Below are 72,089 nucleotides of genomic sequence, written 5' to 3' on the forward strand. Positions count from 1 at the left end.
TTGGTTATGCTTGATTCTGTAGTCTCCGTTCGTTTACCTAGGTTTTCCATATCCAGCCGGTTCTCCGTTTGTGTTTTCTTCATTGCCTCCATTTCAGTTTTCAATTCTTGCACTGTTTCCTTTACTTGTTTGATTGTTTTTTCTTGGTTTCTCAGGGTCTCATTCACGGATTTACTTATTTCTTCAAACTTTTTGTTATATTTCTCATCAATTTCTATACTCATTTCTTCAAACTTTTTGTTATATTTCTCATCCAATTCTTTAAGGGAGTTATTCATATCCTGTTTAAGGGACTCTATTGCTTTCATAATGGCACTTTTTCCACTTCTTCTGGGTTAAGGTGTTCAAGCCCTTCTGTTGTAGGGTCCTTGGGATCTGGTGTTTTCATGTTGTTTTTCAGATTGTTGGATGAGGTCTTGCCTTGGCATCTGCCCATCTCTTACTTCAAATGTTCTCTATTGGAACTTCTGTTACCGGGTCAGGTTCTCTTCTTGGGCAGGGACTTCACTGACAGAATGCCCACCTTTCCTCAGGCAGGCTATTGAAGCACAGGCACTCCCTCTTTCCTGGATGCGCTTACAATGCAGGCTCAGCTTGCAAGGCAGCTGAGCTGGGGAAATTTTATGGCCCCAGGGGCAAGGGAGAAATATAGGAATTCGTACCTGGATGGGAGCAGGGATGGCAGGCGGGAGGGGGTAGCCAGCACTGCAGGGCGACATGGGCGACTGTGGGGTCGGGGAACGCCGAAGCTCTTCCTCATCAGGACCCTGTCAAGGCCCGAAGCAAACTCACCCCTCCAATGGCCCTCTGCTAGAAGTCAGGGCCCCTGCTGGTCAGGAATGTGGCTGAGCTGGCACCTGGTCCACCTGTCCTCAGGGAGGCCTTTAAGACCCAGGAACTGCCTCGAGCCAAGCTGTGCCTACAGCCCAGGCCCAGCTCGCAAGGCAGCTGAGCTGGGGAAATTTTATGGCCCCAGGGGGAAGGGAGAAATATAGGAATTCGTACCTGGATGGGAGCTAGGATGGCAGGCAGGAGGGGGTAGCCAACACTGCAGGGCGACCTGGGCGTCTATGGGGTTGGGGAACACCCAAGCTCCTCCTCACCAGGACCCTGCCCACGGCCCGAAGGAAACTCACCCCACCGATGGTCCTCTGCTAGAAGTCAGGGCCCCTGCTGGATGGGAGCTGGGATGGCAGGCGGGAGGGGGTAGCCAGCACTGCAGGGCGACCTGGGCGTCTATGGGGTCGGGGAACGCCCAAGCTCCTCCTCGCCGGGACCCTGCCACGGCCCGAAGCCAGCTCACCCCACAGAAGGCCCTCTACTAGAAGTCAGGGCCCCTGCTGGTCAGGAATGTGGCTGAGCTGGCACCTGGACCACCTGTCCTCAGGGAGGCCTTTAGGACCCAGGAACTGCCTCGAGCCAAGCTGCGCCTACAGCCAAGGCCCAGCTTACAAGGCAACTGAGCTGGGGAAATTTTATGGCCCCAGGGGGAAGGGAGAAATATAGGAATTCGTACCTGGATGGGAGCTAGGATGGCAGGCGGGAGGGGGTAGCCAGCACTGCAGGGCGACCTGGGCGTCTATGGGGTCAGGGAACACCCAAGCTCCTCCTCACCGGGACCCTGCCACGGCCCGAAGGAAACTCACCCCACCGATGGTCCTCTGCTAGAAGTCAGGGCCCCTGCTGGATGGGAGCCGGGATGGCAGGCGGGAGGGGGTAGCCAGTACTGCAGGGCGACCTGGGCGTCTATGGGGTCGGGGAACGCCCTAGCTCCTCCTCGCCGGGACCCTGCCACGGCCTGAAGCCCTCAGTAACTATATTAAGAGGTTCTTTACATTCACTTAGCACCATGAGAATAGTATATACTTCTGTCTTCTGGACAGAATTATATGGGCTTTGTTCCACCTTTCTTAATTCTTCTGATTTGTAACTTGCCTTTTCTGATTTATTTGCATCAGTATAAAATGTATGGGCTCCAGTTATTGGAACATCACGTACAATTAGGGGAAGACTCCTATTAGAGTCCAATTAGAGGGAAGTCCTCTTTATAAGGTTAAGTCTATTGCTTTTGGGATAATTGCTATTAATTTCTCCCCAAAATTAGACAAGCTCTTTGTCATGGTTCATTGTCTTCCCATAACTTTTTTATTTCATCAATAGTAAAAGGTACTATAATCTCTACTGGGTCTATACCTGCTAATTGACAAAGCCTCAATTTACCTTTTATAATTAATTCAGAGACTTTTCCCACACAAGTTATTATTTTTTTACTTGGTTTATGGGGTAAAGAGATCCATTCTATGATAATATTGCCCCATGCATTAAAATTCCTGTCAGAGAAATTCTGGAAGGAAATTTGAGTAGAATACGATTAAGATTTGGATTCACCCTATCTACATATGCCTCCTGTAATTTCTCCTCAACAATTGTCAGTTCCTTTATTGCTTCAGATGTTAATTCTCTGGGACTATTCAAGTCTTTATCACCATCTAAGGTTTTGCTTAAATGAATTATTAGATCAGGTGTTATCTGTAGTAATATGGAGTGGCAGACTGCATCACACTGCCCAGCTAGCTTACTCCCGAAATAATTACACAGAAACTGTATTCATTTAAAACTAGTGTTTAAAACCCATTATCTTCAGCCCCTTATTGGCTAACTCTCACATATTAGTTTAACCCATCTCCATTAATGTGTATTGCCACTTGACTGTGACTTACTGGCATGAGTCTAACCAGCATCCGTTTTGGAGAAGAGAGCCATGGCGTCTGCCACACTGCCTTCTTCCTTCCAGAATTCTGTTCTGTCTACTACGCCCACCTAAGGGCTGCCCCATCAAAAGGCCAAGGCAGTTTCCTTTATTCAACTAATGAAAACAATACATAGAAAGAAGACCCTCCTACACCAGTTATCCCAACAGCTGGTCATAGACTGGAAATGTTTCCTAACAATCTTTGAAAGTCATTAAGAGTCTGCAACTGGTCTCTCCTAATTTGTACCTTTTGTCTTCTAATTTTTTGTAAGCCTATTTTATAATGTAGGTAATTGACAGACTCTCCTCTCTGTATTCTTTCAGGAGCAATTTATAATCCCCATTTTGGAAAAACTTTATTTACTTTTTAAAACATTCTTTTTAAAGTATCTTTGCTTGAATCAGATAGCAAAATGTCATCTGTGTAATGGTAAATTATAGACTTAGGAAATTGTTTATGTATTATTTCCAATGGCTGATTTACAAAGTATTGGCACAGGGTGAGGCTATTGAGTATTCCCTGTGGGAGGACAGTCTATTAATATCTCCTAGTAGGCTGAGAATTATTATAAGTAGGCATTGTGAAGGTAAATTTTTCTCTGACCTTTTCTTGTAAAGGTATAGTGAAGAAACAATTTTTTAGATCAATAACTATAAGAGGACATCCTTTTGGTAATAGAGAAGGCAGAGGAATTACAGATTGTAGAGGGCCCATAGGTTGAATTACCTTATTGACAGCTCTTAGATCTGTCACCATTCTCCATTTACAAGATTTATTTTTAACAATAAATACAGGAGAATTCCAAGGGCTGGCTGATTCTTCAATATGGTGAGCATTTAGTTGCTCTCATACCAGCTGTTCTAAAGCCTGCAGCTTTTATTCAGTTAGTGGCCATTGTTTAACCCATATTGGTTTCTCAGTTAACAATTTTAAAGGTAGGGCTGTTCATACCTCTAAATGTTTACTAATTGCTTTGTGTTCTTGTACAGTGGTGACCTTTGTGTATAGTACCTTATAATATCCTTCCCAGAATTATGAGTTTCTGGGACTGCAGGAATGTTAATCTGGGTATTACATTGCTGAAACATGTCACTACCCCATTGATTTACTGCAATATTAGCCACATATGGACTCAGCTTCCCTCTCTGACCTTCTGGCTCTATGTAGTCAACCCATCTTGTGCTTTGTTTAACTTGACATATGGTTCCAATTCCTAGTAATTGAACATCTGCCTCCTGAAGAGGCCAATTTGGATGCCAAGATTCTGGAGTAATAATACTCATATCTGAACCTGTGTCCATCAAACCAACAATTGCAATACCATTTATATGTACTCTTAGCTTTGGTCTTTGATCATTTATAGAAGTCTGCCAGAATATATGTTTCCTACTTCCTATCAGAATTTTTGATTTATCCTCTGTTTATTCCATCATCCAGAACAGTATGGTCTATTACAGAAGGTTCTGGATTTTTTTAATTTTTCTGGTGAGATATATACTCCACAGTGGCTGGGAATAACTGGACCAGTTTTGACTTGGGGGGGGCCTGTGAGAGGCCTCTCAAAGAGTTTCCCAATGGTATTGGGTTCCCTTGTCTGTCTTTTATTGATCTGCAATCATTGGTCCAATGTCGAACTTTGCCACACTTTCTATATATACCTGAAGGGTAAGTTCTCCTATTCTTGCCATTCCCAGAGGAGATATTACTAGAAATTCCTTCTCTACAATTCCCTTCTCATATGTTCTATTCTACCCCAATTAAAAAATTTGGCATTTTGTTGTCTCCTCATTCATTTGGAAATTGCTTCTTCTACCTAAGATTCAGTATTATAATCAAATGTCTCAATGTTCATTGTATGCAAGATCCGTAGGTGCTGATCTAATCTTTAAAGACCCAAGTATCTTTTTGCATTCTACATTGTCATTTTCAAAAGCCAGAGATTCAATAAGTACTCATCTAGTATCTGGGTCTGCTGCTCCTATTTGTACAGCCTTAGTAAATCTTTGTTTAAAAAAAGTCACTAAAGGGTTTTCTCAGGCCCTGTTTAACTCTGGTATATGATTTAATTCTTTTTCTTGGTTCTTGAATCCTGTCCCAAGCATTAAAGGCTGTTTTGTGGCATAGGGACAAGATTTGTTCATCGTACAAAACTTGAACCTGTGGGTTAGCATAAGTGCTCTCACCAAGAATTTGATCTTGGAAGTCTCAATTCTTTTTGCTTTTCCCTGTTCTAAAATTTTTGCCTCTTTCCTGAAATAACATTTAATCATCAACTGGGGCCCATCATCCAGTTCTGCTGAAGCTAACTGAAGCCAGTCGTGTGGTGTTGCCTTAATGCTAGAAGCCCCTGTCTTTACCATCTCCCTAACAAATGTGAATGCAAACCATAAGTTACCACTGCCTGCTTAATTTATTTTAGATCATTCAATCCTATAGTTATCCATCTACCTTCTTTGGATCCTTTTGGACCTTTAGAACTTGATCCTTTGTCAGTGTAGATTACAGGGTAAGAAGCTAAAACCCTGTGTAAGTAATCTCTGACAGCTACTGGCAATGTTGAATCCTGTCCTTGTACCTTCTTTCCCTGCTCATCAGCTCCAATAATTTCCTCAATCATTTCAAATCTTTTTACTACTGTCTTTTGTAAATCCTGAATCTCCTGTCCTTTATGTATTTCTAGTGATTTCAATGAGGCACCTAGCCGTTGGTCCTCATTCTGCACATGTGATTCCAAAGTCTGAAGTTTTTCCTTTAAAGATAACACCTCATTCTTGGACATTATTTGGATGTCATGCAGATTGCCATCCTGGAGAGATACTCTATCTGCTCACCTATCATAACTTTTTAAATAATTTTTGATTGTCAAATTCAACAGTATGAATCCTTTCAGATAATTTCTCAGTACCTTTAGACATGGATTCAATTTTGTCTGTCAAATTAATGTTACCCTTTTCAATATCATTTTTTTTTTCAGGTAACTTTTGATTTCTGATGGTGTTAATCCTGTCAACTAGCTGTTCATTATTAGTCTGTAAAGACTGTATCATTTCTAAAAGTGCCTCATTCTTTCTTAAGGATTTAACGAAGAAAAAAACTGGGTCCTAATAGCCAAAAATGGATGTATCACCGTAACCATATAAACTTTGCAAAATACAATAGTATAAAAGTTACTAAATATTTCAATGTTAATGTAGTCTGCCATATTGATTTATTAATTACCTGTTATGAGATCTGGTAAACTGTTTTAGGTGTAATAATCTGTATTGTTCCAACATGTGTCATGGTTGCAGAGTTGCGACCAGCAGTGATGCAACCAGTGGCGACATGAATGGTCCTGAACTGCTTTAGTTTCCCACTTTGTTACTGGTTAAATACCGAGAAATACACTTTGCTTGACAAATTAAAAGCAATTAAATTAATTCCATACATGGAACAAGAAGCCCAGAACTCATGGGCAAGGATCACAAACTGGAAGCTGCATAAGAGATGCTGTAGCAGATATATATATATATAAAACTGTTTAGGTAAAATCTAGCAAAGTGTGCAGGGTTGGAAGACTTTCTGGGTTGTAGACCAGTTAGGCCTTCAGGCCATTCATGTGGGGTGCCAGATGAAGAAGGATGCTTAAAAGAAATCCCACACTAGCTCATTATTGAGAATAATAGAAGATTATTCATTTAAGGTAGACTCACAAATCACAATTCTCTGCTGGAATGGAGAGCAGCAACTGAATCCCACTGCCAGAAAAGAGGCCAGACATGCGCATTACATTGACATAAATAGTACAAGTGGGCAGGTGACTTAAATGCTTTTGGTGGTAAGAATTCCTACAGCAGCCCTTTCAGTTAAGGGGGCCATTTTCTCCAAGGCTCTTGTATAATAGCTTTGCAAAGTTGTGTATGTAGTTCTACAAATATATAGTATATATTTGCAAAGTTGTGTAAATAGCTCTGCAACATTGTGTATCCACAGTCTGCAGTATCCAGCTGTATTCAACAATTCTTTCACCTGATTTTTATCCTGTGGCAGTGGGATGTCCAAAGACAGTGTGGATCCTGCTTAAGTACAGGGTCCCGCTGCCATACTACACCAGGAATATCCAGAAAGGTTACCTTATTGGAACAAATAGGACCTTTTTTTTTTCAGCAGACATGTGGTAGCACAGATGCTGGAGAGTTCCAAGGAGTTCTACTGTGGCTTGCTGGCCCACATTCTGCAAGAGGGTTGCATTCAGGTGCCCATTGCAGTACTCAAATAAGTCTGTACCGAGAGCCTCATCAAAGAGAAAGGGAAAGTTCTTATGACCCTGTGGTAATCAAGTCCTGGCTAACAAATACCAGACTTGGGATCTGTCTATTCAAAGGCAAATATAGGATTGCTCGCAGGTGAAAAGGCATCCTTCAGGTCTAAAACAGTATATACAGTTTTTCCTACATCCCACTGGCCAAGCAACATGTAAGGGTGTGTTAGAGTTGGGCACGTTATTTCTGATTCTTATTTATTTCCCTTAAGTCCTGAACAGGAAAATAGTCTTTGGTGCCTAACTTCCTTACCTCATCCCACCCATCAACACAAGAGGAGGTAGAAGTATTGGCCCTGTGGTCGTATGACTGGGAAAGTGGATATTATATGTAAAGCAAAGGATAACCAGCCTATAGTCTATGATCCCAGAGAAGCAAGCTAACAAATAGAACCCTAAGAAAGACATACATGCTTCACCCTGGGAAGGGGAAACAGATAAGAGCTCCTGAGAAAAAGAGAGGGTGGAAGGGGAGGGGGGAAAAGGGGAGGGAGGGAGAGAACATGAGGGAATAAGATGCTCAAGAAGGAGGAAGCACAGTGAGGAAGAGAAAGAAAAGAGATTTCTTGATTGAGGGAGCCCTTAAAGCCCTAGGGAGAAACATGGAACTAGGAAATATCCCAAGAATCCACAAGGATGACCCAGCTAAGACTCTAAGCATTAGAGGAGTAGGTGCTCCAACTGGTCTTGCCCTATAGTCAGATTGAAGACTACCTTAATTTTTGTCATAGAACCTTCAACAAACAATTGAGAGAAACAGATACAGAGATCTACAGCAGAGCAAAGGAGTCAAGACCATGATTGTGATACCCACAGAAACAGGTGAATTGAGTAGTGAGAACTCCCTGACTCTGGACCGATAGTGGGAGAATCTGCAAAGGACCAAACTAGGCCCTCTGAAAGGAGACTTGGGCAGTCTTGGGGCTACTAGCAGTGGGACCAGGATTTATCCCAAGTTCTTGAACTGGCATCTTGGAACACATTCTCTTTGAAGGGATACTGGCTCAGCCTAGATATTGGAGGAGGGCTTTGGTTTTGCCTTGAGTGATGTGTCAGATTTTGTTGATTACCCATGGAAGCCTATGTTTTCTGAAGAGTAGATGGGGATGGAGGGAAGGGTGGAGCAGGAGGAGGGGGTGGGAACAGGGATAGCTATTTAAAATATGAAAAGATCATATTTAAACATTCTTAATACAAAAAGAGAAAAGAGAGGGAGATCTGTCACTGACCCCTGCCAGATGCTACACTCAGGAGATCAGGCCCTATATCATGCCAGGACAGCACAATAAAGCCAACATTGTTAGCATTGGGTATCAGTGAGTCAGCCCCAAAATAGTGAGCATGGGACAACCATCACAATTACCTGTCTGTCGTGTAATAACATGGAGGAGGAGAGAGCTGCCCTCCTCCTAACCCCAGACTACTCATCAATGCCAGGGGCAGTGAGAGAGCAAGACCTGTGGTCATAAGACCTGGTAGGCTGTCCCTGATCTCCACAAGTTGCAACAGTTGGGAAATCAGGCTCCTCACCTTCCCAGGGCAACACAAAGAGCCAATCCGGTTAGCATAGATGTGAGTGAGCCAGCTACAAAACTGTGACCATGTGACAGCCCCATTTCCCATCTACTGAACCAGTCATACAGCTGCCCAGGCCCAGACCCAGGATTATGACTTCACCTGCCCCAACATTGACCCCATCTATGATCTGTTGGAACAGATCATGTGAAGGCACCTGACCCACAGACTCCAAAATTTCAGGATCTCCAAAACACAGGTTGGCAACTGGAGGGCCAGGAAGAGTTTTAATGGGGGCTCAGCATTGATCATGAAGTAGAGACCAGAGATTCCAATTAGACTAATAACTCTTTGTGATTAACACTTGGAACAGAGATGTATGGAAAAAAGGCACATCGTGTGATTGCTTGGCCTTATTGCAGCTTCTATGATGAGACTTTCAATTTTTTTCCCTATTTCTAATGGCAGTAATGGAGTGCTCCAAGGCGAGTCGTAGGAGACCAATGTTCCTGCATCTCTGAAGTAGCTCATGTTGCTTCTAATACTTGCCTAGGCTTTTCTCAAGATTGGATCCTGCTTTGTCCTAATAGACAAGACTGAGCTTGAGTTGAATAGCAATTGGTGGCTGAAGTGAGACCAGTCTGGAGGAATTTGTCTCTGCCAACACTCTAGGGAACTTCAGCATTAATTTTCTTAGGAGAGAGTCAACCTCTCTCATTCCTTAGTACTATTCTCTGTCATTTTCTTTTCTTCTGACAAGAGCAAGTCACAGGGTGGCTGGGTGTAGACTCCTTAGGTTCAGAGTGGCTTTTTTCCTTACTGAATGTGTTAGTGATGCCAAGTTTTCCCAACAGGGCTCTACCAGCACAACAAGAAAAAAATGAGTTCAGTACCATGTCCAAGGTTTCCTTCCCAAGTGGTGTTCCAAGAGAAGGTACAGGTCCCTGTGGTTCCTTGAGTGATGGTTCTCTTCTTAGCGAGTGGCCCAGGGACTGGATCAGAATTCAATGGAGTACACCATTATCCACCAGGAAAAAGAGAGGTCTGCCGCTTACTTTCCCTGTGATGATGGGTTCCTAGGGACTCACAGTATTGATCAATGCCCACATCAATTTGATTCTGTCAGATTGAGGATATATCATCCTTTTCCTCTACATGCTATGCAGTCATTCTTCCAGGGTGATTAATTTTTTTTTTGTTTTTTTTTTTAGAATTTGCACATTGGTCCTATTGAGGCTGATTTGGTCTCTCTGAGTACTTTTGTTTACTGCTGGGCCCCTCACTGAACACAGCCACCATTATTCTGACAAGCCTCTTGTCCTTCTCCTCTGGGTTTGCTCTGTTAAAAATCTGCTAGCTAATTCTAAAAACTGTGACCTATTCATTCCCTTGGACTTTTCTAATTTTTTTAACTTCCTGTGACTATCTGGGGTTGACTGGGTGAGAAAAGCAATATTAATAGTCTGTCAGTTTTCTGGGGCATCTGGGTCAATGGGGGTAACCTCCAGTAATCCTCATGGAGGTGCTCCAGGAACCCAGCAAAAGATTCATGATCTCCCTGAATTACCTTAGATACCTTTGAGAGATGAGCTGGCTTTCTAACACTCTCTCATTCTGGGCAGTAGGGCCTGGGGGTGTGTTTTCAGTGCCTCCTGACCTTGGTGAGGATTGGGATCCCAAATTGGTAAAGTTTAGGGAAACATTCACTTGGCTCTTCTTTTTGTGTCTACCATGCTTACCCTCGGACCTGTTGCAGACTTCCTGCCTTCAGTCATGGTTTGATCTTTCTCCTCAGTGGTAAAAAGGGCACCCAGTGGTTGTTTGCATTCATCCCGTGTGGGTTGATGGGTAAAGAAAACAGTTCCAACAGACTGATGAGGGCCTGAAGTGTCTTGAGAATGGAATAGTATGGGTCTTCCAGTTATGTAAGTCACTGGTTGAAAAAGGCAGAAAAACTAGAAAAGCATCTCTGGGCCTTTAGTCCCTCCCAGCTCCTTGTTCTGCTGGGAGTGATAAACCATTGGGGATGCCTTTCTTAGGAGAACAGCTTGTATCTGGCTTACATTGTTTGCAGAAATTCCAGCACACTTTGATTCTGTGAAGGTGAGGTAGACAGGTCAAGATAAATTCTTGGGAATGCAGGTACATGGTCACCTTCAGACACAGTTGGGTTCTAGATTGACTGGAGGCATGGCATGTCTACCTCTTCCTCCACAGGGGCCAGAACATTTTATTTGGGTTTTGACTCATTGTTTTGGCAACTAAACAGAGACACTTGTTTCAAGCACAACATTTCAGCCAAGGAGAGAGCTCTAGGAGGAGGGAGAGCCTATTATCAATCTTAGGGAACTGGTCAGAGTGGCCAGGGTCCCCTGTGAGCACTTGACAGACTCTCTTGGCAGTTTGAGTCGACTGACCCTGCATCTGGTCATTCTGGTTCACATAGAGTACAATTTCAGTCACATCTCAACTCTGTTGTCCCCTCCCTGGATCTCCTGGAAGATTTGCAGCATGAAATTCAAAGGAGACTTGGCTGTACTCAGTATGATTCCAATTTTAGCAACAAATGTTACAAGTACACCAGAAAACACAAATCTATTAAACAAAAACACATGACTTAAGAAGACAGACAGTCCACCCAGGCTGAGGAGACCAGACAAACACAGGCATGTGGTGGTCACTTTCACCCCTATGCCACAATCAAGGGTATAGGAAGATGTCTCTCTTCTATCACTGAAGACTGTGTCTCTTATCACGACTGATCTCTCATCTTTCTCTAAATATCCCAACTCCTTGATCAACTTACCCATTAGTTCTATTTCAAGTGCCTGTTTGCCAGAAATGTTTGCTTTTATTTTGTTATCAATTTGCAAAGTTATGGCAGGCACAGTCTGATTTTCCCTGGGTGCCCAATTCCACAACATGCTCCCCCTGCCATAAGGTTGCTCTCCCTCTGCCTCTGAGTGACAGTACTTGCTTTTATCTGGGGTTTGTCCTTGACTAGTGTCTAATTTGTGGCAGCAATGGTTGAAATTCTCTGGGCCTCCAAGTCTGTCTCACACTTGCATCTGTACTCTCCATCCCGGAATCTGCCATCTCCGGGATGTCTCTGTGGTCTACAAATATAGAGTTCAAGACAACTGGTATAAAATCTACAGACTCAGCTCAGATTATGATTGGTTTATTAAAACTAATAGACTGGAGACAGTCTCTAACCCAACTCAGAGGCGTGTGATGCGGAACTGAGTGAGGAAGGGCTTTAAAAAGTGAAAACAAAAACAAACCCTTGCATATCTGCACAAAAACTACAGAAACCATAGAGCTGTTCTGCTCTGCAAGATTGAGCAATCAAAGAAACCTCAAGATAGTTTTTGAATACCATCATTAGCAAGTTACAGGAGCCAAATTTTTAGCAATTAGGCATATGATAACATGCAGATGGTTATACTTGCACAGTTCTTGGTATGGGTCAAGGAGTCAGGGTAACTGGGAACTTATCATTCAGGAACTTGAGTCAGAGACAGACGGCTCTTAGGTACCAGGATGTATGCCTAGCACAGAATGAAGTTTCTCTAGCCATCACACCACCATGATAAGAATTCCCAATAACGTATCTAAGAGATGTATGCATGTATGTGTGTTTGTAAACATATGTGTACTTGGTGTTTGGTCAGTTGTCAGTTGTTCTACAGCTTACATAGCAGTCATGAGACTAGTAATAGATTGAATGGTACAAAAGGTGATTAGAGGCAGTGCCAGAGAAACCAACAGGTGAGACAGGTAAAAAAGGCCAGTGATTCACCGGTGTTACTCTTTATTGTCACCATAGCTGAATTAAAACAACCTGTGAAATCACTGAATTTCCTTCTGTCCATGTAGCTGAGAGTGTTTCCAGGAAAGAATTCCTGAAGCAGGGGATCCACTCTCCACGTGGACAACACCATCCCTGGGACTGGGGGCTAGAAAGCCTGAGCTAAAGAGAAAGGAGAAAGCCAGTTGAGCACGGGTGTTCCTCTGATATGTGTTCTCGGCCACTTTGAAGGGAGGAAGCTTCTGCACTACATATGCCCACTACCGTGAGGCCCCACATTACAATACACCAGAACAAATAGTCAAGTGTCTATGGAATGTTTCCTCTGAAAACATGAGACAGAATAAATGCTGTTGAGAAGGTATTTTGCCCACAAGGGTGATGAGCTAGTTAGTACATTTCTGATTTGCATCATAAGCCACGGTGTGGTATAGCATTTAAGAATAGGGAAGTAAGCTAATGAAGAATGTGTTTAGTCTGAAAAGGACACAGCATCATTTCAGCAACAGTTTCTGCAGATGCTGCCCTTTCTGCACTGAGTAGTTGATCCACAGTATCTTAGCAGGGGTCGCAGACACACTTCCCCTTTCTTTTTCTGCTTCCTCTTCCTCTATTCTGTTACCAAAGAATTTTAATTTATCTAGGAGCAATTGGTACAATTGTTCAATGCAAAATAGACTCTGTCTGTGTGTGTGTGTGTGTGTGTGTGTGTGTGTGTGTGTGCGCGCACGCGTGCGTGTGTGCACATGCGTGCATGCTTTTTGATTTGTTTTGGTACTGTTTTGTTATATTGTTTTGAATTTGTTTTGGTTATTTTTTTTGGTTTGTTTGAGAGACGGAGACAGAGAGAGATTGGGTGTGTAGCAAAATGGGTAAACAAGCTCTGGAAGGAGTTGTGGGGGAAGGGAAAATATGATGCAATGTTTTACTTTTGCATTTTTGTCTGTGATCTATTTTTGATGTTTTGGATTCATATTGTGATATAAGACTTTCCCATTACCCTTGGCAAGTAAACATTAATCTAGTTTCCCCAAAGCATCATGGTGGAAAATAATTACTCTTTCTCATGTCATGATTGTCATAAGTAACCTTGACTGATATTTGTGAGTTAATTTTTGAAACTTGAACTCATTCTCTGCTTCATAGATGACCTCTTTCTCCCTCCCAGCTTTGACTTCCACAACTCACTAGTAAGTTGTGAAATAGAGAATCTAAGTTACTCAACTTTGTTTTCCCAAGACCCTGTGGCTATGCTTGTCCCTCAAGATTCCATATCAAGTGTAGATTCTTAGCCATAGTTCTAAACAAAACTCTGTGATGTTTGCTGAGGGGAGGAAAGGGCTTTGTTTTGTGACTATCACCGTTGCCATCCAAGGAAGTCTTGCAGTCCAGGAATGTGGAAGCTCCATTTAGATAAACTTTAATCATTATTGAAATTGGTTGTACTTGTCAGGAAATAAAGCTTGCATTTTTTAATTGCCTCTAAATTTTTGTTGTCTTTGAGGTTACAGTAAGTGAAATTGTCTAATACTTGGATCAGAGAATGGTTTTCTAAAACAGAAATAGGTACACCCATGCTCCATGAGGCTGCTCTCAGGAAAGCTTGTGTAAGAACAGGCCAGGCCAGGAGACCAGCCTGCACATCTCCACTTAATGTGAGAAAGAGGGCAAGAGTCTGCCCAGGGCCAGCTTGACGTCCTTGTTCCTCAGGGTATAGATGAGGGGGTTCAGGGTTGGGTTGAGCACTGAGTACAGCACCGAGGTCACTTTGCTTCTTTCTGGGCGGTAGCTGGAGGCAGGACTGATGTAGGCACAGAACACAGACGAGTAGTACACACAGACCACGATGAGGTGGGAGGAGCAGGTAGAAAAGGCCTTCCTCTTGCCCTCAGCAGAACGCATGCGCAGGATGCTGGCGATGATGCAGCCATAGGAGAGCAAGGTGAGGATGAAGTTGATGCCTCCATAAAAGGCATCTGCCATAAGAGTCATGATGTTATTCACATATGTGGAGCTGCAGGAGAGGAGGAGGAGTGGGGGGATCTCACAGAAGAAGTGGGTGATGACGTTGGGGCCACAGAATGACAGCCGTGCCATCAGACTAGTGTTGATGGCTGAATTCAGAGCACAGATGGATCACACAGCCGTGGCCAGGACCCCACACAGGTGTGGGCTCATCCTAGAGCTGTAGTGCAGGGGATGGCAGATGGCCACGTAGCAGTCATAGGCCATGACTGTGAGCAGCAACAGCTCAGAGGATCCAGACCAGGCAAGGAAGAAGAGCTGGGTCATGCACCCCTTGAAGGAGATGGTGTTTTCCTTAGAAACTAGTCCAAGTAGCGCCTTGGGCAGCACAGAAGAGGTGCAGATGATATCCATGGTGGCCAGGTTGCACAGGAAAAAGTACATGGGACTGTGGAGCCCAGTGCTGGAGGTGACCAAAGCAATGATGACAATGTTGTCTGTTAGAGCCATTGTGTAGAGAGTCAGGAAGCAGCCAATCAGGAGCAGTCGTAGACTAGGGTGCTCTGAGAACCCTTCCAGCACAAACTCTGTCACCGTTGTCTGGTTGGGACTCAACATCATGATGGAGAGTATGTGTCCACTGCTGTGTCTGCTGGGTTCTGAGGAAGCACCAGTTTACCACTTCAAAGTAGGCTTTCCAAACTTGGTCATCTCAAAATTCTCTGCTGTCGGAAAGGGGAGAAGTGAGTGTATTTTCTTCATGGAAGCCTCTTGTCCCTTATTGTCTGTACCACACCGTTTGAAACCACAGATATTTTATTTACTTTTCATTTCCCACGTAGAAACTTTCCTGTGTAGATTTGGGTCAAAGGGACATCTGTTCCTGCCGCATCTTGAGCACGTGGGTCAAATGAAGCATCCCTTGAATATGGGATCAGGGAAGAATATATTTCAACTAAGGGAGTCATTTTAGGGTTTACAGGAGACTTGATTATATATGGGATCCCAGGTCCAAGAAGAGATCCCCCAGATTGTTCTCTGGGCAGAGGAGAGGGTGCCTGAACCGGCCGTGGCCCATAACCATACTGATGGATATTTTGCTTATCACCATAGATCCTTCATCTGGTGAAGGACGGCGATACAGACGGAGACCCACATTGGAGCACCGGACTGAGCCCCCCAAGGTCCAAATGAGGAGCAGAAGGAGGAAGAACATGAAAAAGCAAATCAGAACCGCAAGGGGAGCGATCACCCACTGATACAAGGCGACTGATCTAATGAGAGTTCACCAAGGCCAGTTGACTGGGACTGAAGGAGCGCTTGATCCAACCAGATTCTCTGGAGGAGGCTGGATTCTCTGAATGTGGCTGGCCCGAAGTCTTTCTAAAAAGCCATTGACAATGACTCTGGGACTTGTTTCCTCTGCATATTCTGGATTTTTGGGGATCCAGTGTGACTAGATACTCACCTTCCTGGTCCTGGAGGGAGCGGGGAGGAACTTGAACTACCCACAGGGCAGGAAACCCTGACTGCTCTTAGGGATGGAGAGGGAAGAGGAGAGGGAGTGGGAGGAGTGGGAGAGTGTTGGGAGGAGGGGCGAAAATGGAAACTTTTATATTTTAATAAACTTTGAAGGAAAAAAAACAAAACAAAACAAAATAAAAATCACATTTTATCTCATATATCTTTTCTATAATGTGTCTTCCAACCATTTTTACTCCCATCTAAGTAGGAAATGTTGAATTTTAAAAATCACATCTGTCTCCATTTTATACCAAAGATACCAAAATATTGTATTTACCCTCTGTAACCATGTAGTCAGTGTTATGTCTGACCATGTTCTTATCTGACTCTCATATTTATTGCACCAGTGCATAGTTTGCTATTGCAATTGGTTCAGCAGAAACACATTTCCAAAAACAATTCCTCAATGGTCTTGTCAGTTTCTGCACCTGGGTACCTAGTTCAACCATATTTTAAATTTTGAAATACTCTTCTGAGAGTACTAACAATCTATTGATGATATTAAATCCCAACCCCAGGGTTTGCCTCCCTCAGAGGACAGGGAGAGTTGATAAGACTGATCCTAGGCTGAGCTAGAAGGAAAGATTTAAAAACAATTGAACCCTGTAAGAAGCATTTGCTGTTTGACTGAATTCTCCTATTACCTATAGCACATCAGTAAAAATCTGCTTACACAGACAATAACTGATTTCTGAATGGCACACATGAGAAGAAATGTCAGATTAATGTAAATAATAAAATGATTTGAGGATCCAGACCTATGTTCGTACATCTATAGACTCATGATTTATTACAAAAAGGGGGCTGATCAAACTGGAAGTTACACATAAAAGAATTAAACAAGATTCTTATGTCTCAATCTCTATAAAACTAAACTCCAAGTAGATGAAGGACCTCAGCATAAGACTCACCATTAAAATGACGAAGAATAAAGTATGGAATATCTTTGAACTCATTGTCACAGGAAAGATCTCTCTGAGCAGGACAATGGTAGCACAGGTGTTATATCAATCATTGACAAGTGGGGGGCATGAGGCCATAAAGCCCTGTACATCAAAGAACACCATCACAGCAAAAGTTGTTTCTTTAGGTGACTGTCGGTCCTGCCATTTCTGATCTGTAGCAGACAGGAAAAGACTAACACCTACAGGGCTGGGCTGGTGTTTTTAACTCTATGGAGGAAGTGTATGCCCAAAACTGTATCTCTGCAGTGAACCCTGGACAACAGGGTATCAAAATCTCTCTGTGACATTTTCTCACCATGCTTTGTGGATATCATGGTCAAACAAGGCAGCATTCAAGTCCTACCTAATCATCAATATAGATCTTGGATTCAAAATTATTGTTTGTATTGGAAGTGGTGAATGAGAAAGTTGGGGTTTTGATGTAAGTGGGAAAATGGACATAATAAACTCTATTGTCATTAGAAGCTAAGTATTCTGTTGTTCGTACAATGGAGCATGAAACCAAATCTTTCTATCATAACCTGTTCTCTGACCCAGCACTCCTTTCTCTAACTCAGGACTCATTGAGAACATGAGTTGATGTCCCTCTGTGCTGACATCCAAATACTGAGACAATTGTCACTTTTAAAGTGAGAACTTTTGCTTCGAGTTCCACTGCTAGCCGGTAGAAACACATAGTGAAAGATTAGCTGTCACTCACCTCCCATGTCAGAGTGAATTCAGGTGACAGATGCCTCCCACAAAAGTGTACACTGTTCTGAGCACAGACTTCTTTTTCTGCAGCACCAAGACTTTAGTGGCCCTCTGAAGCTCTGTCTTCCTTTGTGTAGGGGTCATTGGCCTTCAGATATAGCTATGCTTTTGTGAGACCCGGGATAAATGTTTGTCCTGGTGCCTCCTGGGATAGAAACTCAAGGAGAAAGCTCTTAGGATCAATTAAGGGGACTCCTGGCTTTATGACTCAAGTTCCCTGCAGACTGGTGTGGAGGAGAGGGGTCAGGGAAGTCATATCCTATGGGGAGGAGCAGTTCCCCTTCAATGCCGTTCTTCCACCAACACTCTGCATCCATGTCCCAGAGTGTCATTGGGATTTTTATGTACTGTATAGAAGGTCTCACCCTGATATAATTCAACTCCTCTGTATTCTGCTGAGTGTACTTCCTCTGAATCAGACACATATGCAACAATTTTATTCGAAATATGTGCTATTGTCTAGGCCACACTTCCTCTTTCTATATTTAACCTTTTCAATTATATTGTTAAGAATTCATGTTCCCTTAGTACTTCCATTTTGTTTGCTATATTTTAAGCATTTAAGATATTTATTCATCTTTGATACATATATACTGGTATCATTATAGACTTAACAAGTTGCACTTAGTAATATATTCATATTCATATACTCATATGCATACAATAACAGTTAATAACAAAAAAGGGGTCACACATTTGGAAGAGACTCTGTAGGAGTATAGAGGAGGGTTTGGGAGGAGGAACTGGAGGGGTGTAATGCAAATCAAATTATAACCCTAAAAATTTCAAAAATAAAATTTTACTCAAAGTCTTATGTTACTCCAGATTCTTCATAAATGAAAACCTAAATAAAGCCATCATTATTAAGTTTTAATTGTAAAAAATTTTATATAATATAACCTAATCACTGTTTCCCCTCCCTCAACTACTTCCAGATACTCCTCACCTCTCCACTGATTCAATTCCAATGCCTTTTCTTTCTCTTTTGAAAATCAACAATCAAGCAAACAAATAAACACAAACAAGGCATAATAATAATAAAAAATAGAAAAAATACACACAAATATGCACATACACACTCTCAAGATTAACAAAAACACAAATCAGATCATAATATATAAGCAAAAGGTGACCAAGACAAGAACTGCTCCCTCCAATTATTATGAAACAAAATATCCTTCCAAATACGATTGAATGCATTTTGTGTTGATGGCTATGGGACCTGCCCTTATATATGGTTGGTATACCCAGTAAGATGCCGGTGTATAGAATTAACTAACTCATTTGTAAGCAGTTGTCAATTGGAAATACCTTCTTGTTTAGGCATCAGAGTCTGTGTCCACTTTTTCTTCTTAGTGCTGGGATTCTGTCTAGCTTGAGCCTATGTGGTACCCATGCTTGTTGCCATAGTTTCTGTGAGTTCATGTCTACACCAGTCCTCTCCTGTTTGGAAAATACTGTTTCCTTGGAGTCATTCATCTCCACTGGCTCTTAAACTCTTTATGCCTTATCTTCCTTATAGATCCAGAAGTCCTGCAGGGAGAAGTTTGATGAAGGTATGCCATTCAGGACTGAGTGTTTCAAAATATCTTAATCTCAGCACAATGTCTAATTGTGTATCTCTGTGTTAGTTTCTATTTACTGCAAGAGGAAGTTTCTCTAATGATCGATGAGCAAGGCACTGATCTATGGATATATTAGAATGCATTTAGGAGTAAATTTATGACTGTATTTCTTTAACTGACCTATAGTATTTGGTTTCTTCCTAGGCTCATGCCCATTCAATCTCAGGTTGTTGGCCTTTAGAGTAGTGCCATCCATGGGATCCATCTTGCCAAATGGACCTTAAATCCAATCAGGCAAAGGTTGTGTTGTCTTTAATGATTCCCTTTCTTTGTTAAATTCTCCTTCCAGTTTTGAAATGTTTTCATTATTTCATTCAACAGTCTGTGTATTTAGCGATATCATTAATGGGTTAATGAGAAGTAGCAGTATAAAAAATTAGCACCTACAGTATCACAAAGGCAGAGTGTGGCTGTAGCTGGACCTGGCGGGCACCATGCATGTTAGACACAGGGCCATCACATGTGGACTTTCCATGTCAGCAACAGAGTATCTCATTTTCTTGAGGACACATGAGAATTTCAGTGTTACTGGAGTAAGTGGTGAATGCCAAGTACCAAGGCTACTTTTTAGAATACTCAATGTGGTCTACATGGGCAATGCAAGGCAGCATGAAAGAATAAAACTGGCCATCTAAAATATGATTAGAAACCTGAAATATGTAAGGATGAAATATTAGAGCATGCGTGAGTGATAATTTGGAAGTCCGCACCATAGGCTTCAATGACCATTTGGATGACATAAGTAACGTGAAATGGGATAACTTCTTGATTCATGAAGCAGGAATGTCCCAAGAGTCTATTAGAAGAAGAGTGTTAACGACTATTACAATACATCCTGGAAACCATGGGAAATGCTATGATCATTGCTTTGACCAACTCCAGAGTCTTTATAGACCAATGTAATGTTTTTCTGTGAGATCTGGCTACCATACACATGGTCTGCAACTCCTCTGTGCTACACACGGTTTAATTGGTCTAATTCCCTAGAAAAATACCATCTATTTTCATGGATCACCTCTAATTCCTTGTGTGGTTCATATTTTCTGAGCTATTGCTCATAGTCAAAGCCTATGATCACGATTTGGACATTTGCTTTCCTCTACACTATAGCTCTTGTATGAGCCAACACATATGTGGGGACCTTATGATGGTATATGGTCCATCTGTGCCCTCAATTCTCCCATTAATGTTGCTCTGATGATGTGACTAGCATTCTGTGGATGTAAGGACACCCACTTCTATGAGACCTTCTAGTTCCTACTGCTCTCCTGCAGTGCCTCAAGTGTGAAAACTATCACGGCTCTCTTTCCTGCCTTCTTGCTGTCCAATGGCTATTATCACCAGCAACCAACACATGTGCTAAGCTGAGAGGAAGCAGGAGTTCTTGTCTACCTTCTCATTCCATCTTCCTTAGTTAATGTTTCAATTGCTGTGAAGAGACACCATCACCATGGCAACTCTTATATGGAAAACATTTAATTGGGCTTAGCTTACAGTTTAGAGGTTATCATCAGGGTGCAGAGCATGGCAGACACGATGCTGGCTACATCTTGATCAGAGGGCAACTGAAAGCTGACTTAAACATTGTACAGTACTCTGAGCCCACCCCACAGCGACACACTTCTTCTAACTCACTCTAACAAAGTCATACTTCCTAGTAGTACCACTTCCTATGAGATTGTGGGGACCAATTACATACAGACTACCACATCGCATTACCCAAGTTCTGTGTCTGCTTCCAACTACTATCTAGAGAGAAGCTAATTGCCTGCAGTGATATACAAGATCCTTAGCTGATATGAGATTCCCCTCTGTATGCTGTGAATATGTTTTGTTACCATTGGTAAATAAAGAAATGGCTTTGGGCCTATAGCATGGCACAATATAGTCAGACAGGAAATCTGATATAGAACAAGTAGGCAGAGTCAGGGAGATGCCATGTAGCTGCTGAAGGAGACAGACAACTGGAAAAAGTTCTGGTAAGCCTTGTTGTAAAATATAAAATAATAAAAGTGGGTTAATTAAAGACATAAGAGCTAGCTAGAAATATGCTAGAGTCATTGGTCAAGCAGTGTTTTAATTGATGCAATTTCTGTGTGCTAGACATAAAAAAAACAGACTCAATTATGGCCTCTTGGTAGCAGTATTTCCTCTAACAAGCAGAGGCACAACTACTTTAAGAAAGGATTCCTGACTCAGCATTAGTAGCAAAAACTGCATGGCTCTTTTAAGAGGCTCTGTCACCAAACACTTAAATGATGTTTATGAGCAGCCAGTGGCATGCTTCTCAGTGGTAGCATGGACCTAGGAACTTCACAGAGTTGTGACTATAGAAATGGCTCCCACCAGTATCTCTATCATGAATCTAGATGCTCAGGAATTCAAGGAATGGGATAGAGTTAGCTGCCAAAGCCACAGCTTTAATCCAGCCATATTGATTAGCTGATTAAAGACTCATGTAGTCAGAAAGAGAAAGAAATATACAGTAAAGACATATTCAGATGAAAAAAAACTTTCTAAATAGTATGTTTAAAAATATACATAGGCTTGGGAGAGAAAAGAAAAAAAAGGATAGAGAAACCCCTTAAACAAAGAAATAGCATAATCAGGTATGGTGGTACATGCTTTTAATTCCAGCATTTGGGAGGCAGATGCAGGCAGATCTCTGTGAGTTTGAGACCAGCCTGATCTACAGAGTGAGTTCCAGGACAGTCGAAGATATAGAGAGAAACCCTGCCTCAAAAATCTACAAATTAAAAATAAAAATAAAAGAAATAGAGTTTTAAAAAGCATGTAAAGCTAAAAACTACACAGGAAGTCTGGATACTGTGTGTTATTGTGCTGTGTTTGAATTGTTTGACTGCAGAGGAAGGAACAAGAGCTGCTAAACGACATTGGATTACATATGCTGCTGGATTAATTCAATCTATATATTTTGAAAATGCTTTGACTTCAAATTTTAATGTTAATTTGGAGAAGAGTTTTTGCTTTTATTATCACAGAAATGAAAGGTTGGGATTCATTCTTGGGGAAGAAAAATAAAGTTTGAGTGAGGAAGACCCTCCTCAAAAATTTGCATTGGGAACAAATGGCCTGGATGAGCCAATGTTTCAGAGCACCTCTGTTGCTGTGTCTTCTGAGTTCTGCACCCAGAATAGCTTCAAGGCTGTGGCTGAGATGATCAAGCCTCACAGAATATTCCAGTCAGGACTTGATATAATCCTAAATTTTCTTTGGGTCTCTATAAGATTATCAGCATGCTAAACCAGCAGGTTGTAGCCTAAAAAATTTATGCCTACATTCCTAAAAAATGGATTATGGACTTTTGTCTTTGTTTAAAGGACTGGTTGCAAGTTGTGGATAATGGTCAGGAAAAAGCTAAACAAAGGAGATTAGGTTCAGAGTTCTTGCTTTGAAAAGGAAAAAATGGGAACTGCTGTGGCATAATGATTTTGTACTCTGTAAATATTTGTCATTCATATAAATTTAGCAAAACACTGATTGTCCAGTAGCCAGGAAAGAAGTATAGGTGTGGTGATCAGACTAAGAGAATTATGGGAAGAAGAAAGGTAGAGAGAGTCAGTTGCTAGCTAGATGCAGAGGAAGCAAGATGAGAATGCCTCACGGATGAAAGGAACCAAGACATGTGGTTAAGCACAGATAAGAATTATAACAATTATGAGTTAATTCAAGTGGCAAAAGCTAGTTAATAATGAGCCAAACTGTTTATAATTAATATAAATCTCTGTGTGTTTCTTTAGGACTGAAAGTCTGTGAGACCAGGTGGGACTGAAGCTTCCATCTACAAAGGCTCTCAGAGTCAGCCTGTAACTCAGATCCTCTGTGAGGGTTTTCTTCCCTCAAACTGGGGAATGAACCAAGCACCAGGAAAAGCTGTGATGTAAGATTAAGAAAGATGAAAACAGCAAAATTAAACAGGCAAATGCAGTGAACAAGTGTGGGAAGGGTTCATTATTCTTTATCTCTTTATTCATTCACTCTTGGCCCTACAGAGTATCAAAATTATCAAGTGGGGATCACTAAAAGACTACACTCAAGATTTACCTAGTTTTGATTCAGTGAGTCAGAGAAATACCTTAACATTTAATAGCATTGAACTTATAAGCATATTTTTCTACTAACAAAATAGAAATGGTTAAAAGTTATCTAAAACATTTGAGTGAGTAGAAATAAGAATTACCTGGTAGATAGTATGATATTTCTTAGCTCAGATCATGACTTGGCCTATACCCAGAATCAGGAGATGCACAAATAAAGGCTTAACTGATTTTTAGTACTCCTTGACCACTTCTTCCAAAGTTCCTTTTTAAGTTCAAAGTAATCAATGTCGAAACTGAAGTCTTTTAAAGGATGTTTTGAATTCCTTGTTTCTCAGGGTATAAATCAGGGGATTCAAAGTTGGAGTCACAGTGGTGTACAGAACAGTAATGGCCTTGTCCAGCACACCAGCAGTTCCTAGGGCTGGCCTGACATAGGTATACAACACAGTGGAATAATAAAGGGTGACCACAATCAGGTGGGCAGAGCAGGTGGAAAAGGCACGCTTCTTGCCTTCCGCTGAGCGGATGCGCAGGATGCTGGCAATGATGAAGCCATAGGACGTCATGGTCAAGAGGAAGTTCAAGCCAGACAAAAACATATCTGCAATGACAGTCATGATGTCATTTATAAAGGTAGGGCTGCAGGACAGTATGAGCACAGAAGGAATCTCACAGAAGAAGTGTTTGATGAGATTGGGGCCACAGAAGGACAGTGGCAACACTAGACAAGTGAGCACCAAGGCATTGAGAGCCCCTGTAAACCACACAAAGGTTGCAAGGGCCACACAGACCCTGCCACTCATGAGGGTTCCATAGTGCAATGGCCGGCAGATTGCAAGATAGCGGTCATAGGCCATTGCAGAGAAGAGCAGAAGCTCAGAGCTCAGGACCCAGGTGAAGATGAACATCTGTATGAGACATCCCCCATAAGATATGGTGTTCTCAGTCACCAGGCTCTGCAGGACCTTGGGTAGGACAGTCACAGTGCAGATCACATCCATCAGGGCAAGGTTAACCAGGAAGAAATACATGGGTGTGTGGAGGCTGGGACTCCTGTGGATGGTTGTTATAATCAGACCATTGCCAATTATGGCCACCATTAACAAGATAAAGAAGAAGCAGAAGAGGGCATCCTGGATCCAGGAGTCATCCACGAAACTTTGTAGGATGAACATGGCCACAACTGACTGGTTCTCAGGAGCCATGGATAACACGGTCTATGCTCAGGTTGGGAGTGCTTGGGGCTCTGACAAAAGAAGAATGAACTTTATTTTGATTAACTGAAAAGTATTTTAAATCTCAGTTAATAGTCAATGCTGTGTAACAAGGAACCCATTCTGGTAAGAAAGCAATGTTTAAATTTCATTCTCAGGGATCACATGCTAAAGTAATGAGCAGGTCACGGACACATCCCACATGGGCTCTGTTGTGAATATGGGTGGACCCTGCATGCAAGATCTCTGAACAAATTCTTCCATACATGCTGTATCTCATCCCATAAGGAGGGAGAGATGGCCATGGTCTCATGAGTCATCCAGGCCACAGTGACTGGAGATTGTGGTGTGGATGCTGGGAAGACATGAATTACTCATCATCATCACTTGGACTGTGGAAAGGTACAGTGAGAACGGTTTCATTTGGTGCTTGCTGCTTGCCTGAGAGTGTGGGGAATAGCACACAGAACATTTACTGAGTGACTGATTCTCAGGAGACAGAACCAGTGTCATCTTTGTGACGATGTGACTTCTCATGCAGCTGACAACATTGACCCCAGAACTTCCTATCCTTGAACTCTATTCCACTAGGACAATAAGCTGAGGTATAGCATTCAAGACTCATACTCAAGCTGATGCAAAAAAGAGGGTATTTTAAGGAATATAGGGTGTCTCTCAACTTTAAGCCATAGGAACTCAACTGGTCCCCGACCCAGTTCTTGCAAGGCTGCTCAGAGAACCATCTGAAGGAACCAAACCACCCCTGTAGGACTTCACACTGCAAGTCACTGTCCAGAACACACATGCCCCGAATGATGAGAACACAGGCCTCTGTTGAGAAGACATAGGGTGGTGGTGACTAGACTGGGTACTGCTGGACTCTGTGTGTACTGCTCACTTGCCACTTCCTACTACCAGACTCTGCCAATTAGGACACAGTGAAGGGAACATACCTGAGTGTGAGTTATGAATCAGAATCTAAGACCGGACTGACAGTGACAGGGGACAGGAAGCTACATGGAATGCACACAGTATGACAGGATGCTCATCCAACAATCACATCTAGTACGAAAATACAAGTCATGTTTCACAGTAGAGCATTTTACATGTTTCCAGAGTAGAGTGCTCTAAAACAAAATAGTCCTGGAAGTGCATTTACTGGCATTCCCCACCACTGTGCACCACCCCTGTTTCTCCATCTCACACTGCTCCAGAAGGGTTTGCAAGGAGAGGGGTGTGGGAGACCATGATGTGTTGGCTTTGTCCCATCTTAAACCCAGCAAATCAAGCTCAAGGTGATGAGGGCATAGTCTGGGCAGGGAAGCCTGCCAAACTTCAACCAGGGTCAATCTTTATTCTGTTCTCACAGGGCGTCAGATCAGGCTGCACACAAACGGTGGACACTCTGTTTCACACAGAGCTCTAGTAGTCACTGGGCGGTGCCTGGGGTGCGGACATGGTGCCCCTGAACACTGAGAGTAACAGACCCGGCTGCCGCGTTTAGCAGATGATATACAGGAAGCTAAGATATACAAGAACACACTTTCTAAAACATGTCTCAAATACTGCCCAGGAAATCCAAACTCTAAATAGTATTTGTTACTAATATTGACTGCAATTTGATCTGAACTTACTCTTTTATTATTTATTTATTTGGTTGATTGGTTGGTTTTCACCACCAATATATTAACTTTTTATTTTTCACCCCTTTAGTCCATATATCCCCTACCGTATGCGTCTGTGAGTCCGGCAGTAATGAGGATGCCTCTGTGTCAGCATTCACACCTCTGAGAGATGAAACACCATGTCAAACGTGAGCATGTGCTCCCTGCCCCACACCGACCTCCTATATCTGCACTGCAGCACAAAGGAGGCAGGAGCAGCTTGCTGTTGTGTTGCCCAGGCAGCCTGAGATGATAAGAAAGGAGTGAATCCAGGGTCATTCCTCCTCCCTGGGAAAGTGAAGTGACTCTGCAGGACATCCCGACTGGGATGAGGGTGCAGTGTCCGTGGTTCACAGGTGCCCCAGAGAGGCTAAGGAGGTTGATGCAGGAACTCCTGCTGGAGTCTACCCACAAACATGCCAATCACTACCAATCCCCTCTACTTCCTATTTGAGGACTTGAGACTTAATCCAAAATTTCTACTAGCTTGTTCCTACCATGTCTTTGTGTAGTTCAACGCACATGAAATCTACATGGGGAGAAAATATCTCTGTTTTCAAAAGTCTGGAAAAGTAAATGAGTATGAAACCTACCTGTATGTCCACAGGCGTGGGGCTGGGTATCCAGAGAAGTGTGTGGAAAAGAAACTGCAGAGAAAGACAGGCAGACAGAGAGACAGATAGACAGACAGAGAGGAGGGAGAGAGAGAGAGAGAGAGACAGAGGAGAGAGAGAGGAAAGAGAGAGAGAGCACGAGACAGCACATCTGCACTATTACCTATTATCCAGCCCTTTATCTCACTTCTCTGTGATAGTTTCTGAACCTGTTGATTTCCCTCTGTGAATGTCAGAAACATCCATAGGTACACATTTATGTTCTTCTGACATCAGAGACCCTGTGGCTCCAAGCCCACCCCTGGACTGTATAAATACGTCTCCTGATGAACAGCTGACAGGAAAGAAAGGACATAGCTGACTTAAGTGGCCATACACATTAGGAGTTGTTGAAAAGAAGGATATTTTCCAGATGAGTCTGAAGACTTTGCCATAGTGTTGGTAACCCCTGCCCATAGAGATGCCCCTGAACCCTACAGAAAATTATCGGCTAGATCATGTACTTACCAGAACATTTGGGCTTCAGGGATGCTTTGGTCCTGAGAAGTATAGAGATGTCTGTTAGCTTCAGATAATCCGGGCTTAAATCTTGATAGCGTTAACTGTGTGATGCAACCCATGGCAGTCTTGGCCCCATGGGAAGCCTACCCCAGGGCCCTGGCTGAGGTGGCCTTGCAACTATCTGTCAGGTCAACAGTGGAAAGTGTCAGCAAAGAGGAGCTCAGCCCCAAGGGCAGAAGGAAAAGCCACAAGTTCTGGTTGCCATGGCAGGAACTCAGATGCTTTCCCAGTTGGAGCTCACTTCTTCACACCCAAGTCTCAGCTGAAAACACAGCAGAGCTCTCAGGGTTAGATGTTCACTGGCTTAAGTTCACCAGGAAAGGATCTCAGATTTCTCTAGCTTCATGGGCCATCACTGCCTGCATTGATGTTGTGATGATCAATTTTGTGTGGAAAGGAACAATCTACACATTGTATCCTGACCTCAACTGACAGAGATTGAGTATCCATGTGAGATGGGGAAGACGGGAGTTCAAGATACGAGAGTATTCTGTAGCATGCCTCAGTTCCTCCCGAGCTGTGGGTAGTTGAATATTAATCAGACGGCTTCTATGAAAGTCTAGTTCCTCAAAAAAGTGCCAGCCGTATGTCCTCAAATGAATTCACTTCTCCAGTGTATGTTCTCATACTTGCTCTCCAAGTCAGAGGTTAGGGGATGTCAGTTGTCTTCAGTGTCACTAGATACAGAAACAACACAGTTAAAAATGGCATCCTTAGTCTCTGAAGGTTTTATGTATATTTAAAGTTTAGAAGTAGTGTAAACATTTTTATTTTAATTTGTAATGTCTATGCTCCTTCATGTTTATCACAAACACACACACACACACACACACACACACACACACACACAAATCACAGATATCACAGATGCACATTTTAGGACAGCAATTTGAGCTTTTTTTTTTTTCATTCTTAGTTTCTGTTGGATGATGCCAAAGAATTACCATAGTCTAAAATGTTTGCTGTCAATAATAGCATTTCAAAACAAGACTAGACTTATAGTGGAGCCGATAAAGAACTATACCTTTTATCTAGTGTCTTCTCATCCCTTTATGTTATCCACAGGCACTATAAAATCCTCTATATGGGAACCCCCAGAGCCACAACAGGCTAGGAATAGGTCAGTACTTCTCACGCTTCTTCCTGACCCTCATTCCAAACTCTCCAGTCTCATTCCCAGCCCTATAGCAGTCTGGTTGAAGGGGCCTCTCCACCCATTCCACACCCAACCTTAGGGGACTTCACCAAGCCTTGGAGTGAACCCATTTTTCCTCTTGTAGACATTCTCTTCTGCTTTCCTCTGCACCCAGCCCATCCCCATTCCTTCCTGTCGTATTCTTTCAGAAATGCTTACAACTGGACTCTCAGTAGTCACATCTGGTAAGGATGCTAGTAGGTGAGCCACACTATCCTTCCGGCCCTCCATTATGATCTTTCCATTCTTGTAGGATATTTTATTTGTGTTTTAATAAATATCACTTGCCTGAAGACCAGAGAGTAAAAGAACACCACTGGTCAACCTGACAGACTAGACAGTGGTAATACACACCTTTAATTGCAATAGCCACACTAGATGTCATAGAAACAAGGCAGTACATGGCTTTAATGTGCTGCATTAAAAGGTATGCATGGTGAATACCTTTAATCCTAGAACTAGAGAGGAGTTTAAGATGGGAGGAGACAACTCTTAGACTCAGTCATTCTGAGATTGCTGGAGGCAGGATCACCATTTTGGACTGAATTTGAGGCAAGAGTCAGTAGCTGGTTTCTTTGCTTTTTGGTCCTTCGTGTTGAACCCCAATTTCTATCTCTGAAATTTTATTAATAATGCTTCACATTCTTACGCACAGTCAGTAACAACCTGCTTACAGGTCTTGTACTCTGACTTCGGTTATATTCACTGGATACTTCAACTCTTGCTTCAGATACAGGATCCCCTAATGTCTCTGTCTATCCAGACAATGTTTTGTTTAACACTTGCATAGTTCAAGAATACCCCCTCTCTACCATATTTCCTACTCCATATGGATGCTAATTATAGGTGTGAACAGGACCCCCTTTAGTTTTGAAGCCCAATTCAGTCTTTTCTCCATGGCCACATCTATCCCACTCTGTCATGCAGCCACATAAACAAGAGCTCTGTACTGGGCAACCCATTCACCAGACTTTGACAAGATCCAGAGGAAACAACAGAAACTGGGAAATGTAACACCCACCCAACAAAGACAAGACCAGGTATCAATATCTTTCACTTCAGTCATCCCATTCCAGATGCCTAGACACCAGCACAAAAACACAAATACCTAAAGTCGAGACAAGGATGCTTCCACAAGAATCCAGTATCCCAACTACATCAGACCCCAAGATATGTAATATAGTTGAAGTGCAAAAAAGGACTCAAAAATGATTATGAATACGTTCAAGAACCTTAAATAGTATGTGAGTATATTCTTTATTGGAATCTGAAAACACAAATGGTAGAATGAATATATTTACAATTCATGACTTGTAAGAGGGATTTATACAGCAAAACAAACAAACAACAGAATGATTAAAGAAAACCCAAACTAGCCAGGCAGTGGTGGTGCATCCCTTAATCCCAGCACTCAAGAGGCAGAGGCAGGAGAATCTCTGTGAGTTCAAAGTCAGTCTGCTTTACAAGAGCTAGTCTGAGGACAAGCTCCAAAGCTACAGTGAAACCCTGTCTAAAAAACAAAAAACAAACAAACACAAAAAAGGAAAGAAAAAAAGAAAAACAAAACCCAAACTGAGATAAAACTGGAAATAAAATGTTTAGGAAGTGAAACATCAAAACCTCAGAAGAAAAACTCACCAATAGAGTACTAGACTTGGAAGAGAGAATTTCAAAAGTTGAAGATATGATACAAGAATGGATATTAAAGATGATAGACATTTCCTTTCTGGGCTGACTAATAATGGTTGGCAAGGTTAGTTGTAAACTCAGAGGAAGTGGTTCTACAACCAAGGCACTCATCAGAGAACCTATGATAGACCAAAGCACAGATACCACCAAAGTCCAACTTCTTACACCAATTGGTTTTATTGGGGTTACTTAAAGGCATATGGGAGAAGGGTTATATAGGGGAGTAGATTGTCTCTTTAATCATCATGAGTTCCTAAGAGCCCTGCTCAGTTGATTCTGTGGATCATGTTCTCCTGGTGTTCTTGACCCCTCTGGTTCCTACAATTCTTCCTCCCCTCTCTTCCTTGGGGTTCCCTGAGCTACAAAGGGAAGGACCTGATGGAGATCTCCAAGTTAGGCTCTCTCTTTGCCTAATGTTCAGCTCTGGATCTCTGCATCTGTTCCCACCAACTGCCAATGGAGGCCTCTCTGATGGCATCATATCACATCTTGATGTCCTCTGGGAGTTGTTCAAATCTTGAGTTGTGCTGAAACTGTTGCATTTGCTGTTATGCTGAATAGGTTAGGTTTTGTGAGAGACTGAGAATGTGTATATAGACAGAGCTCAAGGATTTTGGAGGATTTGGAGCTTAAGGTGGCCAGTGGTCATTTGGTTTGTGAAGTAAGGATATTTTGGCTCTTTTGGATTTTTGAAAATGATTATTCTCAAAGTGATAATGTCTGCACTGTTCTATGACTGCAAGAGATGATTTGCCCACCTGCTAGTGGACTTCTGGCTCTGCAGGGAAGCCATTCTGCTGCTAAGAACTCAGGTGCCCTGTTATCTATACCCAGTGCCACAGAACGTGGTGGGACTGACGTCCTGTTTACTGATGCTGATCTTCATCTTCACAGACTTCACACACTCTGTCCTCATGAGAGGGTTTGAAAACTGCAATGAAAAGATGCGTACACTCATGACCAACCTCAACTGTGATGTCCCATATTGACCACACTCCCCATGCAATGCAATGAGAGTGGCCCTTGCTCAATCTCCCAATACAATGATGGAGCAATCAGTGTTGGTTTATTGATAGAACTATGTCACACCAAGATGATATAGTTAGGTGAGGTAAACCCATAGACTATGCTCAGGAATTGTATGTTAATGTGAAATCCATCTTCCTACATGGAACAAATGAGCATGACTCTCAGCCAAGCTATCTTGAGGGTATCCCCATGGTAGAACTCACCACAAGGGTCAGTGTCCTTGACCTGTGAATATGGCCTCAGGTGTGTACTTTCTCTGTTCATTAGGGTCCTGGTGTCTCAGCTTAAGTACTATGGACACCACAGGGACTAATGGTTACCTCAGAGTGGGTAATTGCTCTCTGTGGGCCATTCCCTAGCAATCTCAGTGTCCACGCCACGGGGCAGGCCCTACTTTAAGGTCAAGAGCAAACAATAAAGACACAGGACTCTCACCATTTGGCTACACTGCATGTTTGTGATGACTTTCAGACATCTTGGATGTAGATGGGCACTCCGGGACAACTTCTCTTTGCATGTGAGCTGACCTCCCTCTACTGACATCTTTCCTATGGTTATCTATCTTCCCTGTTTACCCCCGCCCCCGTGTGTGTAAGTGATGACTCTCAAAAGGTAATTGGTTTTGTCCTGATCTATTCCAATATTTAAAAATCTTTTACCTTTTACCAGAGTCACTTTGCTTCATAGTTTCAGTTTTTAACTAAGAGCTTGGCCTCGTGGGTCTGCTTTGGGACCTATCTGAGCCGTTGGTCAGTGCTGAACAGAAACCTTGCCCTTTGACTTGTCTCTGAGGCAGATCTGGGTCTCTGAGAGAGGTATGGTGGTTTCCTGTGAACCTGGTGCAGAGTTTCGGGCTCAAAGCCACCTGTGACCCAGAACTGCAGGCAGATTTGTATTGGGTTGAGATGCAGACAGAGGGGATTTGGAGGCCAACTGAGAAGCCCTATGTATTGGATGAGGCCATCTGGCATCTGCAGGGAATGTTGACAGACCAACCTCCGCTTTGCTTTTGCAGGGACTAGTATTTGCTCTGGAGGGTCTATGAGTTTCGTGGTTCTTCAGTGGGAAAAGGGACAGGGGGAAGGCATCAAAAGCTCAGTGATGGAGGAGGATTAACTGTCTATGTGTTAATGGATAATCATCGATAATAGTCAAGCTTGTAGTTATGTTAGTTAGATTTCTAGATATATAAAGATATATTTCAGTTAGATAGGCATTCTTCATATCTTTCAAAGACTACAGAATATGGCATTTAATGTTTTAATAACTTAGGGCTTTTCATGACAATGAGACACATCTGCTTCTGACAGCACCAATCTACTTCAAGAAGAAGATGGGCATCGAAGAGGTTCCTTATGGAGTTGGTTAGCCATTTGGGCAAGAAACTGCTCTTGCCTGGACTGTTGCATAAACTGGACACAAAGAACCCACAGAAAGAGGACTGCTGAACTGACCTAAAGGTGAGATGGTCTTTCGGGGTTCCTGATTCATTAAAGAGTCTGCGAGACATTCTGCAGGACACAGCAGATAATGACTGAACTGCCTTTGAAATTTCCTGCTTCATGGAAATGTCTGCTGGATACTATGGGCCTTTAGGCTGAAGATGGATGCCCCAACGGTACAGAAGAACTTTGGGTGACTGTCCAGGCAGCGAGATGTCTCTGTCATTTAAAGAGTTTTGGAAGTTGCTTACTTCTTGTTTACTTAGGTAATATTATATCCTTCTGGAGTCTTTGATGGAGTTGAAGAATGGTTAGTTATAGTTATAGTTTTCCTTAGTTATGATCAAAGATAAAAGTAGATATAAATATTGTAACTAATTCTTGCTTGATAACTGTTTTGTTATATGTAATTTTACTATGTTAAAATGAAAGCCTTTCTTTTTTGTTTAAACAGAAAAAGGGGGAATGATGGAGGAGAGTTAACTGTCTATGTGTTACTTTCATTGGTTAATAAAGAAGCTGCCTCGGCCTTTGATAGGACACCAGCTTAGATAGGTGGAGTAGACAGAACAGAACTGTGGGAGAAAGAAAACAGAGGCAAGCAGTCGCCATAGCTCTCCTCTTCAAGATGGACGCAGGTTAAGATCCTTTCTGGTAAGCCACACCTTGTGGTGCTACACAGATTAATAGAAATGGGTTAATCAAGATGTTAGAGTTAGCCAATAAGAGGCTGAAACTAATGGGCCAAGCAGTGTTTAAAAGAATACAGTTTCCGTGTAATTATTTTGGGGAAAGCTAACCGGGTGGTGGGCAGAAACACAGCCCATCACTCATTCTACAGCTCAGGTTCTGGCATCGAGCTCACACTGCAGGAGAAGAACCATGATCTGTGCATTTTCAGGCGTGAAGATGTGCTTCCTTGTTCAGGACATACCCTGGTGTGAATTCATTTTTTTCCATGTAGCCCACAGCCCACTCCTGAATCTCCAGGAACGGTCTGGGAGTCAGTCCCATGGAGATACTAGACAGGGCAGAACGTTTTTATAACTACATGCTGATCAGTCCACCTGCTTCTTGGGCTGAAAGGTCCATATTTTTGCAGAGGCTTTGGTGGTTAGAGACAGATGGGTGTATGAGGTGTAGGGAAGACAGACTTGAGACTGGGCAAGGGTGAGAGCTTAGAAATTTCGGATCTGTGGCAAAGCTGTGTCCATGCCTTTCATGCTGTATTTCCAGCCCTGGCACAGTCTGACGCCATCTCTGGCAGGCACAAGCTTCCACCAGGCTCAGGGAAGGGGGGGTGATGCCTATTTACCTCACTGGGATTATTATCCACAAGGAGTGCTTTGGGTAGCCAGGTAGAAATAGATGGTTGTAGTGTTCTCAAGTGATATGTTCATTTCATTATGCAAGAGCCAGGACCATCTGTGCCAACTGCATGGAATGCTGTCACTGCTCCATGCTCCAGACCCCCAAGCATGCTTCCCCAGAACTGTTTTTGCAGCCTGCATCTAAGAAGCCTGGTCTACCCCTTGATAAGGTGGCTCATCTCTAGGTCCTAAAATACCTGTGCTGTGGAGCAGATTGGGCCTTGGTATGTTCTAGTAGTCTAGCATATATGTTTATAGGAGTTCCAGGTCTCGAGATATCTTAGGACATGATCAATATAAAAGGTAACAGATGTTACAGAAAGATATTGCCCACCACAGACAGGATGTTCTTCTGTTTTGGGTCTATTGTGTGCAGAGTAGAGAGCTAGACTAGGGCACTATGTTGAGAGATGATGACATCATGTTAATTATGTGCTTTCTACAACAACAGCACCCATGACAAGCATTCGTGATCACACCCGACTGCACCCTATGTGAGATGACGGATGCTGTACACCCTGTGTCTCCTTGACCATACCCAGCTGTGTCACAGTAACTCCCAGGGGCTCAGTCTCAAATTGCAATGAACAACTACACAGATGTGGTAGAGTTTGTCCTGCAGGGATTTTCTGGGGGTCCTGTATTCCAGGCTTGCTCCTTGGCCTTTTTCTCCATTTTCTATGTACTGGGTCTTGCAGCAAACATCCTCATTATCATGGCTATCAGCCTGAACTCAAGTCTTCACACCCCTATGTACTTTTTTCTTGCAAACCTGGCCCTGTTGGACATTTCCTGCACATCCACTGTTCTTCCCAAGCTGTTGGAGGGTCTGGCGGGGAAGGGCAGCCACATCTCCTATAAGGGATGCTTGACCCAGGTTTTCTTCCTAATCTGGTTTCTGGGGGCTGAGCTACTGCTGCTCTCGGCCATGGCCTATGACCGCTATGTGGCCATCTGTCGCCCACTGCACTACAGTATGCTGATGAGTCGGCCTGTCTGTCTTATGCTGGCAGGCACTGTGTGGGTCATCAGCATAGTCAACTCGTTTATTAACACTGGCCTGATGGCACGGCTCCATTTCTGTGGCCCCAACCAAATCCATCACTTTTTATGCGAAATCCCAACACTGCTACAGCTGTCTTGCAGCCCGACCACCCTCAACAACATCATGACTATAATAGCAGATGTTTACTTTGGCGTGATCAACTTTCTGTTTATCATGATATCTTACAACTTCATCATTGCCAGCATCCTACGCATCCGCTCTGCAGAGGGTAAGAGGCGTGCTTTCTCCACCTGCTCTGCCCATCTGGTGGTGGTTACCTTGTATTACTCCACTGTCATCTATACCTATGTACAGCCTGGCTCCGGATCCTCCAGGGGAAATAGCAAGGTGGTTTCCTTGTTGTACACAGCAGTCGGTCCTACCCTGAACCCCCTCATTTACTCTCTGAGGAATAAGGATGTTAAAGTGGCCCTCAGGAAGGTGTTTCCCTGTGTTTGTTGAGGAGGTAGAAAGCTTGATCCAGCTGCTGATGAACTAGTTGGAACCTATGACTGAGAATCTGATGTCATGACAAGGAACAGAAGTGTGATTTATGTGGCAGATGTACACACAATGTGCCTCTCTTGGCAGAGACACTGGCCATTTCTTTTGTCAGTGTGGGAATCCAGGTTTGGGACAGGCTGCACGTCTGTAGCCTGGTGTTGCTGATGTAGGGGTTTTGGTATCCTGTGTTGGTGAAAATCATCCAGACCCTGATATTGGACTTCAGAAGAACTGTTTCTGGTGGGAGCAGAAGGTGGGGGGAGGGGGGAGGAGCGGAAGATAAGGGGAGGAGAACTTGAGGGAATGGGATGGTCAAGCTAGAGGGAGAAGAGAAATGGGAGCAGAGAAAGAGATGTTTTGATTGAGGGAGCCAATACGGGGCTGGCAAGGGACCTGGCAATGGAGAGATTCCCAGAAGTCCAGAGGATGACCCTGGCTAAGACTCTAAGCAATAGAGGAGAGAGTGCCCGAACTGGCCTTGCCCTGAAGTCAGACTGATGACTATCTTAAATGCCACCATAGAGCCTTCATCCAGAGAGTAGCAGAGGCAGAGACTCACAGTGGAACACTGGACTGAGCTCCCAAAATCCAGTTGAAGAGTGGGAGGAGTGAGAAGATGAGCAAAGAGCTCAAGACCATGATGGGGACACACACTGAAACAGTTCACCTGACCTTGTGGGAGTTCACCAACTCCAGCTGAACAGGAACAGATCAGCATAGGTCCAAACTAGTCCCTCTGAATGTGGGTGACAGTTGTATGCCTGGAGCAGACTGTAGGCCACTGGGATGGCACCAGGATTTGTCCCTTCTGCTTGTCCTGGTTTTGGGGGAACCTATTCTCTTTGGAATGTTACCTTCCTTAGACTGGATATAGTGCGTAGGACCTTGGACCTTCCACAAAGCAATGTCCCTTGCCCTCTCTGAGGAGTGCATGGTGGGTGGTGTGGGGGAATAAGTGAAGGGAATGGGAGGAGGGGAGGAAGTGGGAATTGGGATTGTTATGTAAAATGAATAAAATAGTTTGTTTTCTTTTAAAAAAATAAAATGAAAGAAATTATTAATTTATTCAATAAATTTAAAGGAAACACAATAATACACATAATCCAGACTCCGTGTGTTTTCCATCTTTATGTGCCTCTTGATATTATTTTAATGTATCTTTAAAGACTTTGTTGTATTTTTTTAAACTATTTCATTTTATATCTATCTATAATGTTTATTCTCTCTCTTCCAAGCCTATGTACATTTTAAAAACACACTGTGTCTTGCTCAGAGATCTACTATGTCTGAATTTGCCCTGTTGTATATCTAAAATACTTTTCTGACAAGGAGTATTATTTTAAAATGCTAAGGGTTAAGGTGGCTGTGACCTGGATGCTGGCTCTGCCCCTCAGCCTTTCAATATTCCAGAGGTATGTTTACACTGTGAGCCCCATGTTCACCACCCCAGCTCCATGGATATACTGTGACTAAGTCACCACCACTAAACAACTTTGCCACTTACAAATCCCATTTAAGTGTTCTGTAACAGAGCACCCCTAAAGATCCAGATCCATTCCTGCCATTAGCTAGAACCAGGTAGATGTCTCTTAAAGGAACAGTACCTCTGTTAGCTGCCAGAAAACAGAGCCTCTCTCAAAAATATGGGGCAACCAAGATACTCCAGTTGATTCACATTTTTTGTGCTTGTGGAAACCATTTTTCTAAGTTCTCTGGGGCTTTATGTGGATGTACGTTGCCTACTGTTGGATGCCATTCTGTAATCAGACACTGATTTTTTGTTTCCTGGGAACTGATATCTGAATAATAACATAAAATTAACCCATTTCTATTAATCTGTGTTTATCCACAAGGATGTGGCTTTACTGGTACTGTTTTGGTGGCATCTCCCTGACTCCACCTTCTTTTCTCTTCTATCTCTGCTTGAAATTGCTTCCTAGCTATATTCTACCATGCCATAGACCAAAGGAAATTCTTTATTACCCAATGGTAATAAAACATATTCACAGCATACAGAAGTGAATCACACATCACAATTCTTTACAGACCTCGAAAGAACAATATTCAACTACATATAAAAAATAACCTCAGAATAGCCAAAAATCCTGTACAATAAAGGGGTTTCTGGAGGCATCAACATCCCTGACATCAAGCTCTATTATAAAGTTACAGTAATGAATACAGCTTGGTATTTTTATAAAAACAAACAGGTGTTCAAATGGTTTATGTTTATTGAAAATTAAGAAACAGTGTAAGCACTTTTATTTTTTAAATTCTACCTTCCTTAATATTTTTAATATGACTGCATAACTATTAGGACAAAAATTTCCCATGTTTTCATTTTTAGTTACCATTGTTGGATGTTGTAAAAATATTGTCATAATCTAATATTATTTGTTGTCATTAATAGAATTTTGGAAGAATTCTAGACTTACAGAGGAGCTGAAAAAGTGCTACACTCTTTATCTAGCCGCTTCCCATCCCCTTAAGTCAGTCACAGACACCTATAAAAACCTTCTATCAGGGACCCACAGGACCACAACAGGCTAGGAATGGTAGGTATTTCTCACTCTTATTCCTGACCCCCATTCCAAACTCTTCAATCTTATTCCCAGCCCTATAGTAGCCTGGTTGAAGGGGCTTCACCTCCAGTTCCACACTCAAGTTGTAGGGCTCCACCAAACCTTGGAGTGAACCCAGCTTTTCTTCCTGTAGACGCTCTCATCTGCCTTCCTCTGCACCTAGCCCATGCTCATTCCTTCCTGTCAAATCTTAGCACCCAGAAATGCTTCTGACAGGACCCCCAGTAGTCACACTTGGTAGGGATTCTGGTAGGGATGCACTATCCCTCTTGCCCTCCATTATGATCTTTCCATTCTCACCCACACCCAGTAACAATGTGCTTACAGTATCCCTTAGTCTCACTTCAATTCCCTGGAGACTCCTACTCGTGGTTCAGACACAGGGTCCTCTAATATCTCTGTCTTTTCAGATAATTCCTTGGTTTACATTAACCTACTTCCAGAATACCCTCTTTCTACCACTTCTTACTCTACAGGGACCCATGCTTCCATGCTGTCACAGGTACAAGCACTCACTACTGGGCCACCCACAGCCACCAGACATTGACAAAATCCAGAAAGAACAACAGAAACTAGGAATGGAACACCCGTGCAACAAAGACAAGTAAAGATGTCTGACACCAGCAAAAACCACAAATACCTAAAATCAGGACAGGATGTTACCACACAAACCTGGTAGCCAACTAGAATTTGCTCTAAGATATGTAATATAGTTGAGGCACAGAAGTACTTGAAAACTATTAGGAATATGTTCAAGGACTTAAACTGTGTGATGGTAAATTCTTAATGGAATCTGAAAACACAATTTGTGGAATGAATATAGTGACAAGAACTCATGGCATGAAAGAAGAATTTAGCAAATCACAATGAAGAAACAACAAGATCACTAAAGAAAACCAAAACTGAGAAAAAAATGGAAATTAAAAGCTTAGGAAGTAAATTATTAGAACATCATTGGTAAGCCTCACCAATAGAGTACTAGACTTGAATCTAGTCTCAAAAGTTGAAGATAAGTTACAAGAATGGATTCTACAGTCACAGAAATCATTAAACATAAAACAATTCCTAGCCACAAAACCATTCAGGAAATGAGGGACACCATGAAAAGACTAAATATATTGATACTAGGGATAACAGAAGGGGAAGAAACTCAGGCAAAATCAGAGGACATGTTTTCAATAAAACAATAGAAAAAAATTTTGCTAACCTAAAGAAGAAGATGTCTTTCAAAGTATTACAAACACATTGAACACCAAACAGACAGGAATAAAAAAGAAATTCTCCATGACACATGATACTCAAACACTAAATGTACAGAACAAAAAAAGAATGTTAAAAGCTATAAAGGGGAAAGAGCAAATAACATACAAAGGCAGGCCCATTAGAATTACACCTGACTTTTGTTTTTGTTTTTGTTTGAGGCAGAGCTTCTCTGCATAACTCTTGCTGTCTTGGAACTCACTTTTAAGACCTGGATGGCCTCGAACTCACAGAATTCTTCCTGCCTCTACCTTTCTATTGCTGGGATTACAGGTGTGCACCATCACTGCCTGGCAACACCAGACTTCTTAATGGACACTCTAAAGGTTAGAAGGACTGGAAAGATGTTCTACTGGTGCAGGAGAATTATCTGTATTCTGTCAATCATGTATTTTAATAAAACGCTGATGGGCCAGGCAGGAAGTATAGGCGGGAAAACCAGATAGGAAGTAGAGGTGATGCAATGAGAACAGGAGAATTCTGGAAAGCAGGGAGGTTCCTCTGCCAGTTCTGCCCAGACCACCGGAGAGGAAAGATGTAAGCTGCCCCACTGGAAAAGGTACTGAGCCATGTGCTAACATAGATAAGGATAATGGGGTAACATAAGTTATAAGAGTTAACAAGAAGCCTGACCTAATGGGCCAATCAGTTTATAACCTTATGGAGACCTGTGTGTGATTTTTCTTTGGGGTTTGCCGGTTGTGGGGTACTGGGCAGGACAGAAACCCCAACAAGCCGGCCCCGTCATGTTATATATGGCGCCCACGTGGATAACTGTATCCACAGAAAACTTGAGAAAGCTTGGGAAAAAATAGAGTAAAGCATGTTTTCTTGGTAGCAGCAATTTCTCGGGTCTGCTCTGCTTTTAAGAGGCAAGCAAGTGCTCTCATCTAAGAGAGGCTTCCTCACTCAGCTTTAGCTGCAAAACTTTGCAGCTCATTATTAGGTCCTGCCATGAAACACTTAAACGGTGCTGATGAAAAGCTTAATGCATGCTTTTCGGGTTTTCAGCTGTAGCAGGAAAAAAGCTGCGCTTTTTTAAAATGCCGACTTTCTTGACTGTCCTGCCAGGGCAAACTCTGACTCTTTCAGGCAGGCAGACCGACTGAGTGTGGTCTGTGAGCAGAATGCTGCAGCTTGCTTGCTGGCAAGGACCTTGAAACGCCTTGGAGTTATGGAGATGAATGTGGCTACAGCCGGTACCTCTCCCATGAGGCTGGAAAGCTGAGGAATGGGCTGGATCTAGCCATCAAAGACATGGCTCTCCATATTGCTTAGTAAATTAAAGGCTCATGTAGTCAGAAAAAGAAAGATATACAGTAAAGAGAGATTCAAAGAGGAAGAAAACCTCTAACTGGTTTACATTATGTTAAAAATATATGCAGGCTAAAGGTTAAAGTCATTAAAAATGAAAAAGAAGAAAAGGGAGACATAGGCTGTGGTGGTACATGCCTTTAATCCCAATGCCTGGGAGGCAAAGGTATATTGACCTCTGTGACTTCAAGGTGTGGTAGTGCACACCTTTAATCCCAATGCCTGGGAGGCAGGGACAGACAGATCTCTGTGAGTTCAAGGTGTGGTAGCATACACCTTTAATCCCAGCACTTGGGAGGCAGAGACAAGTGGATCTCTGTGAGTTCAAGGACAGCCTGATCTACAGAGTTATTCCAGGACAAAGATATACAGAGAACCTGTCTCAAAAAGTAAAAGTAAAAATAAAGAAATAGAGGTTAAAGTCATATAAAGATGGAAAATACACAGAGAATCTTGATACTGTATGCTATTATACTCTCTTTGAATTGTTTGAATGCTGAGGAAGGAGCAACAGCTGCTCAAAGACTTTTGTTTATAAATGCTTCTGAACTAACCCAAGATAGGAATTTTGAAAATACCTTTGTTTCAAAATTGAAGTCAAAAGGTATGTTACTTTGGAGAAGAGACTTTGCTTTAGTTTCCACAGAAAATGAGAAGCTCTGGATTTATTCAGAGTTAAGAAAAATCATCTTTGATCAAGGGAGACCTCCTGAAAAATTTCCGGTAGGAACAGATGGCCTGGATGTCTGAATTCTACATCCAGAACAGATTCAAGACTGCTGCCTGGGCTGATCAAGACTCACAGGAAACTCCAGTCAGGACTTGATTATAACTCTAAATTTTCTTTGGGTCCCCATAAGATCATCAGCACCCCCAACCAGCAGGAAGTAGCCTGAAATACTACGCCCACATTCCCAACAAATGGACTATGGGTATTTTCCTTTGTTTAAAAAAAAGAGGGAAATGGTGCAGGAGAATTATCTGTATTCTGTCAATCATGTATTTTAATGAAACGCTGATTGGCCAGGCAGGAAGTAAAGGCGGGAAAACCAGACAGGAAGTAGAGGTGATGCAATGAGAACAGGAGAATTCTGGGAAGCAGGGAGGTTCCTCTGCCAGTTCTGCCCAGACCACCGGAGAGGAAAGATGTAAGCTGCCCCACTGGAAAAGGTACTGAGCCATGTGCTAACGTAGATAAGGATAATGGGGTAAAATAAGTTATAAGAGCTAATAAGTAGCCAGAGCTAAGGGCCAATCAGTTTATAATCTTATGTAGACTTTGTGTGATTTTCTTTGGGGTTTGCCAGATGTGGGGTACCGAGCAGGACGGAAACCCCAACAAGCCGGCCCATCATGTTACATTCTACAAACTCTAAGAGACCACATATAAGCATCCAGTTTACTATACCTAGCAAAACTATCACTCACAAAATACAAGAAACAAAAACTAAATGTGAGCAGCATCTATCAACAAATATAGCTCTATAGAAGGCATTTAAAAGAAAATTTAAATCCAAATAGGTGAACCACACCCAAGAAAATATCTCATAGTAAAGGATGGAGGAAGAGGTTCCAAACAAATGATTAAAGAAGCAAGCAGAGGTAATCATTATCTGAAAAATAGACTTCACACAAAAGCTAATCAGAAGGGACAGGGAAGGACACTATATACTCATCAAAGTAAAAATCCATCAAGAGGATATTGCAGTTCTAAACATTTATACACATAAGGGCATATCAATTCATGAAAGAAAAGCTAAAATCACTTATTAACCCTTGCACTGTGAAACTGGGTGACTTCAATATCCCATAAACAAATCATTCAGACAAAAACTAAACAGAGAAATGTTATACTTAAATAATGTCATAAGTCAGATAGACATAGCACATATTTGTAAAGCATTTTACCCAAACAAAAACAACATACCTTCTTCTCTGCACCCCATGGAACTTACTGCAAAATTGACCACATACTGGGACACAATGGAAGACTCAATAAATACAAGAAAATTGCATTAATACTTTCCATTTTATTTGACCCCTTTGGATTAAAACTGGATATCGACAAGTATAGAAAAAACAGAAAGTTTACAAACATATAAAACCTGAAAAACTCACTACTGAAGGAAAATTAAGATAGACATTAAAATCTTTTTATAGAATATTTAAAATAAAAACACAACATACCCCAAACTATGGGACATTGTAAAGGTGGTTCTAAGACGCAATTTGTGCACCAAGTGCTTAAATAAAAAATTGGAGAGAATTAATATTAACAATTTAATAGCACACCTAAAACTTCTAGACAAAAAGTAAAACATAACAGCCAAAAGGAGCAGATGACAAAAATAATCAGACTCAGGGTTGAAATCAATGAAATAGAAATAAGACAACAACAACAAATACAATCAATCAGTGAAAAGAAGAGTTGGGTGTTTGAGAAAACCAATAAGACTGATATGCTCTTAGACAAATTGGCTGAGAGGGGGTGGAGAAGGAATTGAGGGAAAGAGAGGGAGGATTTAAATTAAAGAAACTGTATGGAAAAAGAGAAGCACCAGAACAGAAACTGCAGAAATCCAGAAAATCAACTGGACCTTGGGGGCTCAGTCCGTTGCCCTGATGAGGGACTTACTTTGTCTCTATCTCCATCTGTTGTCGGACGAAGATTCTATGGTGATATTCGAGATAATCATCAGTGTGATAGTATGACAAGGCCAGTTCATGCACCCTCTACTCTGCTGTCCAAAGACCTAGCTGGGGACATCCCCGTGGACACCTGGGATCCCCTCTAGAGTCAAGTCTCTTGCTAACCCTAAAATGGCTCCCTAATGTAGATAGATATCTTCTTCCCTGCTCCTATATCTGCCCTTCTTTCATCTCCACCCTTCCACTCCCCCAAGCTTTCTCCAGTCTTTCCCTTCTCTCTCCCCATTTCCCCTTCTCCCAACCCCACCCTCATTCCTACCCCACCCCCATGCTCCCAACTTTTGCCCGGCAATTTGTTTGCTTCCAATTTCCAAGAGGATCTATATATGTTTTTCTTTGGGTTCACCCTGTTATTTGGCTTTTCTAGGCTTGTTAACTATAGGCTTAATGTCCTATAGTTAGAGTCCACTAATGAGTAAGTTCATACCATATTCATCTTTTTGGATCTGGGTTATCTCACTCAGGATAGTCCCCCAAGGTCCAGTTGAAGAACAGTAGGATGGCGAAGATGAGCAAGGAAATCTGAACCTCGAGGGGTTGGTCCACCCACTGAGACAGTGTGCCTGTTCTAATAGGAGCTCACCAAGTCCAGCTGGACTGGGACAGAATGAGCATGCAATCAAACCAAACTCTCTAAATGTGGCTGAAAATGGGGTCTGACTGAGAAGCCATTGATAAAGGCACTGGGACTTGTTTCTACTGCATGTACTGGCTTTTTGGGACCCTAGTCTATTTGGATGCAAAGCTTCCTAGGCCTGGATGTGGGGGGGTGGGCTTGGACTTCCCACAGGGCAGGGTTCCCTGGCCTCTCTTAAGGAGGGAGGGAGAGGGAGGAGCGGGAGTGGGGGGGACGGGAGGGGAATGGGAGGAGAGGAGGAAGTGTAAATTTTTGAATGGAAAAATAAATTTAAAAAATTAAAAAAAAGAAAAGAAGAACACACATACACACACACACACACACACACACACACACACAGAAATCCAGAAAGTCAACAGGATATACTTTTAAAATCTTTACTTTACTAAATTGGACAATCTAGAATAAACTGATAAATTTCTGGATGTATATGACTATCAAACTTGAATAAAGATCAGATAAGCAAGTTTAAAAAAATCCATAACCCTTAGCAAAATAGAAACAGTAATTGAAAGTCTCCCAACCCAACAAGCCTAGGGCCTGACTGATTCAGAACAGAATAATACCAAACTTTCAAAGAAATATTAATATTAAAAGTTCTCAATTATTTCATAAAAATAGAACCTGAAAGAACATCTCCTAATTCTCTTCTAGTGGCCACAATTACCATAAAACTTAAACCACATAAAGAAACAACATAGAAATGGAATTACAGAACAGTTTCCCTCAAGAAAAGAAATGTAAGAATTTAAAAAACACCCACAACTTGCAAAATGAATCTAAGAACTTGTCGATAAGATTATTCACAATGACCAATTCGGCTCCATTCCAGAGATGCAGGGATAGTTCAATATACAAAAAAAAGTAAGTGTAATATAAACATATAAACAGTCTGAAAGACAAAAATCACACAAAGGTCTCGAAGGTTTAGAAAGGCCTTTGGGAAAAAAATCCAACATTCTTTCATAATAAAAGTACTGGAGACAGTAGACACACAAGGCCACAAGGCACATAACTCAACAGCAAAATGGTGATTTACAGCAATCCTACAATGAACATCGACCTAAATGGAGAGAAACGCTCAGCATTTATAATAAAACCAAGAATAAGACAAGGATGCCCACTCTTTCCATACTTATTCAATAAATACTTGTAGTCTTTTTTCCCCCCAGTTAGAGTTTTTCTATGCAGCCCTGACGGTCCTGGAACTTGCTCTGTAGACCAAGCTGTCCTTGAACGTACAGAGATCTACCTGCCTTTGCCTCCCAAGGGATTAAAGGTGTGTGACACCACCCAGCAAGTACTTGAAGTCTTTTTTATCTTTTTTATTTTTTATTTAGTTTTTAAAAATTTCACTGGTTTTTACTGATCTCTACATTTTTCTCTGCTCCCTCCATGCTTCTCACCTCCCCTGCAACCCTCTCCCAAGGTCCACATGCTCCCATCTTCCTCAGAAGATCTTGTCTTTTTCTACTTCCTATGTAGATTAGATCTATGTATGTCCCTTTTAGGGTCCTCATTGTTGTCTAGGTTCTCTGGAATTGTGATTTGTGGGCTGATTTTCTTTGCTTTATGTTTAAAAACCACTTATAACTGAGTACATGTGATAATTGTGTTTCTGGATCTGGGTTACCTTACTTAAAATGATATTTTCTAGCTCCATCCATTTACCTGCAAAATTCAAGATGTCATTATTTTTTTCTGCTGTGTAGTACTCTTTGTGTAAATGTACCACATTTTCCTTACCCATTCTTCGGTTGAGGGGCATTTAGGTTGTTTCCAGGTTCTGACTATGACAAACAATTCTGTTATGAACACAGTTGAGCACATGTCTTTGTGACACGATTGAGCATCCTTTGGATATATACCCAAAAGTGGTATTGCTGGGTCCTGAGGAAAGTTATTTTCTAATTTTTCTGAGAAATTTCCATACTTATTTCCAAATTGGCTAGACCAGTTTGCACTCCCACCAGCAATGCAGAAGTATTCCCTTTACCCCACAACCTCTCCAGTATAAGTCGTCATCAGTGTTTTTGATCTTGACCATTCTTACATGTGTAAGATGGAACCTCAGAGCTGTTTTGATTTGCATTTTTCTGATGACTAAGGATATTGAACATTTCCTTAAGCGTCTTTCTGCCATTTTAGAGACTGTGAAAACATGCACAGGGCCTATATAGGTCCAAGCTAGAGGGTATCCCAGTGCCGAGACAGAAATTGGACATGAGCTCCTATCCCTAAACAAGAAGTGATCTCTAGTTGAGATCCTCTTGCAAAGGAAAAATTAGTTTTCTTCAATGGAGTCTCACTGGATTCATCAACCACATTGAACGATAGGTTCCAGATCCAGCAGTAGATGGCCAAAGCAAAATACACTCAGTGGAATTTCTGTAGATCTTTTTCTTTTATATTTGTTTGTTTGGGCAATTTTTAATATTTTTTAGATTTCTTTTTAAATTTATTTTGTAAAACAATCTTTTTTTTATTTTACATACCTATCTCAGTTCTCACTTCCTCCCCTCCTCCCACTCCCTGCACTTTTTACCCACCCCACCTCCCATCAACTTCTCAGAGAGGGTAAGGCTTCCATTGGGAGCTAATAAAGTCTAGCACCTCACTTTGAGGCAGTACCAAGGCCCTCCCTGCCACCCCCCTACTATATCTAGGCTGAGCAAGAAATCCTTCCAAAGTGAATGGGCTCTATAAAAACAATTCAAGCACTAGGGATAAATTCTGGCCCCACTGCCAGTGGCCCCACAGATGACCTCGGCCACACGACTGCCACCCACATTCAGAAGTCATAGTTTGGGACTATGCAGATTTCCCCACTGCCAGTCCAAAGTGAGTTAGCACCCACTAACACAGGTCAACTGTTTCTGTGGGTATCTCCATCATGGTCTTGACCCCTTTTATCATATTATCACTCCTCCCTGGTCTTTTGCTTGTATATTATAGTTTCCAGTTTTGTGTTCTCATGTATTCTGGTTTGTAAAAGTGTGTCTATGTGTATAAATTTCTTGTACTTTTCTTTTTTTAGTCCTGGTTTATTTGTTTTTATTTGCCTGCTTGTTTTCTAAAGAGAGAGAAAAAAGTGTAAGGCATGGAACTGGATGGGTAGAGAGTTGGGGACTATCTGAGAGGAGACAAGGGATCTCAATTGTAATATATTGTATGAAAAATATCTTCAACTAAAACAATAAAATAAGAAGAAAGGTTAATAGATCCAGAGGAAGGAAGAGCAGCAGTTTCTCTGATGAATGTTGAATGATTCAGTACTCTATGGGTAGAACAATAAATCATTACAAGTCATTTAAATGCTATGTCCATTCAGTAGAACAGTAGTAGTAGATTTTATCCTAGAGTCTATAACCTATCTAAGAATAGGTTCTTGGCCTTATTAATAGTGACAGGTATGAGTCCATCTGTTAGGTGGCACTTAAATTTAATCAGAAAGTAGTTGGTTACCAATAATATTTGTGCCACTATTGCATCAGTGGCCATTTCTTGTCAGGCAAGCTGTTGTAGCCCACAGGGTCCAGACTTGGGTGAGACTGGTGATGATTTTCCTTCTCCTCAACTATTGTACACAACATTTCCCATTACTGTTAAAGCTTGCAAGAAGTGGTGAAGGCTCCAGGTCAGTACCCACATGTTTTCTCCATGTTTATGGTTCAAGTAGGTAGTATCTCCAGCACGAGTCTTATCATCACATTTAAAGGATAACCAAGAGCAATAACAACAGCAAGTAATGTCTGAGGGTCTTTGGAACCTAGTGATGAACATCTCAGAAAAAGGTAACCATTTCCTTTGCTTTACAGAAGCTTCTCAGTTTCTTTGTTCCCTGGACAGCAGAGGAGAGGGTGCCTGATCTGGCCTTGGCCCATAACCATACTGATGAATATTTTGCATATCACCTTAGAACCTTCATCTGACGATGGATGTCTCTGAGATAGAGACAGAGACCTACATTGGAACACTGGACTTAACTCCCTAGGTCCAAATGAGAAGCAGAAGGAGGGAGAACGTGAGCAAGGAAGGCATGATCAGAGGGAACCTTCACCCGACGATGGATGGAGATTGAGACAGAGACCCACATTGGAGCACTGAACTGAGTCCTCAAGGCCCAAATGAGGAGCAGAAGGAGGGAGAACATGAACAAGGAAGGCAGGACCGTGAGGAGTGCATTCACCCACTGATACAAGGGGACTGATCTAATGAGGTTCACCAAGGCCTGCTGGACTGGAACTGAAGGAGCACGTGATCAAACCGGATTCTCTGAATGTGGCCGATTCTCTGAATGTGGCTGGCACGGGGACTGTCTGAGAAGCCATTGATAATGGCACTGGGACTTGTTTCTTCTGCATGTACTGGATTTTTGGGATCCTAGTCTGTTTGGATGCTCACCTTCCTAGACCTGGAAGGAGAGGGGAGGAACTTGAACTTCCCACAGGGCAGGAAGCCCTGACTGCTCTTAGGGCTGGAGCGGTCGGAGGAGGAGGGGGGGATGGGAGGATATTGGGAGAAGGGGCAGAAGTGGAAACTTTTATAAATTAATAAAAAAATTAAAAAAAGGTAATCATTTCCTGATACTGAAGACTTATTTGTTAGCCTTTTGTGTCTGTCAGTTGGGATACTGTCTACCTCATTATATGATTGCTCCATTTAAGTTTTTTAATGTTATATGTATATGTTTAAGGAAGCTTCTACTGTAGTAGATTTCCATATGGATTTTTCAAAAGGCTTTCAGTGCCTCTTATCCCTCCCTACATTTGCTTCTCTACCTTTCCTTCCCCCCTCCACCCTCTTTCATCATTCTTATTTAATTTTCCTCTTCTCCTGTTTGTAAGACTCTATTACCTCTCCCCTGGCTTCAAAGATCTCTTCTTCCCCATGGAGCCTTACTAGATCCTAATTTCTATGAGTATCACAAAGAAAGCACACATACCTAAAACTTAAAAAGATTACATTCACACATTAAAATCATGTGATGTTTATCGTTCTGGGTCTGGGCTGCTTCATGCAAGATTATTGCTTTCAACACTAATTATTTTCTTGCAATCTTTATGATTTCAAGGCGATATTTAAGATAATCATCAGTCTGACTACAGGGAAAGTCAAGATCAGGCCTGCTCTCCTCTATTGAGTAGGGTCTTAGGCAGGGTCAACCTTGTGGATTTCTGGGACTTTCTCTTTTTTTTTGAATTTTCCATTTTTTTCTTTTTCTTTTTTATTTCAAAGTTTATTAAATTATAAAACTTTCCATTTCCGCCCCTCCTCCCAACACCCTCCCACTCCCCCCCACTCCCTTTCCTCCTCCCTCTCCATCCCTAAGAGCAGTCAGGGTTTCCTGCTCTGTGGGAAGTTCAAGTTCCTCCCCCCTCCCTCCAGGTCCAGGAAGGTGAGTATCCAAACAGACTGGATCCCAAAAATCCAGTATATACAGAGGAAACAAGTCCCAGTGTCATTGTCAATGGCTTTTCAGAAAGACTCCGGGTCAGCCACATTCAGAGAATCCGGCCTCATTCAGAGAATATGACTGGCTCACGTGCTCGCTCAGTCCCAGTCAACTGGCCTTGGTGAACTCTCATTAGATCAGTCTCCTTGTATCAGTGGGTGATTGCACCCCTCGAGGTCCTGATTTCCTTTTTCATGTTCTTCCTCCTTCTGCTCCTCATTTGGACCCTGGGGGGCTCAGTCCGGTCCTCCAATGTGGGTCTCCGTCTGTATCGCCATCCATTGTCGGATGAAGGTTCCCTCTGGTCTTGTCTTCTTTGCTCACATTCTCTTTCCTTCTGCTTCTCGTTTGGACCTAGGGAGTTAAGTCCAGTGTTCCAATGTAGGTCTCTGTCTCTATCTCCATCCATCGCCAGATGAAGGTTCTATGGTGATAAGCAAAATATTCATCAGTATGGTGATGGGCCAAGGCTGGTTCAGGCACCCTCTCCTCTGTCCAGAGAACAATCTGGGGATCTCTCCTTGGACCTGGGATCCCATTTATAATCAAGTCTCTTGTAAACCCTAAAATGACTCCCTGAGTTGATATATATTCTTCCCTGATCCCTTATCCATCCTTCCTCCCTCCCCCCCCATCCCAGTCCCCCGAGCTTTCCCCATTCCTCCCCTACTCCCTTCTCTCTAACCCTCTCCCCTTCCAACAACCCTCCCACCCCCCCATGCACCCAAGGTTACCTGGGACTCTTGTCTATTTCCAATCTCCAGGATGATAACTACATGATTTTCTTCAGGTTCACCTTCTTATTTAGCTTCTCTAGGATCACGAATAATAGGCTCAAAGACCTTTAATTATGGCTAGAATCCACTTATGAGTGAATACATACCATATTCCTCTTTTCGGGTATGGCTTACCTCACTCAGTAAAGCATTTTTCTATGTCCATCCATTTGCATGCAAAATTCAAGATGTCATTGTTTTTTTACCACTGAGTAAAACTCTAATGTATGTATGTTCCATACCTTCTTTAACCATTCTTCTATTGAGGGGCACCTAGGTTGTTTCCAGGTTCTGGCTATTACAAATAGTGCTGCTATGAACATAGTTGAACAAATGCTTTTGTAGTATGTTAGGGCATCTCTTGGGTATATTCACTTAAGGACATGCTCAACCTCCTTAGCGATCAGGGAAATGCAAATCAAAACCAGTTTGAGATACCATCTTACACCTTTCAGAATAGCTAAACTCAAAAACACCAACGATAGCCTATGCTGGAGAGGAAGTGGGTGAGGCGAACACTCATCCATTGTTGGTGGAAATGCAAACTTGTGCAGCCACTGTGGAAATCAGTGTGGCGGTTTCTCAGGAAACTGGGAGTCAACCTCCCCCAGGACCCAGCAATTCCACTCTTGGGAATATATCAAGATATCTCTTTACTTTCTCTCATCCCTGTCCTTCCTCCAGCTCAACTATCCCATTACTTCAAGTTCTCCTCAACTCCCCTCTTCTCCTATCCTCCCCTTCTTTTCCCCTCCTACCTCCCCCCCCAGTCCAATGCTCCCAATTTTGTCAGGTGATCCTGTTTGTTTCCAATACCAGGTGGGTCTATATATATTTTTTCTTTGGGTTCACCTTATTAGTTATCTTCTCTAGGTTCAAGAACTATAGGCTCAATATTCTTTGTTTATAATTGTATCCACTTATGAGTGAGTACATACCATATTAATCTTTTTGGGTCTGAGTTACCTAACTAGGAGAGTGTTTTCTAATTTCATCCACTTGCAAGTAAAATTCAAGATGTCATTGTTCTTTATTGCTGAGTAGTACTCTAATGTGTAAATGTGCCACATTTTCTTTATCCATTCTTCAGATGAGGGACATCTAGGTTTTTTCTCAGGTTGTGGCTATTACAAATAATTTTGCTATGAACATAGTTGAACAAATGCTTTTGTAGTATGATTGAGCATCTTTTGGGTATATGCCCAAGAGTGGTACTGCTGGATCCTAAGGTAGGTTGATTCCCAATTTTCTGAGAAACTGCCATACAGATTTCCAATGTGATTGTACAAGTTTGCATTCCCACTAGCAATGAATGAGTGTTCCCTTTACTCCACGTCCTCTCTAGCATAAGCTATCATTAGTGTTTTTGATCTTAGCCATTCTGAGAGGTGTAAGATTGTATTTCAGAGTTGTTTTGATTTGCATTTCCGTGATGGCTAAGGATGTTGAACATTTCCTTAAGTATCTTCTGGCCATTTGAGAGTCTTCTGTTGAGAATTCTCTGTTCAGTTCAGTTGATTATTGTTCTTTCAAGGTCTATGAAGAATTGTGTTGGGATTCTGATGGAGATTGCACTGAATCTATAGATTGCTTTTGGTAAGATTTCCATTTTTACTATGTTGATCCTCCCTATCCAAGAGCATGGAGGATCTTTCCACTTTCTGGTATCTTCTTTGATTTCTTTCTTCAAAGACTTAAAGTTCTTGTCAAATAGGTCTTTAACTTCCTTGGTTAGTGTTACCCCAAGATCTTTTATGTTATTTGTGGCTATTGTGAAAGTGATAATTCTGTGAGTTCTATGTCAGCTTCCTTATCATTTGTGTATAGGAGGGCTACTGATTTTTTTGAATTAATCTTATATCTTGCCACATGGCTGAAGGTATTTATCAACTTTAGGAGTTCTCTGGTAGAGTTTTTGGTGTTTACCATATTTGTAGACATCTGCAAATAACAAAAGTTTGACTTCTTCCTTTCCAATTTGAATCCCCTTGATCTCCTTTTGTTGTCTTATTGCTAAAGCTAAAACTTCAAGAACTATGTTGAAAAGATATGGACAACCTTTTCTTGATTCTGATTTTACTGAAATCGCTTTGAGTTTCTCTCCATTTAATTTGATGTTGGCTGTTGGCTTGCTGTATATTGCTTTTATACTGTTTAGATATACTCCTTGTATCCCTATTCTCTCCAAGACCTTTATCATGAAGGGGTGTTGAATTTTATTGAATGCTTTTTCAGAATCTAGTGAGATGATTATAAGCTTTTCTTTCTTTGAGTTTATTTATATGGCAGATTACTATAATAAATATTCAAATGTTGAACCATTCCCAGATTTCTGGGATGAAGTCTATTTGATCATGGGGGATGATTTTTTGTTGGTTTCTTGGATTTAGTTTGCCAGTATTTCACTGAGTATTTTTGCATCTATGTTCATGAATATAGTTCTGTGGTTCTCTTTCTTTGGTGAGTTCGTGTGTAGGTTTATTTTTTGCATCTATGTTTATGAATATAGTCTGTAGTTCTGTTTATTGGGTGAGTCTTTGTGTGGTTTGGGTATAAGGGTAACTATAACCTCATAAAAGGAGTTTTGCAACGTTCCTTCTGTTTCTATTATGTGGAAGACTTTGAGGAGTATAGATATTATGTCTTCTTTTAAGTTCTGATTGAATTCTACACCAAAACCATCCATCCCTGGGCTTTTTTTATTTTTTATTTTGGTGGGAGGCTTTTGATAACTGCTTGTATTTCATTGTAGGTTATTGGTCTTAATAAATTATTCACCTGGTCTTGATTTAATTTTGGTATGTGGTGCCTATCCAGAAAACTGTTCATTTCTTTTACATTTTCCAATTTTTTGGAATAAAGGTTTTTGTAGTATGACCTAATGATTCTCTGAATTTCCTCAGTGTCTGTTGTTATGTCCCCCTTTTCATTTTTTTTTATTTTTTAATTTGTATATTGTCTCTCTACCTTTTGATTAGTTTGGATAAGGGTTTGTTTATTTTGTTGATTTTCTTAAAGAACCAGCTCTTTGGGGCTGGAGAGATGGCGCAGAGGTTAAGAGCATTGCCTGCTCTTCCAAATGTCCTGAGTTCAATTCCCAGCAACAACATGGTGGCTCACAACCATCTGTAATGGGGTCTAATGCCCTCCTCTAGCCTGCAGGCATACACACAGACAGAATATTGTATACATAAGAAATAAATAAATAAATAAATATTTTTTTAAAAAGAATCAGCTGTTTGTTACATTGATTCTTTGTTTCTATCTTATTAATTCCAGCACTCAATTCATTTCCTGTCATCTACTCCTCCTGGCTGAGTTTGCTTCTTTTTGTTCTAGAGTTTTCAGGTGTGCTGTTAAGTGGCTAGTGTGAGATTTCTCCACTTTATACTAATCTTGATGGGCATAAATAATCTCTTGGAGTTTGTATAACACCTGTCTAGTCCTTCTGGCCTTTAGAGTTTCTATTAAGAGGCCTGGTGTTGCCAGACAGTGGTGGCTAATGCCTATAATCCCAGCACTTGGGAGGAAGAGAGAGTTTATAGTCAACCTTGTCTGCAGAATGAGTACCGAAACAGCCAAAGTCACATAGTGTAACTCTGTCTCAACAAAACAAGCAAAAAGCAAACAAAAACAAAAAATAAAAAACAAAAACAAAAAAGAAGTCAGGTGTTATTCTAATGGGTGTGCTTTTATATGATACTTGCTCTTTCCCTGTTACAGTTTTTAATATTCGTACTTTGTTCTATACATTTAGCATTTGATTATTATGTGTCATGGAGAATTTCTATTTTGTTCCTGTCTATTTGGTGTTCTGAGTGTTTGTTATGTTTTAAAAGGCACCTCTTTCTTTAGGTTAGGAAATTTTCCTTCTATGGTTTTGTTGAAAATATTTTCTCTAATTTTTGCCTGAGTCTATTCTCCTTCCTCTAATCCTAGTATTCATATATTTGTTCTTTTCATGGTGTTCCAGATTTCCTGGATATTTTGTGTCAGAAATTTTTTAGATTTAACAATTTTTTTTGTTTTTAATATCCATTCTTGTATCTTATCCTCAACTTTTGAGATTCTCTCTTCTAAGTCTATTGATGAGGCTTACCTCTGAAGTTTTTATGTTTCACTTCCTAAACTATTTCTAGTTTCTTCAAAGTTTCTTTTTTGTTCTTTCTGTTTGTTTGTTTGCTTGTTTGTTTCCATATTGTTTTTTTGAGACAGATTTTTCTCTGTAGTTTTGGAGCTTGTCCTGGAACTAGCTCTTGTAGACCAGGCTGACCTCAAACTCACAGAGATTTGACTACCTCTGCCTCCTGAGTGCTGAGATTAAAGGCATGCGCCACCACTGCCCGGTTAGTTTGAGTTCTCTTTAGTGACTATGCTGTTCATTAGTTTGTTTTGTGCTTTGTTAAATCCATCTTTAATGTCAAGAATTCTTATAATGATATTCATTCCACTCTTTGTGTTTTCAGATTCCAAGAAAGAATTTGCTCACATACCATTTAAGGACCTTTTAGATATTCGAAATCATTTTTGACTTCTTTTTTTTTTTGCACTTCTATTATATTTTGTATTTGGGCCTAATGTAGTTGGGTTACTAGGTTCTTATGGAAGCATCCCTGTCTTGGACATTGGTATTTGTGTTTATGAGCTGGAATCTAGGCATCTGGAATGGAATGGTTGAAGTGAAAGGTGTTGATATCCAATCTTGTCTTTGTTGGCTGGGTGTTTCATTCATTGGTTTCTGTTGTTCTCTCCGGATGTTGGCCATGCCTGGTGACTGTGGGTTGCCCAGTAGGGTGCTCTTGTGCATGTGACTGCATGGAAGAATGGGATAGATGTGGGCATGGAGAAAAGTCTGACTGGGGCTTCAGAACCAAGGAGATCCTATCCAGACCTAGGACTGGGCTCCATATGGAGTTAGACATGTGGTAGAAAGAGGGTATTCTGTAAGTAGGCTAATGCAAGCCAAAAGATTATCTGGAAAGACAGCTATATTAGGGGAACCTGTGTCTGAACAAAGAGTTGGAGTGTCCAGTGAATGTAGTTGAAGTCTGAGTAATGGACCTGTAATCAGGTTGTTCTGTAATCTAAAGCATGATTAATAAAATCTCAGAGAGAGAAATTGGGGTTCAACATGAAGAGCCATAAGCAAAGCAACCAGCCACTGGATCTTACCTCAACCTCAGTCCAAAATGATTATCCTGCCTCCTGTATTCTCAGAATGACTAAGACTGAGAGTTGTCTCTTCCCATCTTAATCACCAATCTAGTTCTGGGATTAAATGCGTGCACCACAGGGATTGAAGTCACATACTGCCTGGTTTCTATGACAACTAATATAGGTACTGAGATTAAAGGTATGTGTTTCCACTGTCTGGTCTGTAAGACTGACCAGTGGGATTGTTTTACTCTCTGATATTCAGGCAGGCTTTATCTATTAAAATGCAAATGAAATACAATACAAGAATGGAAAGATTCCAATGGAGGGTTGGAAAAATAGTGTGGTTCACCTACCAGAATCTGAACTAGGTATGACTACGGGGGGTCTAGCCAAAAACATTTCTGGATACTACAAATTGAAAGGAAGGAATGGGGATGGGCTAGGAACAGAGGAAGGCAGATGAGATGGTCTACAGGAGAACAACTACGTTCACTCCAAGTTTTGGTGGAGTCCCCCAAGGTTGGTGAGGAATGGGAAGAGAGGCCCCTTCAACCAAGCTGTTATAGGGCTGGGAATGAGACTGGAAAGTTTGGAATGGGAGACAGGAATGAGAATGAGAAATACCTACCAGTCCTAGCTTGTTGTGGTCCTGTGGGTCCCATATAGAGGATCTTTAGAGATATCTGTGACTGACAGAAGAATGGGAAGACATTATATAAAGGGTATAGTCTCCTTTGTAAGTCTAGAAGTCTCTCAAAATGCTGCTGCTGACAAGAATTTTAGACTATGATAATGCTTTGGCAACCCAACAGGAAGAACTAAAAGTAAAAATAAAGGGGCAAATTACTGTCTTAAAAGGTGTATTGTGATTGTGGGTCTCTCTCTCTCTCTCTCTCTCTCTCTCTCTCTCTCTCTCTCTCTCTCTCTCTCTCTCTCTGTGTGTGTGTGTGTGTGTGTGTGTGTGTCTGTGTGTCTGTGTGTGTGTGGTGGGAGTGATAAATGTGAAGGAGTATAGACTTAAAACTTGAAATAAAATGGATACATTACTTCTGAATGTTACATGGACATGAAAAGCTTTCCATCATCAATGATTCCATTTTTAACTGCATTGTTTCTGTATCTAGTGACACTGAAGACAACTGACATCCCAAAACCTTTGACTTGGGAAGCAAGTGTGAGAACATACACTGGAGAAGTGAATCCATTTGAGGGCACATGACAGGCACTTTTTTGAGAAACTAGACTTTCATAGAAGCCGTTTGATGAGAATAAAAATCCCCATGCTCCCGGGGGAGCTGAGACATGCAACAGAACACCCTGGTGTCTTGGACTCCTGTCTTCTCTAGCTTACATAGATACTCAGTCGCTATCTGTCAAGGTCAGAATGCAATGAGTAGGTTGCACAAAATTAGTCATCACAGCCTCAAATGCTGGCAGTGGTGGTCCATGAAGCTAGAGAAATCTGAGATCCTTTCCTGGTGAACATAGATTAGTGAACATTTAACCCTGAGAGCTTCTCTGCTGTGTTTTCAGCTGAGACTTGGGTGTGAAGAAGTGAGCTCCAACTGGGAAAGCATCTGAGTTCCTGCCATGGCAAACAGAACCTGTGGCTTTTCCTTCTGCCCTTGGGGCTGAGCTCCTCTTTGCTGACACTTTCCACTGTTGACCTGACAGATAGTTGCAAGGCCACCTCAGCCAGGGCCCTGGGGTATGCTTCCCATGGGGCCAAGACTGCCATGGGTTGCATCACACAGACAAAGCTATCTAGATTTAAGCCCGGATTATCTGAAGCTAACAGACACCTCTGTACTTCTCAGGACCAAAGCATCCTGAAGCCCAAGTGTTTGTGGTGAGTACATGACCTAGCCGATAATCTTCTGTAGGGTCCATCCCTCTCGGCAGGAGTCACCAACCCTATGGCAAAGACTTAGGGACTCATCTGGAAAATATCCTTCATTTCAACAACCCTATTGTGTATTGTTACTTAAGCCAGCTGTGTTCTTTCTTTCTAGCCAGCTGTTCAATCAGGAGAGTCTGGGGGTAGGATTGGATTCACAGGGTCTCTGATGTCAGAAGAACATAAATGTGTTGCTATGGATGTTTCTGACATCCACAGATGAAATCAACAGGTCCAAGATAAAGGACTAGATAGTAGATAATAGTACAGTTTCTCTCTCTCTCTCTCTCTCTCTCTCTCTCTCTCTCTCTCTCTCTCTCTCTCTCTTTCTCCCACCCCCCCCTCAGGTTCATTTCCACATTCTGTGTTGGATACCCAGCCTCATGCCTGTGGACATACAGGTAAGTTGCACACTCATGTACTTTTTCAGATCTTTGAAAACAGAGATATTTTCTTCCATGTAGATTTCATGAGTCTTTCTCACAACTACACAAAGACATGGTAGGAACATACTAGTTGAGATTTTGTTGTAAGTAAGTCTCAGTTCCTCAAATAGGAAGTAGACAGAGAATTGGGGTGACTCAAATATTTGTGGGTACAATTTAGCAGGAGTTTCTGCATCAAGTTCCTTAGCCTCTCTAGGGCACCCGTGAACCACGGACACTGCACCCTCATCCCAGTGGGGATGACCTGCAGAGACACTTCACTTTCCCAAGGAGGAAGACTGACCCTGAATTCACTCTTTTCTTTTCTTTTCTTTTCTTTTCTTTTCTTTTCTTTTCTTTTCTTTTCTTTTCTTTTCTTTTCTTTTCAGGCTTCCTAGACAACACAGACAGCAAGGTGCTCCTGCCTCCTTTGTACATGCATATATAGGGATTATATCGGAGGGAAGTGTGGAGCAGGGAGCATATTCTTACATGTTTGTTATGGAGGTTCATGTCTTTTGTGTGTGAATGCTGACACAGCACAGAGGCATCCTCAATTACATCCGGCATCACCAACACATAAGGGAAGGGATGCACGGACTTGAGGGGATATTGGTGGCAAAAAAAAAAAAGAAAAAAAAACCCGAGAAATTCCAGATTAAATTGCATTTTTTATCAGTAACAAATGCTATTTGGAATTGGAATTTCTTGGGCAGGATTTGAGACGTTTCTGAAAGTGGGCTCTTGTTTATTTTAGCTTTGTGTATTTTGTGTGCTAAATCTGGCAGCTGAGTCTATTAAGCCATGTACACGCCCCAGGCACTGCCCAGGGACTATTAGAGCTCTTTGTGAAACAGAAGCCCTACTGGTTGTGTGCAACCTGTTCTGAGGCCCTGTGAGAACAGAACAATGACTGACACCAGGAGGAGGTTTGCTGGCATGCCGTCCAGGCTTTGCCATCATCTCATTAATCTTGATTTCCTGGGTTTAAGATGGTATAAAAGAAAGCACAGCATGGTCACCCACACACCTCATCTTGCAATCCCCTCTGGAGCACTGTGAGATGGAGAAATGGGGATTGGCACCCTGTGTGGGGAATGCCAGTAAATGAACATCCAGGACTGTGTTCTGTTTTAGAGCGCTCTACTCTGGAAACATCTGAAATACTCTACTCTAAAACTTACCATGTAGAAGAATGCAAATAAATCCACATCGATGACATGCAGACTTCTTGGACTTAGATGGCACTCAGAGACAACTTCTCTTTCCATGTGAGCTGATCCTTCTTCTACTCACATCTTTCCTATGCGCATTTACCTTCCCTGCTTCTCTCTCTCTCTCTCTCTCTCTCTCTCTCCCTCTCTCTCTGATGATTCTCAAAAGATATTTGGTTTTGTCCTGACCAATTTCAATATTTGAAAAATCTGTTACCACAGTCACTTTCCTTCACAGTTTCAGTTTGTAACAAAGGGCTTGGCCTCTGTGGGTCTGCTTTAGGAACTATATGAGCCATTGATCCATGCAGAACAGGAAACATGGCTTGTGAGTTGGCTCTGAGGCAGATATGAATCTCTGAGAGAGGCATGGTGGTTTCTTGTAATCTAGTGCAGAGCTCAGGGCTCAAAGACACCTGAGACCCAGAGCTGCAGGCAGACAGGTACTGGGTTGAGAGGCAGACAGAGGAGATTTAGGGCTCAACTGAGAAGCCCTATGTGCTGCATGAGGCCATGGGACATCTGCAGAGAATGCTGACAGACAAACCTTTGCTTTTACATGGACAAGTATTGCCCTGGAGACTCTATGGGTTTCTTGGTTCTTCAGTGGGAGGAAATAGAGGAGGGGTATTCAAAAGCTCAGGTCCTGCTCTCAGGCTCACCCTGCAGGAGAAAGGCCTTGATCTGTACATTTGCAGGGGAGAAGATATGCTTCCTTGTTCAGGACATATCCTGGTGTGAGTTCTTTGTTTCCATGTAGCCAACAGCCCACTCTGAATCTCCAGGAAGGGTCTGGGAACACTCAGTCCCATGGAGACACTAGAGAGGTCAGAACCTTTTTTTATTACCACATGCTGATCAGTTTACCTGCTTCTTGGCCTGAGAGGTCCATATGTTTAAAGAGGCCTGGGTGATTAAAGATAGATGGGTATATGAGGTTTAAGGAAGGCAGACTTGACACAGGGCAGGGATGATAGCCTAGAGATTTGGGACCAGGGCGAAGCTGTGTCCATGCCCTTCATGCTGTGTTTCCAGCCCTGGCACAGCCTGACTCCTTCTGTGGCAGGCACAAGCTTCTTACGGGGCCAGAGAAAGGAGTGATGCCTACCATACGTCACAGCGGTTATTATCCACAAGGAATGCTTAGGGTGTCCAGGAGAAATAGACAGTTGTGGTGTTCATGAGAGATTGTAGATTTCATTCCCCAAGATCCAGGACCGTCCGTGCTGACTGCATGTTGTGCTGTCCCTGCTCCATGCTCCAGACTCCCAAGCATGCTTCCCCAGAGCTGTTTTGCAGCCTGCATCTGAGAAGCCTGGCCTACCCCTTGATAAGGCTGGGCATCTCTAGGTCCTAAAGGGGTGCAGAAAAAAATGTAGAGCTCAACAAAAATCAATTAAAAAAACTGCTATAATTTTGTTGAATATATCTTCTGGAGGAGGAGGGGGGGAGTGGGAGGGTGTTGGGAAGAGGGGCGTAAATGGAAACTTTTATAATTTAATAAAATTACTTTAAAAAAACAAAAAAAGAAAATAAAAATATGCTTAAACTAAAGGCCAAACAGTAAAAAAAAAACTGGAAAAAAGCTGTGCTAGGGACCTGATTGGCCCTTGGTATGCTTTAGAAATATGGCATACAGGTTTATAGGAGATCCAGGTCTCAGGATATCATAGGACATGATCAATAGCAAAGTTGACAGATATTACAGAGGGATACTGCCAACACAAGCAAGGCTTCCTTCTGTTCTGGTCTATTGTGTACTGAGTAGAGAATTCAGACTAGCACACTATGTTGAGAGATGATGTCATCATGTTAATTATGTGCTTTCTACAGCAACAACACCCGTGACAAGCATTCCTAGTCACACCCGGCTGTACCCTATGTGAGAAGACAGATGTTCTACACCCTGTGTCTCCTTGACCATACCTAGCTGTGTCACAGTAACTCCCAAGGGCTCAGTCTCAAATCACAATGAACAACTATACAGATGTGGTAGAGTTTGTCCTGCAGGGATTCTCTGGGGATCCTCGGTTCCAGGCTTTCTTCTTTGCCTTTTTCTTCACTTTCTATATCCTAGCTCTTGCAGGAAACACCCTCATTTTCATGGCCATCAGCCTGAACTCAAGTCTTCACACCCCCATGTACTTCTTCCTTGCAATCCTGGCCCTGTTGGACATTTCCTGCACATCCACTGTTCTTCCCAAGCTGCTGGAGGGTCTGGTGGGGAAGGGCAGCCACATCTCTTATAAGGGATGCTTGACTCAGCTTTTCTTCCTAACCTTGTTTCTGGGGGCTGAGCTGCTGCTGCTCTCGGCCATGGCCTATGACTGCTATGTGGCCATCTGTCGCCCACTTCATTACAGCATGCTGATGAGTCGGCCTGTCTGTGTCCTGCTGACGGTCACTGTGTGGGTCGGCAGTGCAATCAATGCATCCGTGCACACTGGCCTGATGGCACGGCTCCATTTCTGTGGCCCCAACCAAATCCATCACTTTTTATGTGAAATCCCAACACTGCTACCACTGTCTTGCAGCCCAACCACCCTCAACAACATCATGACTATAATAGCAGATGTTTTTTGGGGGGTGGGCAACTTCCTGTTTACTATGATATCCTACAGCTTCATCGTTGCCAGCATCCTATGCATCCGCTCTACTGAGGGTAAGAGGCGTGCTTTCTCCACCTGCTCTGCCCATTTGGTGGTGGTCACCTTGTATTACTCCACCATCATCTATACCTATGTGCAGCCTGGCTCCGGAACCTCCATGGAAAATAGCAAGGTGGTTGTCTTATTGTACACAGCAGTCAGCCCTACCCTGAACCCCCTCATTTACTCTCTGAGGAATAAGGATGTCAAAGTGGCCCTCAGGAAGGTGTTTTCCTCTGTCTGTTGAGGAGGCAGAAAGCAGTGGTATGGCTTGATCCAGCTGTTGATGAACTCATTGGAACCTATGACTAAGAATCTGATGTCATGACAAGGAACAGAAGAGCAATTTATGTGGCAGATGTTCACACAATGTGCTTGTCTTAGAGGAGACACTGGCCATTTCTTTTGTCAGTGTGGGCATCAGGTTTGGGGCAGGCTGCATGTCTATAGCCTGTTGTTGCTGATGGAGGGTTTTTAGTATCCTGTGTTGGTGAAAATCATCCAGACCCTGATATTTCACTTGAGAAGATCTGTATCTGGTCGGGGGAGAAAGTAGGATGGAGGGGAAGTAGAAGGGGAGAAGAGTAGGGGGAGGAGAACTTGAGGGAATGGGATGTTTGATATGGAGGGTGGACAGAGATGGGACCTAGGAAAGAGATACTTTGATTGAAGGAGCCATTATGGGGTTAGCAAGAAACCTGGCACTGAAGAGATTTCTAAGTGTCCAGAAGGATAATCCTGGCTGAGACCCTAGCAATAGAGGAGAGAGTGCCCAAACTGGCATTGCCCTGTAGTCAGATTGATCCATATCTGAAATGTGACCGTAGAACCTTCATCCAGCAATTGATGGAAACAGAGGCAGAGACCCATAGCAGAGCACTGGGTTGAGTTCCCAAATTCTGGTCGAAGAGTGGGATAACTGAGAAGATGAGCAAAGAGATGAAGACCATGATGGGGACACCCACTAAAACAGCTTACCTGGGCTATTGGGAGTTCACCCAATCCAGCTGGACAGGGATGGAATCAGCATAGGTCCAAACTACTCCCTCTGGTGACAGTCGGATGGCTAGGGCAGACTGAGGGGCCCCTGGCAGTGGCACCAGGATATTTCCCTTCTGCTTGCACTGGCTTTTGTGGAGCCTATTCTCTTTAGATGGATGCCTTGCTCAGCCTAGATATAGTGGAGATGACCTTGGAACTTCTCCAAAGCAATGTACCTTGCCCTCTCTGAGTAGTGATAGGTAGATGGTACGGTGGGATATGTGGAGGGAACGGGAGGAGGGGAGGGATTGGAAACTGAGGTTGGTATGCAAAATGGAAAAGATAGTTTGTTTTCTTTTTAATGAAAATAAAAGAAATTACAAAAATTCAATAAATTCAAATGAAACATAATTATATACATAATCCAGACTCTGCATATTTTCCATCTTTTTTATTTTTAAAATTTTAATGTTGTAATAGGATTTGTTTTTCTTTTTTATTGTTTTATTACTTAAAAAATATCTATTCAAATTTCCACTCCCTCCCCTCCTTCCACTCCCCTCCTTCTCCCTCCACAAATCCTCCCACCCCACCCCCTCCAATCCTAAGAGAGGGCCATGCACCCCTCCCTGTGGAAAGTCCAAAGCCCTCCCAACTACATCTAGGTTGAGCAAGGTTTACATAGAAAGACAATAGGATCCCAAGAAACCAGTATATGCCTTAGAGACAAATCCCAGTGTCACTATCAGTGGCCCCTCAGTCTACCCCAACTGTCAACCCGCTTCAGAGTTGACTCCCAGTCCAATTGGAGTTGGTGAGCTACCATTAGCTCCAGTGAACTGTCTCAGTGGATGAACCCTTCGTGGTCTTTAATTCCTTGCTCATACTCTCACTCCTTCTACTCTTCAACTGGATTTTGGGAGCTCAGTCCAATGCCCTGATGTGAGTCATTGCCTCTGTTCCCATCTGTTGTTGGACGAAGGTTCTATGGTGATATTTAAGATAATCATCAGTCTGATTATGGGGTAAGGCCAGATCAGATACCTTCTCCTCTGTTGCTTAGGGTCTTAGCTGGGGTCATTCCTGTGGGTTCTTGGGTATTATTCTAGAGCCAGGTTTCTTGCTAACTCCCTAATGGCTCCCTCAATCAAGATATTGCTTTCCTTGCTCTCATGGCTGTCTTTCCTCCATCTCGACTATCCCCTTCCCTCAAGTTCTCCTTAACCCCCTATGCTCCCAAATTTTTGTCTTTTTCCAATTTCCAGGAGGCTCTACATATTCTTTTCCTTGGGTTCACGTTATTACTTAATTTCTCTAAGATCATGAACTATAGGCTCGATGCCCTTTGTTTATGACTAGTAACCACTTACGAGTGAGTACATACCATATTTGTTTTTTTTCTGGTGTGGGTTACCTCACTCATGATAGTGTTTTCTAATTTCATCTATTTGCATGCAAAATTCAAGATGTCATTATTTCTTACCACTGTGTAGTACTAATGTGTAGATGTGCCACACTTTCTTTACCCATTCTTCAATTGAGGGGCATCTAGCTGTTTCCATGTTCTGGCTATTACAAATAAAGCAGCTATGAATATAGTTGAACAAATCCTCTTGTAGTATGATTGAGCACCTTTTGGGTATATTCCCAAGAGTGGTATTGTTGGATTCTGAGGTAGGTTGATTCCCAGTATTCTGAGAAACCACCACACTGTTTTCCAAAGTGGTTGCACAAGTTTACATTTCTACCAGCAATGGATGAGTGTTCTCCTTGCTCCACATTCTCTCCAGCATAAGCTATCATTAGTGTTTTTGATTTTAGCCATTCTGACAGGTGTAAGATGGTATCGCAAAATTGTTTTAATTTGCATTTCCCTGATTGCTAAGGAGGTTAAGCATGACCTTAAGTATCTTTTGGCCACTTGAACTTCTTCTGTTGAGAATTCTCTGTTTAGTTCAGTACACCACTTTTTAATTTAGAATTTTAATGTCTAATATCTTGAGTTCTTTCTATATTTTGAAGAACAGTCCATTGTCTGATGTGGAGTTGGTGAAGATTTTTTTCCCCATTCTGTAGGTTGCCTTTTTGTCTTATTGACTGTGTCCTTTGCTCTACCGAAGTTTCTCAGTCTCAGGAGGTCCCATTTATTTATTGTTGTGCTTATTGTCTGTGCTACTGGGGTTATATTTAGGAAGTGTTCTCCTGTGCCCATACATTGAAGATTACTTCCCACTTTCTTCTCTATCAGGTTCAGTATGGTTGGAGTTATGTTGAAGTCTTTAATCCACTTGGACTTTAGTTTTGTGTATGGCGACAGATATGAATCTATTTTCATTCTTCTACAGGTTGACTTCCAGTTATACCCACACCATTTGTTGAAGATGCTTTCTTTTTTCCATTGTATAATTTTTGCTTCATTGTCAAAAATCAGGTGTTTGTAGGTGTGTGGATTAATATCCAGGTCTTCATTTCAAATCCATTGATCAACATCTCTGTTTTTATGCCAATACCAATCTGTTTTCATTACTGTAGCTCTGTAATAATGCTTGATGTCAGGGATGGTAATGCCTCCGGTAGTTCCTTTATTGAACAGGAGTGTTTTGGCTATCCTGAGTTTTTTGTTTTTCCATATGAAGTTGAGTATTGTTCTTTCAAGTTCTGTGTTGAGATTTTGATGGGGAATGCATTGAATCTATAGATTGCTTTGGGTAGGATTGTCATTTATACTATGCTGATCCTTCCAGTTCAAGAACATGGGAGATTTTTCCATTTTCTGGTATCTTCTTTGATTTCTTTCTTCAAAGACTTAAACTTCTTGTTTAAGACTTAAACTTCTTGTCACATTCTTTGTTTGTGTTACCCCAGATATTTTATGTGATTTGTGGCTATTGTGAAAGGTGATGTTTCTCTGATTTTCCTCTTAGCTTCTTAATCCTTGTGAATAGGAGGGCTACTGATTTTTTTGAGTTGATCTTGTATCCTGTCACATCACTGAAGGTATTTATCAGCTGTAGGAATTCTCTGGTAGAGTTTTTGGGGTCACTAATGTACACTATCATATTATCTGCAAATAACAATAGTTTGACTTCTTCCTTTCCAATTTGAATCCCCTTTATCTCCTTGTGTTGTCATATCGTTATTGCTAAAACTTCAAGCACTTTGTTGAAGAGATATGGAGAGAGCGGGCAGCCTTGTCTTGTTCCTGATTTTAGTAGAATAGTTTTGAGTTTCTTTCCATTTAATTTGGTGTTAGCTGTCAGGTTGCTGTATATTGCTTTTATTATATTTAGATATGATCCTTGTATCCTATTCTCTCTAGGACCTTTATCATGTAGGGGTGTTGAATTTTGTCAAATGCTTTTTCTGCATCTAATGAAGTGATCATATGTTTTCTCCTTTCAGTTTATTTATATGATGGATTACATTGATAGATTTTCATATGTTGAACCAGTCCTGCATATCTGTGATGAAGCCTACTTGATCATGATGAATGATTTCTTTATGTGTTCTTGGATTCATTTTGCCAGTATTTTATTGAGAATTTTTGCATCCATGTTCATGAGTCAGACTGGTCTGTAATCCTCTTTCTTGATGGAGTCTTTGTGCAGTTTTGATATCAGGGTAACTATAGCTTCATAAAAAGGGTTTGGCAATGAGCCTTCTGTTTCTATTATGTGGAACACTTTGAGGAATATAGGTGTTAGTTCTTAAAAGTTCTGGTAGAATTCTGCACTAAAACTACCCAGCCCTGGGCTTTTTTGGTTTGGGAGGGTTTTTTTTGACAGCTTCTATCTCCTCGAGGCTTATAGATCTATTTAAATTGCTCACCTGGTCTTGATTTAATTTTGGTAGATGGTATCTATCTAAAAAATTGTCTATTACTTTTACATTTTCCAATTTTGTGGAGTACAGGTTTTTGTAGTAAGACCCAGTGATTCCCTGAATTTCCTCAGTGTCTATTGTTAAGTCCCCCTTTTCATTTCTGATTTTGTTAATTTGGATGTTCTCTCTCCATCTTTTGATTAGTTTGGGATAAGGGTTTGTCAGTCTTGATTTTCTCAAAGAACAAGCTCTTTGTTTCATTGATTCTTTGTATGGTTTTCTGTGTTTTTATTTTTTTGATTTTAGCCCTCAACTTGATTATTTCCTGTCTTCTATTCCTCCTGAGTGAGTCTGCTTCTTTTTTTTTCTAGTGTTTTCAGGCATGCTGTGAGGTCATTGATGTGCGCTTTCTCCATTTTCTTTATGTGGGCACTTAGTGCTATGAACTTTCCTCTTAGCACTGCTCTCATAGTGTCCCATAGATTTGGATATGTTGTGCCTTCATTTTCATTGAATTAAAGGAAAGTTTTATTTTCTTTCTTTATTTCTTCCTTGACCCAGGGTGGTTCAGTAGTTGACTGTTTGGTCTCCATGAGTTTGTAGGCTTTCTGGGAATAGTACTGTTGTTGAATTTTAACTTTAACGTTACTCCATGGTAATCTGATAAAATGCAGTGGATTACTCCAGTTGTTTTGTATCTGTGGATGTTACTTTGTTACTGAGAATGTGTTCGATTTTAGAGAAGATCCCATGAGGTGCTGAGAAGAAGGTATATTCTATTTTGTTTTGGTGGAATGTTCAATAGATGTCTGTTAAGTTCATTTGATTCATGACATCTGTTAGTTTTCTTATTTCTCTCTTAAGTGTCTGTCTGGTTGATCTGTCCATTGGCGAGAGAGGAGTGTTGAAATCTGCTTTTAGTTTGTGGGGTTTGATGTGTGATTTAAGTTTTATAATGTTTCTTTTACATATGTGGGAGCTCTTGTATTTTGGACATAGATATTCAAGATTGAGACTTCATCTTGATGAATTGTTCCTCTTATGAGTATAAAGTGTCCTTCTCTTCTGATTTATTTAGTTTGAAATCAATTTTGTTAGATATTAAGATAGCTACACCCACATGTTTCTTAGGTCCATTTGTTTGGAAAACCTTTTTCCAACCCTTTACTCTGAGGTAGTGTCTGTCTTTGTGGTTGAGGTGTGTTTCTTGTAAACAGCAGAATGCTGAATCCTGTTTTCATATCCATTCTCTTAGCCAGTGTCTTTTTATAGGTGAATTGAGACCATTGATATTAAGTGATATTAATGACCAGTGGTTGATAACTCTGGTTATCTTTTGGTAGTAGTGTTTGTGTGTTTCCCTTCTTTGGGTTATGCTGGTGGGGGGCTATCAGATGTCTGCGTTATTGTGGGTGTAGTTACCTTCCTTGGGTTGAGGTTTTCCTTCTAGTATTTTCTGTAAGACTGGGTTTGTGGATATGTATTGTCTAAATCTGTTTTGTCCTGGAATATCTTGTTTCCTCCATCAATGGTGAATGAAAGTTTTGTTGGGTATAGTAGTCTGGGCTTGCATCCATGGTCTCTTATGCCTGCAGCATGTCTATCCATGACCTTCTAACTTTCATGGTTTCCATTGAGAAGTCAAGTGTAATTTTGATAGGTTTACCTCTATATGCCATCTGACCTTTTCCCTTTGCAGCTCTTAGTATTCTTTCTTTGTTCTGGATGTTTTGTGTTTCGATTATTATATGGCAAGGGGATTTTTTTTGATCCAGTCTATTTGGTGTTCTGTAAGCTTCTTGTACCTTCATAGGGATATCCTTTTTTTTAGGTTGGGAAAGTTCTCTTTTATAAAATTTGTTGAATATATTTTCTTTCTTTTTTTTTATTTAAGTAAATTTTATTAAATTATAAAAGTTTCCATTTCCGCCCCCCCCCTTCCAACACCCTCCCACTCCCCCTACTCCCCCTCCGCCTCCCTCTTCGTCCCCCAGGGCAGTCAGGGTTTCCTGCCCTGTGGGAAGTTCCAGTTCCTTCCCCCTCCCTCCAGGTCCAGGAAGGTGAGTGTCCAAACAGACTGGATCCCCAAAATCCAGTATATGTAGAGGAAACAGGTCCCAGTGTCATAGTCAATGGCTTTTCAGAAAGATTTCGGGCCAGCCACAGTCAGAGAATCCGGCCAAATTCCGAGAATCTGGTTAGATCACGTCCTCGTTCAGTCCCAGTCCAACTGGCCTTGGTAAACTCTCATCAGATCCATTCCCTTGTATCAGTGGGTGATAGCATCCCTCGCAGTACTGATTTCGTTTTTCATGTTCTTCCTCCTTCTGTTCCTCATTTGGACCTCGGGGGGCTCAGTCCGGTGCTCCAATGTGGGTCTCCGACTGTATCGCCGTCCTTCGCCAGATGAAGGATCTATGGTGATAAGCAAAATATACATCAGTATGGTCATGGGCCACGGCCGATTCAGGCACCCTCTCCTCTGTCCAGAGAGCAATCTGGGGGATCTCTCCTTGGACCTGGGATCCCATATATAATCAAGTCTCCTGTAAACCCTAAAATGGCTCCCTTAGTTGAAATATATTCTTCCCTGATCCCATATTCATCTTTCCTCCCTCCCCCCCCCATCCCCGGCCACCAAGCTTTCCCCGTTCCTCCCCTGCTCCCTTCTCTCTAACCCTCTCCCCTTCCATCGACCCTCCCCCCCCCCCATGCACCCGAGGTTACCTGGGACTCTTGTCTATTTCCTACCTCCTGGTGGATAGCTAAATAATCTTCATCAGGTTCATCTTCTTATTTAGCTTCTCTAGGATCACGAATAATAGGCTCAAAGACCTTTAATTATGGTTAGAATCCACTTATGAGTGAATACATACCGTGTTCCTCTTTTTGGGTCTGGCTTACCTCACTCAGTAAAGCGTTTTCTATTTCCATCCATTTGCATGCAAAATTCAAGATGTCATTGTTTTTTTACCGCTGAGTAAAACTCTAATGTGTATATGTTCCACACCTTTTTTAACCATTCTTCTATTGAGGGGCACCTAGGCTGTTTCCAGGTTCTGGCTATTACAAATAGTGCTGCTATGAACATAATAGAACAAATGCTTTTGTAGTATGTTAGGGAATCTTTAGGGTATATTCCCAAGAGTGGTATTGCTGGGTCCTGAGGGAGGTTGACTCCCAGTTTCCTGAGAAACCGCCACACTGATTTCCACAGTGGCTGCACGAATTTGCATTCCCACCAACAATGGATGAGTGTTCCCCTCACCCCACATCCTCTCCAGCATAGGCTATCGTTGGTGTTTTTGACTTTAGCTATTCTGACAGGTGTAAGATGGTATCTCAAAGTGGTTTTGATTTGCATTTCCCTGATCGCTAAGGAGGTTAAGCATGACCTTAAGTGTCTTCTGGCCATTCGAAGTTCATCTGTTGTGAATTCTCTGTTAAGTTCAGTACCCCATTTTTTAATTGGGTTAATTAGAGTTTTAGTGCCTAGTTTCTTGAGTTCTTTGTATATTTTGGAGATCAGACCTTTGTCTGATGAGGGGTTGGTGAAGATCTTCTCCCAGTCAGAAGGCAGCCTTTTTGTCCTACTGACAGTGTCCTTTGCTTTACAGAAGCTTCCCAGTTTCAGTAGATCCCATTTATTCATTGTTTCTCTTATTGTCTGTGCTGCTGGGGTCCTACTTAGGAAGAGGCCTCCTGTGCCTAAATCTTGTAGACTACTTCCCACTTTCTCTTCTATCAGGTTCAAAGTGGACGGATTAATGTTGATGTCTTTAATCCATTTGGACTTGATTTTTGGTATTGAATAAAATGGACTTAACAGACATCTATAGAACACTCCACCCAAATAGGAAAGAATATACCTTTTTCTCTGCAGCTCATGGAACCTTCTCGAAAACTGACCACATACTCGGTAACAAAGCAAACTTCCACAGATACAAAAAAATATTAGTAACTACCTGTGTCTTGTCAGATCACCATGGACTAAAATTAGAATTCAACAACAATGCTCCCCCCAGGAAGCCAACAAACTCATGGAAACTGAACAGTCAACTACTAAATCACCCCTGGGTCAAGGAAGAAATAAAGAAAGAAATTAAACTCTTCCTTGAATTTAATGAAAACAAAGACACAACATACTCAAACCTATGGGACACTATGAAAGCAGTGCTAAGAGGAAAGTTCATAGCACTAAGTGCCCAATTAAAGAAAACGGAGAAAGCACACATTGGAGACTTAACAGCACACTTGAAAGATCTAGAAAAAAAAAGAAGCTGATTCACCCAGGAGGTCTAGAAGACTGGAAATAATCAAACTGAGGGCTGAAATCAACAAAATAAAAACAGAGAAAACAATCCAAAGAATCAATGAATCAAAAAGCTGGTTCTTGGAGAAAATCAACAAGATTGACAAACCCCTATCCAAACTAATCAAATGGCAGAGAGAGAACATGCAAATTAATAAGATCAGAAATGAAAAGGGGGACATAACCACAGACACAGAGGAAATTCAGAGAATCATTAGATCTTACTATGAAAGTTTATATGCCACAAAGTTGGAAAATGTAAAAGAAATGGACATTTTTTTAGATAAGTACCATATACCAAAGTTTAACCAAGAACAGGTGAACAATCTAAATAGACCTGTTAGTCGCGAAGAATTAGAAGCTGTTATCAAAAATCTCCCTACCAAAAAAAGCCCAGGACCAGATGGTTTCAATGCAGAATTCTACCAGAACTTCCAGGAAGAGCTAATACCTATACTCCTTAACGTATTCCACAATATAGAAACAGAAGAGTCACTGCCTAACTCCTTTTATGAAGCTACAGTTACCCTAATACCAAAACCACACAAAGACACAACCAAGAAAGAGAATTACAGGCCAATCTCACTCATGAACATCGACGCGAAAATTCTCAATAAAATACTGGCAAACCGAATCCAAGAGCACATTAGAAAAATTATCCATTATGATCAAGTCGGCTTCATTCCAGAGATGCAGGGCTGGTTCAACATACGCAAATCTATCAATGTAATCCATCATATAAATAAACTGAAAGAAAAAAACCATATGATCATCTCACTAGATGTTGAATATATTTTCTGTGCGTTTGAACTGAAGTTCTTTTTCTTCTACCCCTATCATTCTTAGATTTGATCTTTTCATGGTGTTCCAGATTTCCTGGATGTTTCATGTTAAGAATTTGTTGGATTTAGTGTTTTCTTTGACCGATGAGTCTATTTCCTCAATAGTATCTTCATTACTTGAGATTCTTTTTTCTATCTCTTGTATTCTGTTGGTTATACTTGTCTCTGTAGTTTCTGTTCATTTGCTCAGATTTTCCATTTCCCGATTTCCCATGGTTTGTGTTTTCTTTATTACCTCTATTTCAATCTTTAAGTCTTGAACTGTTTCCTTCACCTGTTGATTGCTTTTTCTAGGGTTTCTTTGAAGGATTTATTAATTTCTTCCAGCTTTCTCTTTTTCTTCTCCTCTATTTCTTTAAGGGAGTTTTTTTTTTTTTTACTTATTCTTTAAAGGTTTCCATCATTTTCATGAAGACACATTTAAATTCTTTTTCTTTTACATCTTCTGGGTTAGGATGA

The 72,089-nt window shown here is 41.8% G+C and overlaps 3 protein-coding genes and 1 pseudogene across 3 annotated transcripts; 2 read left to right on the top strand and 2 right to left on the bottom strand.

Annotated features, from left to right (window-relative positions):
* Window positions 1-13,618: 13,618 nt before the first annotated feature.
* LOC148121442 (olfactory receptor 13A1-like) lies at window positions 13,619-15,065 on the bottom strand (annotated as a pseudogene).
* Window positions 15,066-22,866: 7,801 nt separating this feature from the next.
* On the bottom strand, window positions 22,867-24,513 carry LOC148121443 (olfactory receptor 13G1-like). Its single transcript, XM_087907643.1, has one exon. The coding sequence runs from the start codon at window positions 24,475-24,477 to the stop codon at window positions 23,554-23,556; it is 924 nt and encodes a 307-aa protein (XP_087763769.1). The 5' UTR covers window positions 24,478-24,513; the 3' UTR covers window positions 22,867-23,553.
* A 10,120-nt stretch (window positions 24,514-34,633) lies between these two features.
* On the top strand, window positions 34,634-35,557 carry LOC125394148 (olfactory receptor 13A1-like). The gene has a single exon (XM_085692705.2). It carries the CDS (start codon window positions 34,634-34,636, stop codon window positions 35,555-35,557), a length of 924 nt encoding a protein of 307 aa, XP_085548831.2.
* Window positions 35,558-60,973: 25,416 nt separating this feature from the next.
* Window positions 60,974-61,920, top strand: LOC146893513 (olfactory receptor 13A1-like). Its single transcript, XM_085692617.2, has one exon. It carries the CDS (start codon window positions 60,997-60,999, stop codon window positions 61,918-61,920), a length of 924 nt encoding a protein of 307 aa, XP_085548743.2. The 5' UTR covers window positions 60,974-60,996.
* Window positions 61,921-72,089: the final 10,169 nt, after the last annotated feature.

The sequence above is a fragment of the Myodes glareolus genome, chromosome 7, assembly GCF_982192425.1.
Source record: "Myodes glareolus chromosome 7, mMyoGla1.1, whole genome shotgun sequence".
Taxonomy (NCBI): domain Eukaryota; kingdom Metazoa; phylum Chordata; class Mammalia; order Rodentia; family Cricetidae; genus Myodes; species Myodes glareolus.

Bases quoted from the DNA above. Each gene is read 5' to 3' on its own strand.
- LOC146893513 (XM_085692617.2), top strand. From the start codon at position 60,997: ATGAACAACTATACAGATGTGGTAGAGTTTGTCCTGCAGGGATTCTCT.
- LOC148121443 (XM_087907643.1), bottom strand. From the start codon at position 24,477: ATGGCTCCTGAGAACCAGTCAGTTGTGGCCATGTTCATCCTACAAAGT.
- LOC125394148 (XM_085692705.2), top strand. From the start codon at position 34,634: ATGAACAACTACACAGATGTGGTAGAGTTTGTCCTGCAGGGATTTTCT.